This window comes from Sciurus carolinensis, chromosome 9 (assembly GCF_902686445.1).
Source record: "Sciurus carolinensis chromosome 9, mSciCar1.2, whole genome shotgun sequence".
NCBI lineage: Eukaryota > Metazoa > Chordata > Mammalia > Rodentia > Sciuridae > Sciurus > Sciurus carolinensis.
In genome coordinates, this window is record NC_062221.1 from 17,149,288 (window position 1) to 17,203,434 (window position 54,147).

The window sequence follows — 54,147 nt, forward strand, 5'->3', positions numbered from 1 at the left end:
CTCAGCAGAGGTCACACGCTACTACCCCGCATCTCCGTGAGGCACCCAGACTGTGATCTACCTCAGCCTCAAGCGTTTGTCTACTTTGTTTGTAGTTCCTGATTATGCCTTGAAATGAAAAGCTCTATTTAAAAATAAAAACGGCCGGATGGTTGGAAGGATGGACACTGAACCGTCCTTGCGACTTCTGGCAGCAGAGGGCTCTCCTTCCCTCCACCTCACCCTCAGGGTGCTGTGTCCCCCTGGGCTGGGGGACTGCAGTGAAGCCATTTTTCTCCTCATTTCCTTTGTGGTGGCCCTCCTGTCCTTAAAACTTTTCAAATTTCTGAACTTTTGATTTTTTAATTGGCATGAAGAAATTGCACATATTTATGGTGCACCATGTGATATTTCAATACATGTATATATTGTTTGATGTCCAACTTGAGGTGAACATTTCTACCTCCTCTAGCACTTATTTCTTTATGGTGAGAACATCCAGCCTTCTTTTACCTTTTTGCAAATGTCATTAATTTTATTAATGATACTGTATGGTATGCATTCTCCATCATCACCCACTTTGCAACACCGGAAAGTACTAATTTACCTAACTATACCCTTCAGTCACCCTTTCCCATCCATCCCTGCCACCTCCATTCCCAGTCTCTGCTAACTGCCACCCTACTCTCCCTCCTGGGATACCAACTTTGTTAGACTCCATGTGGGTTAGATCACACGTACTTGTCTTTCTGTGTCTGGCTTATTTCACTTAACATAATGACCTCTACTTCCATCCACATTGCCACAAATCACAGGACTCCACCCATATCATGGCTGAATGGTCTTCCATGTCCCACATTTCTTTACCCATTCATCAGCTGATGGACACTTAGGGCATCCCCATTTCTTGACTATCGTCATTGTTACTGTCATCAACATGGGAGCGAGATGTCTCTTCAACATGCTGACCTCATTTCCTTTGGGTATATCTACCCAGGAATGGGATTGCTGGGTCATGTGGCAGTTCCATTTTTGGCTTTTGGAGGAAATTCCACAGATTGTCCTAATGACTGTCCTGATTTACATTCCCACCCCGGTGCACGAGGGCTCCCCTTTCTCCATATCCTCACGACCACTTGTGATCATCTCATTGTAATCCATTCTAACTGGAGTGAGGTGGTATCCCACTGAGGTTTTGATTTGTGTTTCCCTGACTGGTGATGTTGTGCATGTTTTCATTTACCTCTTAGCTATTTGTATGTCTTCTTTTGGGAATGTCTATTTATTTAATGTCTATTGCTCATTTTTAATTAGATTATTTGTTATTTTGCTATTGAATTGTTCAAGTTCCTTACATATTCTAGATATTAACCTTCTGTTGGATGTATAGCTTGAGAATATTTTCTCCCATTCTGTAAGCCTTAGCTTCTTACTCTGTAGATAGTTTTCTTTGCTGTGCAGAAGCTTTTTACTCTGATATAACCCAATTTGTCTAATTTTTATTTTTGTTTCCTGGGCTTTGGGGGTGCTATGCAAAATAATTCCTTGTCCATTCCATGTCCTAAAGTTTCCCCCTATGTTTTATTTTAACAGTTTCATAGTTTCAAGCCTTGAGTTTAAGTCTTCAATTCATTTTGAGTTTATTTTTGCATATGGTGAGAGATGTGGCCTAGTTCCTTCTTCTGCATGTATCTCCAGTGTTCCTAGCACCATTTATTGAAGAGACTATCCTTTCCCCAACAGGTGTTCTTAGCACCTTTGTTGAAAATCAGTTGAAGTAGGTACCTGGGTTTACTTCTAGGCTTTCCAGTCTCTTCCATTGGTCTTTGTGTCTTTTTTATGCCAATACATGCTGTCTCTATCATACTTTGTAATAATTATTGAGGTCAGCTAAAGTAGTATCTCCTACTTTTTCTTCTTGCTGAAGATGTCTTTGGCTATTCAAAATTTTGTGGTTCCTTACAAACTCTAGGATGTCCTTTTTCTAGTTCTGTGAAGAATGTCATTGACATTTTACTAAAGATGGCACCAATATGTGCATCCCTTTGGGTTGTATGGACATTATAACAATATTGATTTTTCTAATCCACAAACACAAGCTCTTTCCCTTTTCTGTGTCCTCTTCAATTTCCTTCATCAAAGTTTTATAGTTTTCATTGTAGAGATCTTTATCCTCCTTGATTAAATTTATTCCTAGGCATTTTTGTTTTGTGGCTGTTACAAATTGAGTTACTATCTTAATTTCTTTTCCATATAATTAGCTCTTGCCATATAGAAATGCTGCTGATTTTTCTTTGTTGATTTTGTATCCTGCAATTTCACTGAATTCATTGTTAGTTCTAGTAGTTTCTCTGTGGAGTCTTTTGGGTTTTCTGTTCATAAGATCATGTCATCTAAATGGTGACAATTGCACTTCCTCCTTTCCAATTTGAATGCCCTTGGGTTCTGTCCCTCACCCATTTGCTATGGCTAGAGGTGACTATATTGAGTAAAGGTGTTGAAAGTGGGCAGCCTTACCTTGTTCCAGATTGCAGAAAGCTTTCGGTTTTCCCCCAGTCACTGTGTGGTTAGCTGTGTAACCTGTTATGTGGCCTCACTGTGTTGAGGTACAGTCCTTCCTTTGTTCAACGTTGCATCATGAAGGAACGTTGAATTTTACCAAATTATCTTCTGCTTATATTGAGATGATCATACTAGATTTGCCCCTCATTCTGCTGCTGTGTTGGATCACATGTATTGATTTCCATACGTGGAACTTTCTTGCATACCTGGGATGAACCCCACTTGACCACAGTGAATGATCTTCTTAATGTGCTGTTGGATTTAATTTGATGGTATGTTGTTCAGGATTTTTGCATCTAGTTTTATCAGGGTTATTGGCCTATAGTCTTTCTGCCTTGATTTTTGTCCTTGTCTACTTTTGGTATCAGGATAATGCTGGCCTCATAGAATGAGTTTGGAAGAATTCCCTCCTCTTTAATTATTTGGAATAAATAAAGAAGAATTAGTATTTTTTCTTCTTTAAATGTTTGTTAGATTAACAGACCAGTTGTTTCAGTCAGATTTTTCATTGAGGTGACTAAAAGACCTGACTAGAACAATGTTAGAGGAGGAGAAGTTTATTTGGGGGCTCGCAGTTTTAGAGGTCTCAGTCCATAGACAGCTGGCTCCATTCCTCCTGGCTGAATGTGAGGCTGAACATCATGGTGGAAGAGTGTGGCAGAAGGAAACAGCTCACATAATGATCAGAAAGCAGAGAGACTCCACTCTCCAGATACAAAATATATACCCCAAATGACCCACCCCCTCCAGCCACACCCCACCTGCCTCCAGTTACCACTAGTTAATTCCGTTCAGGAGAATAATTTGCTGATTGAGTTAAGGCTGTCATAACCCAGTCATTTCTCCTCTAAACCTTCTTGTATTTATCACACATGAGCTTTTGGGGGACACCTCACAATTCAAACCATACCACCAGCGAATCCATCTGGTGCTGGGATATTACTAATTCCATCTCAGTACCTATTATTTTGTCTGTTCAGGTTTTACATTTCTTTATGATTCAATTTTGGCAAGGTGTATGTATTCAGGAATTTGTTCATTTCTTTTAAATTGTCAAATTTTCTGGCATACAGTTATTCATGAAAATCTCTAATGAGCTTTTGTAGTTCCGTTGTAGTATGTTATTTTTTGTCTCCAATTTTATTTACCTGAGCCTTCTTTCTATTTTTCTTAATCTAGCTAAGTCAATTGTTTATCTTTTCAAAAAATCAGCTATTGGTTTTGTTGATCTTTCATCATTTTTAGTGTCTGTTTAATTTATTTCTGCTCTAATCTTTATTTTTTCTCTCCTACTAATTTGGGGTTTGTTTTGTCTTGGTTCGTTCTTGTCTTTAGCTCCTGCAGTGGCCACGCACTGTTGCTTTGTGATCTTTCTGCCTTTCTGATGTCAGCATTCACTGCTACAAACTGCCCTTAGTACAGCTTTTGCATATTCCATAGGCTTGGGTATGTTGGGTTTCCACCTTCCTTTGTTTCAAGAAACTTTTAAATTTCCTTCTTAATTTTTTCCTTGTTACATTGGTTGTTCATGAGTAAGTTGTTTTATTTCCATGTATTTGTATGATTTCCAAAGTTGCTCATATTGATTTCCAGCTTTATTACATTGTGGTCAGAAAACATGCTCATTGATATTTCAATTTTTAAAAAAAATTATCGAGACTTGTTTTGTGGCTTCCCGTATGATCCCTCCTAGAGAATGTTCCATGTGCTTTTGAGAAGTTACATTCTGGTGTTGGAGGGAATGTTCTATAGGCATCTATTTGGCCTAGGGTATGGTTTATCTCTATTGTTTCTGTGTTAATTTTCTGTCTGAAAGATCCATTGCTAAAGGTGAAGCATTAAAGCCCCTACTAGTCCTCCCTTTAAGTCTATTCATATTTGCTTAATATTTCTGGATGTTCCCATATTGGGTGCACACATGTGTGCAATTATGATTTCCTCTTGCTGTACTGACCCCTTTATTATTATATAACAACCTTCCTAAGCTTTTTTTTACTGTCTTTGATATAAAGTCTATTTTCATTTGACGTATGCTTGGCTACTGCTGCTTCTTTTGCATTCCATTTGCATTGAATATGTTATTCCTTCCTTCACTTGCCATGTGTTTAGAGATGAAGTGAGTTTCTTAGAGGCAGACTCTAGTTGGGTCTTGTTTTTTATCCATTTGGTCACTCTTACATTTTTAAATTGGAGAATTTAATGCATTTACATTTAAGGGAATCATTGGTAAGTAAAGTATTCTGCCATTTTGTTGTTTTCTAGTTTTTTTGTATTTACTTTATTTCTCCCTCTCTTCCATGTGCTTAAATGATTTTTCTCTAGTATCATGCTTTAATCTCTTAATCATTATTTTTGCTATATCTACTATAGTTTTTTTTCCTTGTGGTTACTGTGAACCTTACAACGAACCCTTTGATTATAAAAAGTTATTTTAAAGTAACAGCAACTTACCATTTATTGTAAAGATAGGAAAGGAAACAAAAACAAAAAGAGAGAAAAAACACTAATAAAAAACTATACTTTGCATTTCATCCCTCCTCACATTTGGAATTTTTTTATGTCCCAGTTTACATCTTCTTCTGTGTTCTATCTCTTAATATGTTAATGTAGTTATTATTTTTAATTATTTCGGTTTTTAGTCTTTCTTGCAACAGATACAAATGGTTTCCACACCACTTTTGCCATCTGCATAATTACTTCTACCAGTGGATTTTATACCTTCAGGTCTTTTCTTACCCATTAGCATATCTTTCAGTTTGGGGTACTGCTTTTAGCATTTCTTGGAAGAGAAGTCAGGTGGTGACAAATTCTCCCAGCTTTTGTCTGGGAATGTCTTTATATCTCCTTTATTTCTTAAGAATAGCTTTACTATATATAATATTCTTGGTTAGCAGTTTTGTTCCTTGAGCACTGTGAAAATTTTATCCCACTCCCTCATGGCCTATAAGGTTTCTGCTAAGAAGTCTGCTGTCAGGTGAACTGAAACACCCTTTTATATGTTATTTATTTAATTACTTATTTATTTTCTTGCTGCTTTGAGAATCTTCTTTGCCTTTAACTTTTGAGAGCTTAATTATAATATGTCTTGGGGTACATACACTGGTTGAGTTGAATCTAATGACTTTTGACCTTCCAATACCTAGGTATTTATATCCTTCTCCAGGTTTGGGAAATTTCCTGTTATCATTTCTTTGAATAAACTTTCTACTCCTTCATCATTCACAAATCTCTCCTAAACCCCTATAACAAAAATATGTGCTTTAAATGATGTCCCAAAGTTTCTGTGAGCTTTTTTCATTCCTCTTCATTCTTTTTTCTTTGTTCTCATCTGTTTTCAAGTAAGCCTGTCTTTCTTTTGCTTGACCGATTCTGCTATTAATATCTTCTATCATGTTTTTAATTTCACTTATACTTTTCGACTCAAGGATTTCTTTCATTTTTTAAGTTACTTAAACCTGTTAAATTTCTGTGATAGACTACTGAATTATTTGTGTTTTCTTGAAACTCTTCGAGTTTCATTACAACCGCCATTTTGAATTATCTGAGTCCTTACATATCAGTTGCCATGTTGTCGGTTTCTGGTGCCTTGTTTTGTCTATCAGGTGAGGTCATTGTTCCCTGAAAGTTCTTGATATGTATTGGAGTCACCTGTGCATTAAACTGGTTACATATTTCAACTTTCTCGTGCAGGAATTCTAAGCATACTGCTCATTTTCTCTGAGTCTGTTGTCACTTTAGCAATTTTAGCACTAGATGGAATCCGAAATCCAGGTTTGCCACAAGTCTATTTCTGGTGTTTTGTCACCATTTCAGCACTAGAGGGTGAGCCAAATTCACAGTTGGTGTGTTGTTCAGAATGAACCATGAGACTGCTTTAAAAGGGTTATCCATCCCTGCAAGCCTCCACCTGGGAGGCTTGGAATGTTGTCTGACATGGGACCTCACTGTGGAAGGCCCAGCCCCAGGTTTCTATACAATGACTTGGTGCTACCTTTCTCTTCTGTACTAGTCTATGTCATGCTACATGGATGTTTGGAGAGATGGCATAAACAGTTCCATGGCCACCAAGACTGTAATGCTGGGTCATACCCAGAGCCCACAACCTACAAATACCAGTGCAGCACAGGGACAGGACCAAGTCCCATGCTGCTATGGCCTTCCTCCTGCTGTGCTATACTTGTGGCCCATATTGCTGCAGTTAGCCACAGAAGAATCTGATTGGAATAGAAATCCATCTGAATGAGGTCACAGGTCACCTGGAGCCAGAGTGGGTTCAGAGGATCCATCCGTCCATGGGCACTGGTCAGGAGACAGGAGCCCTTGAGGTCCTTCCAGTGTTAGACTTCCCCAGCACAGCACTGAGTTCCAAGACAAAGTCCCGAGCTTGCTTCTCTGTCCTGTCCCCCAGAAGATGGAGTCTTGCTCTGCATTGTGCTGCTGAGGATTGGAGCGGGTGGTGGAGGAAATACCTTGACTGCTTGGCTGAAGCAGATCCAGAGGTTCAGTTAATGCACTAGCCTTAGGCCAGGGGCTATGGGGTTCTTCCTGGTACTGAATTTCTAGTCTAAGGCCTGAACTTAGTTCCCTCTACCCCAAGTAGAAGGTGTCTCTCTCCACACTACCTTGCTTAGGGATTGAGGAAGGATGACTTATCAACTCCTTCCTTCTTGCCTACTTCCTTGTGTCTTATTACTATGCTTAAAAAAAAAAAAAGTACTGCATTCTCTCACTTGATTTCCTTAGCCCTTATGAAGATAGTTTAGTGTGTGGATAACTGTTCAAACTGATGGGAGATGAATGTTGGAGGGTCCGCCATCTTTTTCTGAGAGAAATTTCTGTGCTTAAAACTTTTTAGTGTCTTTCCCTTTTCCCAGAGAGAGAGAGTCCAGTAGCTTGTTACCCTTCTCGGCTCTCCATGGCATGGCCACAGTTGTCTCTCCAACTCCTCAGTGTCTCCTCCCAGTGTCAGGTCATTCCATCCCTCCTGCCTCCCAGGGTCCCCCCACTGGCCACACTGAGCCACATTGGGTATTTCACTTCCCCTGAAGATGCCAGATTTCCTCCACCCTGTGATTTGCATGAACGGTTCTGTCTTAGAAAAACTCACTCCACACTTACTAGAAGGCCTACTCATCCTTCAAAGCTTTGTTCCTATGCTCAAACACCATCTTGACCTTAAAGCACACGAACAACCTTCTACTTGTCACATTTCTGTCTCCCACTAGACTGCGACTTCCTTAGGGTCGTGTCTCACTCATCGTCAGCATCTAACCCAGTTCCAGGGACCTGGATCGTGCTCAGCAAGTGTTCACTGGAAGTATCCATAAACCTGCAGCTTTGACTCTTCCCCTGGTTCTCTCAGCGAATGTCCACTAAGCTCATGTTGCTGTGTGACCAGCACTTGACCAGATACTGTGAGAAATAGAGAAGGAATTTAAGAAAGTCACTGCCCCTGACAATCTTATAAGGGGGCTGGAGCAAATAAGGATGAGCAAACACATGAGGAAAATCTATGGCCCCCTAAGCAGTGCAAGTCCCGTGATTGTGAGAGCTCAGGGCTCTCAGAATTCGGAGAAAAAATAGTGGTGAGATTGGCACAAGGGGACCTTGATGTGTGGAGGAGAAGATGGAGAGGAAGAGCATTTGGGCCAGAGGATCAGCAGTAGTATGGCTTAGAAGACAAAGATGGGAAGCTGAGATAGGTCTGGAAAACATGTTAAGGCAGATGACTGACGGCCTCCAACAAGGAACGCCAGGAAACTAGAGTTTATTGAGGACACGTGTGCCAGACTCCTCGAATCTGCCCCAGAAGGAGGATGGCTCAGAGACATGAAGACTTACCCAGGATCAAAAGGAACAGGGGCCTAGGCTTCAAAGTCAGTGTGATTCCAAAACAGCTCTGCTCTCTGCACTGCAGGGGCAGGGGGCAGAGTAGAGCAGGAAGGAAGATCACAGATGAGAGGGGCTTAATAAACATCATTACAATGCTGTTCGGGATGTGCGCTCTGCTCCTGGGTCAATGAACTCCTGGCCTGTTTCTTAGCTTCTTGGACATCCAGATGGTCTCTGCAACCTGCCTAAAAGACATGTTCACCCCCAGCTGCTTCTACGGAGACAGCTTAGAAACCGAGGACTGCAGGCTGGCACTGCACAGGTGATCCTGGTCCACCACTCCGAGGCCGGCCCCCAGTCACAGGTCAGTGTGAGCCCTGATCTGTGTTCACTCACAGGGAGGCCTCAGAGGACCCCGCCATGCTTCCTGGAAATCAATGTGTGTTTGACCAGTTGTTTTCCTTTCATCTCTTCATTGTATAATTCTGCCCCAAGAACGTGAAAACATGGCTCTGGCAAGATTTGTTCTTTTTAAATCTGGCTGGAGCCTTGCTAAGGTGCATTAATCTTTAACTGTTTATGGATTTTTCTGCTTAGAATATATGCTCCGTGCCTTCATGTCACATGGGGATTCAAGTTCTTCTTCCATATTGATGATGACTTGGGAAGCTTATTTTCTCTCTGGGATTCCCTTCTGCAGACTTATTTATCAGATCCGGCAGGCCAGGATCCCTGTGGACCTTTGCCTCATTCCTGAGACAATAGGTGATTAAGACCTTGGGCTTTAGGATCAGATAGAGCGAGGCACAGATTCACTCTCCAGCCCTAATGCTCTGCTCATGTGACATGGAACAAGCTGTTAAAGCTCTCCGAATTTCATTCTCTTCTGCAAACAAAGACCCAGTAGTGTCTTATCTTCCCCAGGGTTCTCTAGTCAGCCAAAAGCCATAGGTGGTTGTAGCAATCACTTTGCAAAGTCCTTAACTACCTCCTTTCATCCCTCCCCATCTTCCTCTCTCCTTCCAAGGAAAGCTGCCTGCTCTTTGGGTGTCCACCAAGTCTGCCTCACAGGGCCACCTCACACCCTTGATCAGCTTAATACAAAGGTGCTGAACAAAATATATCAACTAATGATCTTCCTTAAAAAGCAAGAGGCAGGGAAAGCTATGAATATAGATAATTCATATCTTCTTCAAATTTGTAACAGGCCAAAAATACATTTTTAAGAGTCATCAAAGTAAAAACCCCAAATGTGTAAATATTCTGATGTCTCAAACCCTCCAAGGCTAAGTACACCAAGTACTTAAGACTGCTTAAAATACATGGTCGACAAATAAATGCTGGAAAACACTGGCCCTACCACACAACTCTGTACCAGTGGATCTGCTGGAAGGCAGAACCCGCAGTCACGTGGACGAGAGTCGCCTGTGCCTGCGTTTTATCTGAAACTAGCTTGGCCGTGGCTGCCCCCAGTTGCCCCAGCCTCTCGGAGAGCCCGCCCCAGCTCCCACTTCAGTCCTTTCATGGGCCTGTCTCAGGGGAGAGAAGCTGGCTGGCCACCAGAATGCAGATAAATTGTATTGACCCTTTTCTCACCTTTCGGTGACTCTAGAATAACCTAATTTTCCTTGACACCTCGCTTAAAGATTCCTTTAGTAATTGCTTCTGACCAAAAAAAAAGACCATTCCCACATCAGTGTCATGACATGGTCAGGCTGGGAACCGTGACGTTCTGCAGTCTTTCATCTCCCTTATCTCTCACTGGATGAAATGGCCATTTGCAGACTGAAATCAGACTGAAACTCAGAGGCTGACTGCCCGATTTCCTGCCAGCTGTGTTACTGCGTGAGATGCCCTCGGCCACACCAATGCCATGGTGACCATGCTGCTAGGCATCCGTAACTGTTCAGTCCTCCTGGTCCCAGTGTCGGGGTTGCTGCACACGGTCTTCACCCCCAGGAGAGGCCATCAGGACATGAACCACGACCTGGCACAGCACTGGAACTCAGGCGGATGGCTGCCACCAGCAGATGAGCCACCCCGCACCCACCACACCCCACCCTACATCAACCCCTCCCCACAGAAACCGCCAGATTCCACAGCAACCATGCTTCACTCTCCAGGATATTTCCTCTGAAAATGGGTAGATGTTTACGGGGTCACTGGATTGGAAGGACAGGACTCAGGTGTCTTTGTAGAGGATGCTGGACTGAGGAGGTGGGCTGGGGTAGAGGGGAAGGTGGTCTGTTCCACATAAAACTGCAGTTTTTCACTGCGGTTGACTCATGAGTGGCCTGGGTCTGCCCACTGAACCGTGTTGCCCTCACTGGGCAGGATCCATGCCAACTCCTACCTGCTCTATCAGCCATCTGTGGCACACCAGTCTATGGGTGAAAATGTAGGCAGTCATGGGAAAAATGGCCCTCCTCCCTCAAACTGGGCGTGATTCAGGGGGAGTCTACCAACATGGTAGACAGACATGGCTGCCCACAGGCCCACCTTCCAATGTGCCAGAGTCTGGGAGACCTCGGCCTCCTTGGAACCCTGAGCCTGCTACAGCATTTCTTTTCTTTTCTTTTTTTTTTTTTTTTGCGGTGCTGGGGATCGAACCCAGGGCCTTGTGCTTGCAAGGCAAGCACTCTACCGACTGAGCTATCTCCCCAGCCCCTGCTACAGCATTTCTGATGTCAAATTACACTTAGCAGACATTCACACGACACAACCACCAGGAATAAAGACTGAGGGTGGATTTACTAAACCAGCTCAGAAGTTACGTGGGTGCTTTGTAGCGCTACCCCATTATGATGGAGAGAGCAGAGGGGACCCAGGAGTGGCTAAATGAGAAAGTGACAACTCACTCTCGACAAGTATACTCATTCTTGACTTACATATTCTCAAATGCAAAACACTCCGAGATAACTTTTTTCACCTAGCAAAAACCTAAGAGTTTGACCACATAATCTGATGGCATGACTGTGAAAAAACAGATACTTTCACACACTGTTGGTTGTTGGTGAAGTGATAAAATCCCAGGGTGAGAAATGCAGCAATAAATATCCAGCAACAGCACATTCGTTTTCATACTCTTGACACACAAATCCCACTTCAGGGAGTCTATCCCGGAGATGCACGAGAAGAAGACCCCCCCCTCCATCACAGCACTCTTTATTACAACAACAGCCTGGGAACAACCTGTGTGTCCATCGTAGGTTCAATTACCTCTAGTCCATGCGCCTGTATACGGGAAGAGACAAGCTCTCTGTGTATCGCTGAGGAACACTCTCCAGGATGTTTTATTAAAGTTTAAAAAGATATGCTATGTTATCATTTATCTAAGAAAGGTGAGGTGTGGGTAGATAATGATAATTACATTTTGAATGGGAAGATAAACCGTAACACGAAAGAGATAACATCAACCACTGGTGATGTATGAAACTTATTGCGGGTAATTCAACCAATTCAGACAAACTGGGGGAAAAATGAGATAATTGAGTCCCTTCCAGATATTTGATATTAAGGAATTATATATTTTTCTTGTGATAGTGTTACTGTGGTTATGTTTCCCAAACAATGAGTCCTTCTCAGAAGCAATCAGCCAAAGAAAATGTACTATCCACGTACTATTATGCAAATACCTGATCTCAACAAGGCAATCTCAGAAGCACCCCCAAAAGTGCTCTAGGAGAAGGAGCTATCTTAGAACACCCAAGCCAGAGAGCCAGAAGCAGATCACTAAGAAGAAGAGGTCAAGTGTGAGCCTCCAGGTCCAATATCACCACCCACTCTCCCTACGATGCAAGAGGATTAAAAAAACAGAAGAACAAGCACAACAAAAGCCCAGTTTTCTGGATAATGCAAGAAAAGAACAACATAGAAAAATGGGTTTCTTCAGGCTTTCAGCCCAAACAGTGATAAATTCAGGGAGAGAAAATTTGGGGATCACATTAAAGTCTGGCTTACTCTATTGACAACGTACATATTTTTATTCATGGAAAGAGATTTTTATTATTTTCTTGTTTGTTTGATTTTGGTTACTGGGAATTGAACCCAAGGGTACTTAACCACTGAGCTACATCGCTGGTCCTTTTTTAAAATTTTTATTTAGAGACAAGGTCTTGCTAAGTTGCCGAGAGCCTCACTAAGTTGCTGAGCTGGCTTTGAACCTTCCATCCTCCGGCCTCAGGCTCCGGAGCCTCTGGGATTACAGTCGTACACCACCGTGCCCAGCTTTGTCTTGTGCTTTGATGTGGTAGGAAAAACAGAGGTCCTCCCAAAGATGCTCATGTGCCGTCTTGAGACCTATAAATATACTACTGCTGTTATTTGAATAAGTGTCCCATGAAGGCCCATGGACTAAAAGCTTGGTCCCCAGGGTGGTGGTAGTGGGAGATGGGGAAACCTTTAGGAGATGGGGTCACTGGGGTGTGCCCTTGAAGAAGAGGGCAAGACCCCCAGACCTTTCCTTGTTCCCTGTGCTGATTCATGAAAGAGCGCTTAGCTCTGCCACGTGCTCCCAGAGGCTCAGGGCTGTGGGTCTGCCTGCTCATCTGCCTTATCTTGGACTGGCACCTCCAACACTATGAGCCAAAATAACCCTTTACTCTTTATAAGTTAATTATCTGAGGTATTTTATTATAGTGACAGAAAGCTAACACAGTTACCTTTCATGGTAAAAGGGACTTTGCGGATGTGATTAAATTAAAGATCTGTAGATGGGAGGATTATCCTGGATTACCTGTGTGGCACAATGTAATCACACGATGTAATTATAAAACCAACAAGAGTCAGAGAAGGAGGTGTAAAGAAGGAAGCAATGGTCAGACTGATGTGGCTGTGAGCCAGGAGCTATGGATGACATCTAGAAACAGGAAATACAAGAACCGAGTTCTCTCCTAGAGCCTCCAGGGGGAATCCAATCCCACTAACACCTTCATTTTAGTTCATGGGACCATCTCAGTTTTCTGACCTCCAGAACTATAAGATAATAATTCCCCTTTTTTAAAATCTTAAAAACCTAAGTCCTTCTCTTTTAGAAATACTTCTTGCAGTGACATGATGTCTGGTATTTGCTCCGAAGTACTTTTTGAAAATTCGGGTGTGGGTAGGTGGGGGTATCAGTGAAACAAGGTTGCCCGTGGGCTGGTTCGTTGAAGCCGGAAACGAATCTGTGGTAGTTCAATACACTATTTTCTTTGTGTTTATATAGGCTTCATTTTTTCCAAATAAATATAACTAAGAATTCAAGAAAGACAAAGGGTTGAGAGAAGAAGAGGAGGAAGGAAACAAGGTAAGGAGGGAAAGAAGAAAGAAGAGAGAGAAAAAAAGGAGAGAGGGAGAGAGAGACGAAGAGGGAGAGAGGGAACCCTGCCCTTGCAGTGTAAGTCATGATCGACAGAACCACTGTGTGGCTGGCTGAGGTGTCAGGTGGAAGGCAGCTGTCACCCTGCAGAACCATTTTCTACACTGAAATAAACCCCAGTCCACCCCCAGAGCAGGTTTAAGATTCTGAGACCTGTAGTCCTGGTGAGCCATTTGCATGTTTGAATATTCATGAACCCATCAGAGAAGAGCCTCCTCAGTAGACCCCCAAGTCCCTAGGCCCCAGTGGCCTCTTGGCCAGCCCTCTGGCTCCCCAGCACAGTAGACACAGGAAAGCAGCTTTGTTGGGCACATTCATCTGTTCAGACCTTAGCCTTACAGGTGGCATGGCGACGGCTGGAGATGGGAGCGGGGTCACTCCTGGGAATGACTCCAGAGACAGGTTTGAACACAAGAAGAGATTTCACAAGTCTCTCAAATAGGCTCAGCCAATGAGAAGCGAGGCTGGGATGTGGGGCCGGAGCCAGCGCCCTCTGATGAGAACAGTCTTCTTCCTAAGCATGAGGCAGGGGTAGCAGGCTGCCCGAACCCTCCACACGAAGTGAGGGTCCCAGTGTGGAAGGTCTGGCAGAAAGGGTGGGATAGAGCTGGGACCCCTCAAGCCAGCATCCTGAGAGGAACCTCTGCTCCAACCTCAGGCTCTTGGGAAGCCATGCAGCCCTCCACACTGGGCACCCTGGAGCCCCTTGTTGCCTGTCAACCACATGCGCAGAGGACCAACCTCACAAGGCAGGGAGTGAGCAATCATTTTGTGAATCTGTCCCCTGTGTGCTGAGGAATCCTGCGGAGTCGCCAGATCAGTAAAGAATGAAAAGGCGCATTTCCCCCGTCCTCAGAGGGAGGGCCTGGAACTCCCCTGAGCTCCCTCCAGCCAGAAACCCACCCTGGGGCCCCTTAGCTCTCTCCCCTCCTCCCTCCTCCCTCCTCACCCCAACCCAGGCTTGCCCCTGTGCCAATCTGTCCCACTGCACACATCGGGTCACTGGCCTGGCTGTTCTGGGGCCTTGGTATCTCTTAGGGTCTCCAAGAATTGGCCCTGGATCTCCACTGCCCTTCTTTAAGGCTAATAAATGAAGCAAGCTCCCTTTGAGGCTCCTAGTCTATTTGCCTTCCCCTCCGATCATAAATAAGCCTGCCTGCCCATCTTCCCTTCACCTGTCTCCGCCTTCCCCTAGACTATCTCTTCCTCCTCCTCACCTCTCTGATCCTGGCTGCCCTAAAGATCCAGCTAGAGCCTCACAGATTGGAGCCTCACAGATCGGAGCCTCACAGATCGCCAGCCCAAACAGACACCTCTCGTCTTCCTATACTCTCCTCAGTTACTCTTCCTCTGATTTACACATCTCAAGTGGTATCAGCTCCAACAGAAACAAGCTTCAAAAAAAAAATGCTCTGATTAGTGAATTAAATTGAGCATGATAGAGTTGGCAGAGAAAAGAAATCATGATGACCCCAGATGCCTCCGCAAAGCACGTTCCACTTCAACCCACTGGACTTATATTATGGCCCCAGCTGGGGGGCGTCTGCCCGCTGCACACTGGCCTTGCCCCTCACTTCCAAGGCTCCTCTGGCTCAAATGGCAGTGGAGCTGAAGCAGCCCTCCGGGCCAAACCTCTCCTTTGCAGTTCATCACCCTGAGTGAGGTAGGTGCTCAGGGTCTCCTTACAGATGTGTAGACTGAGGCATCAAGAGACAATGTCAAGACTGTTCCACAAGACAGTGACATAGATAGCATCAAACCAGGCCACCTGACTCTGAAGCCTGCTCTGCAACCTACTCCCAGCTGCAAGAAACTCACAGCCAGCAGGGGCCATGCCGGGGGAGACCCAGAAGAGCATGAGTATACTGACCTTTAGGGGACTTGACAGAGAGATCAAGGAAAACCAACTGAATTAAGTGCTGTGCTGCCCAGCTCAGAAGAGAGAGGTCAGGTGAGCAGATGCCCAAAGTGGTCAGAAAAAGGGGGAGTGGCCAGATCTTGGTTATTTGTGATGGACAAAGGAGGCCTGGGGTAGCTCAGAGCATGAGGGGCCTCTCCAGACTTGGCAGAGGCCCAGAGTTGACTAGGTCCCCTAATTGTGTGTCAGGCACTGTGCTGGGTTTTGGCATAAACCATCTCAGGAGATGCAACACAAAGGGTGAAGGCTGGGGAGGGTGAGAAACCCAGTTGTCTGGGCTGCATGGTGCCAGAGAACAGGGGAGAGGACTTGAGGCTAGTTGTAGGTGGCCAAGGGACAGCCTGTTCACTGTTTAAGCCTCTGGCTGATCCTCCATTCCAGTGAGTCAGAATGATAAGGAAGTCCAGGGCTGTGGGCGTCCCTGTGTCAATGCCCTGGGGAATTCAGACCCAGCCCCACCCAGCCCCTGACTGAACCGCAGAGGTGTCTTCTCACACCTTTAGGTTGGGCGGGGCTGGGACAGGATGCATTAGCCACCCAGCCAAGATGAGCTGGCCAGGGAGGGACACTGAGCCAACATCTGTGTGAACATTTGACAGCCTGGGAACCCCAAGAGGTGGGCCACAAAGGAGAGGTGGGCAACAGGGGCCCGACGGGGAGACCGCCATGGCATGCAGCAAGGGCAGTTATCCTATCCCACCCGCAAATATGGCAATCTGAAGGCATCTTTGTGGGGTGCCGCTGGGATCTTGTGACTAGAGACCAGGGATGTTGCTAAACACCCTACAAGACATAGTGAGAGGGGACAGACAGGCGGGAGGGGTGGGAACGCAAGGTTAGGGAATAAGTCCATAAACTGGGCCCACGGTGCTGACCCCCAAGTGCTCTCTGTTCTAAGAAGCAATTTACCTGCAGCCCTGCCTGGCCTCTGTGGACAGGACATGTCACATTCCTCAACAAACTACTCCTTAACTACAGGAGAAATGCAGGCCCGAGATAATGTCCATAAGAGGAACCCGAGTTACCCTGAAGGAGAACACGTTTGTCACCCTGTTTATAGACCAGTCCTGAGACTTTGGTAGATAAGGATAATTCCTCCTAACCAAAAGCATCTGTAAGACTGTATGGCTAAAAATTCAATTAGAACCGGTCAGCATGGGCCAAAGTGACATAGAGTTGTCATGGCAGTGGGGACTTAAAAATCTGATGTCATGAGGCTGTCAGTCAAAAGTCAAGAGGCAGACTTGGGCAGAATTCTCTGGAAACTTCTCTGGGCGTCCCAATAAAACTGGAGTGCAGAAGAGGCACATTGTCCCTCTCCTCTCTGAGTGAGAGGACCTGTACCCTCCCTTGAGAGTGTCCCCTTTCTCTTTTCCCATCCCTTCAATAAACTCATGCCTGTTACTTTGGGGGACACGTCTGAAATCTTTCTGACTTGATCACAGGATTTGGGGGCTATAAATCGGGGGCTACCTGCTGCCTCAGTTTCCCAGAAGGTCCCAGTCCCATAACATTAGGACAGTAGCCACTACCCAACAAAGAGCTATCTGTCCCAAAAGGTCAACAATGCTGAGGTTGAGAAACACTGGTGTAGAGCAGGGGAGGGCCAGAGACACTGAAATCCACACCACTCCGCAGAGAAAGCTGCCACTACCCTGAGGATGGGGTGACTTCCTGATTCTGCCTCCTGCAGCCAGGCTAACATAAGCTTGGGGGTAGAGAGGACCTGCAAGTGCTGCTAGAGAGGAAGAAAATGTTCCTGCTGTCACCCTGCTGTCATTTGTGCTAAAAGCAATTTAAAAGAGATATTCAGTCTTTAATGGAGGGTCAAAAAGTCAACCAATGTGATTATGTCATCTCCTTGGTGGCAGAGAGAGCGGTTTTAAAAGCACTATGACATACCCACACAGGTGGCAAATAAGATGTGATCCAAGATCTTCATTGTAACACTCTTTCTAAGAGTGAAGGATCAGAAGCAACGTAAATGCACATGAAGAGGGGCCAGGCAGGGTAAACAATAGAAAGCCCGCACAACAATGGAGATGCTTGATGCACAGCGCTGGAAAGGGCCCGGAATATATTAAGTGAAAAGAGCGAAGTGCACAACTCTAGGGAGTCCTTTGCTGCTATTAAGCGAAAGAGAGGACAAAATTAACAGTAGATTGGTAATTGCTTACATTTGCATAAAGTAGTGGGTCTCAAACTTGGTTGTGCATCAGACTCAGCCCGAGGGGTTATTATTATTACTATTTGCCATATGCACTTCACATAATATAAAATTTTATTTTTATTTTTCGGGAAAGATTGGAGAGTGTCCCCTCCTCTTCTCCCCAGAGTTGACCTGCCGGGCTTCCGGGAGGCGGAGCGGAGCCTTCGGCAAAGGCCTGTTAAGTGGCCTCTTTTCCTAATCCTTCCAGCAAACCTGAGGACTCTGATTGCCAGCCCTCAAGTGGCCGCTGAGGGTGAGAAGTTCATGGCGTTCGAAGGAATCCCTGAGGAACCCAAGAGCTGGGGCCAGTAAAGAGACCTCTCGCGTCCCATCACCTCCTCTTCCTCTACAGGGGAAGCGAACGGAAGGTCCGGGACGAAGGTGGCCTGCGGCGGGGGACAAACCTGGCCCTCCGACATGCCTCGCCCCGCCCTCGCTCAGGGGGAGGAGCGACGGCTACAATGGATCCTCCTGCGGGCTTTGTGCGCGCCAGGAATCCAGCTGTCGCCGCCCCGCAGAGCCCCCTGTCCCCGGAGGGCGCGCATTTCCGGGCCGCCCACCACCCAGATCGCGTCTGCAGCCGCTGCCCCGGCACAGCCTCGAGCCGCTCCCGCCCGCTCCGTGGCCCACGGTCCCGCCACTCCGCGAAATGCCGGTCGACTTCAACGGGTACTGGAAGATGCTGGCCAACGAGAATTTCGAGGAGTACCTGCGCGCGCTCGGTAAGCGCTGCCCCGGCGCCGCGCCGCGCCGCCCGGCGGTCCCCAGAGTCCCCCGAGTCCCCCGAGCCGCCGCCCGCCTGCCTCCGCCTGGGCGGCCGCCGCCCGATGCACCCCGGCGCCGGGAAGGGCGACCGCGGCCAGCGCTGCGAGGGCGGCCGGCTGGATGCGAATTAGAGGCTCCGGGGTTGGAAGGGTTAATTGGTGGCGAGCGTCTGCTGGTTGGCTCTGGACGCGGATAATTTAATTAGCAGAGCTGGCTCTGGTTTGCTGGGTTTTGTTTCTAAAGGTTAGAGTGAGGGCAGAAAACTTTGTTGCCAAGAGGAAAAGAGAAAGAGCGCAAAGCCAGCGGGGAATCCCAACTGCATTCCTGGAACTGCCCCGGGGTCCCGCTCCCTTGGGAACGGTTCTCTTGAGTTTTCCTGCCAACTCTCTACCCCTGTGTCCGCACCCCTTGCAGATGTTAACGTGGCCTTGCGCAAAATCGCCAATTTGCTGAAGCCGGACAAAGAGATCGTGCAAGAAGGCGACCACATGATCATCCGCACGCTGAGCACTTTTAGGAACTACATCATGGACTTCGAAGTTGGGAAGGAATTTGAGGAGGATCTGACTGGCATAGATGACCGCAAGTGCATGGTGAGGATTCGTGAGCCCCGGGTGTCTCCTGCTCAGGGGATCTGACCAAGGGCCGGGCTAGTCTCCTCGGTCTGAGGGGAGCAAAGGCCCTTGTGTTGTGAAAGACTGCGGATCTTCCCACTCTCAGCCCCCAGGGTAGGCAGCACCCATTTAGCAAGCACCCCACCAGATCCAAACCGGATGGTGTAGTTCTGAGGCCTGTGGTGGTTGAGTCTCTGCTGCGTCCAGGCACTTTGCCAGGTACTTTAGACACATGACTTCACCAAAGCTCCCCACAACCTTTCAGACAGATGGGTGTTCCCCCTTTTACAGATAAAGAAGCAGTCTCAAAAGACATGACAGGTAGCCTGGCGAGGGAGGGGCGCCCTGAAATTCCAGGTCTGTCCTGTGCCCCTCTAGCTGACTAGAGGCTGCTGCAGGAAGAAAGAAGGAATACAGGGCACCACCCTGGTAAACTTCCAGTATGCCCCAGTGGGAAGACCCCCCAGGGAGCAGCGCCTTGATCTCCACTGGAAGCCCCCTGATCTGCCCATCCATGGGATGGCTGGGACTTGACCCCTGGTCACGTCCTGCCCCACCCTATCAGTGCTGGCTCCTGAGCTTCCTTTGAACCTTTTGGCAGGTCAGTACCCCTGCAGCCCAGCCAGAGGAAGCAGCAGTGGGGGAGGGGGAAGGCCCTGGGCCTCTCCTTCCCAAAGATGGGAAGCTGGTGACCAGAAGACCCCAATTAGCGCTGTCACAGCAGTTCCGGAAGGTCATCCCCAGGCCTCCAACAACATTCTCCCGTTTCTGGGATTTCTGGGAGGTCAGGGTATTCTGGGTCTCGCTTTCCTTGTCTCGGGTACCAAACTGGCTTGCGCTCACCCTCAGGAGCTGACCTCTCGCACCCCTCCCACAATTCGCTGAGGGTCTCCTTGCTGGGTCTGCTTTGTGCTCTGCACGTGGCCTGCCATTTTACACCACAGCCCAGCGAGGGAGGGCTGAACCATTCATATTCATGCTATGACTGAGGCTCAGAGGGGTGAGGAGTCTTGCAAGAGCTGGGGACCTGACCCCCTCTGGTGTGAGGCCCACAGGCCCTCACTCTACTGGGCCCCTCTGCTGATAGTCTTTACCAGAACAGGGTGGCTGAGTTGGATGGACCATGGTTGATGGGGTGCCCGGGTCTGGTACTAAGGAGCCCCCGCCTGGACAAGTCACCCCGCCTTGCTTATTCCTCAGCAGGCACTCAGGACTGGGGTCCAAGTCTGCTGTTTGGAATGATGGGAAGAGGGAGTAGTGAGCAAGGAGTGTCCTTGGAGGGGCCCCTGCGGGGAGAAGATGCTGTCGTAGGATCTGTCTTGTTCTGACTCAGTCTCAAGCCCTCTTGGTCTGCCAGAGAGGCTCAACAGTGAGGAAGGAGAACTCAGAGAGGGTCTCCATTTCCAGTCACTGCCCAGGTGTGCATCCTGTCTACGCCGGGACCTCTGCTCCATGGGGACAGGGCCTGTCTCCAGCTCACTTTGGGGTCACTATCAGGACACATCTACCATCTCTTTTCTGGGGTCACTACAACCTGCATGTGCCTTTACTTGGCTGGTTATCTTCACTTTTCGTGCCCTCCCTCATCCATGAACACGTGAAGCATTTATGGATCACCTAGTGAATACTGGTCATCACGTGCTATGTGCCCGGCGCCGTTCAGAGTTTACATTCGGTCACTTCCTCTTCACAGGACCCTTTGCAGCCCTTATTTATAGAAAGAATTTCTTGCCATGTGGCTTTGGGGAGGGTCCTAAGTAGCAGAGAGAGGATCTGAGTTAGCCACTGCTTCCCGCTCATGCTGGTCACCACACCAGGAAAAGGACAGCAGAGCAGGTGCCAATCCCTGATGTCTGGGAGCACACAGACCCACACTCCCGACCAGAGTGCTCAGCAGAGACAAAAGGACACATGTGGTGAGGGTCCAGGGAGTGTGGCCACCCAGAGGAGGGGGTCCCAACATCTGGAGGAGGTCACTTCTGCACTTACAGAGGAGAAAAGGGGGGCGGAAGGGAGGGCTTGGGACACACGGGGGTGGGGCAGTCGCCAGCTTTTCTCAATCCAGCGTGAGGTGGGCCCAACAGCTGGGCAAACTCCCGAGTAGACAGCCTTCACTCACCTTGCCATCGACTCCTGGGAGGCCCTGTGCTCTGCGTGGCCTCCACTTGGACCCTGGCAGTGCAGAGCAGCCCCTCCTGGGCAACCTGCTGGGTAGCGTGCACCTTGACACCACTGCGCTGAGCATGCTGGGGGTGGTGGAGGATAAAGGAATTAGGGCAGCTGCTGGGCCTTGGACTTGTGTAGATAGGTAGCCGCATGCCCAGAGGCCACTTTGGCTGTGGACTCTGACAGTCCCCAGGTGTCATGGGTGGGGCGATGGTCAAAATGATTTCCACCATGCCTCTGCCCCTGTGCTGCGCTCAGAACGCAGCACCCAGAGCCGCAGCCGGGAGGAGCATGTTCAGAGGACTGTACGGGAGTCTCGTTCCTTTGTTCATTCCTCTCTCTGGGTCCTACGAGGATTTCATGGTGTGACCCCCATCTTCCAGCCCTTGTGTCAGTGAGGTGATTCCTGTCCCTATGGAGCCCTGGTGGGGACAGACTGCGGCAGCCGCTCATAATGACCAGGGGCAGAGGCTCTCTCCTTAGCCTGTGAGGTCAGGGAAGGCTCCCAGTCTGCCAAGGCTTGAAGGATAGACAGGAAGTAGCCAGGCAAACGGGATGAGGGGAAGACCCAGGCCAAGAGAACAGGTAGAATTATCTAGTTCACGTTACCTCAGACCCGTCCTGCACCACAGACACAGAGGCAGCATGGCCTCCTGGATGTCCAGGCCAGTGGAGAAGACAGAGGCGTCACTGGGCCATTACAACCCGGTGCATGATGGGACCACAGGGCTGGGAGCTGTTGTCAGAGAAGTCCCCAGGACAAGGAAGAAATAGAGCGGATTAGAGGATGAGAGAAGAGCATCTCAGAGCAAGCCTGGCAGGGAGGGCTGATCCATGAGGACCACAGGGGCCCTAGCTGTGTCCCTGGCAGGCAGGAGGGGGTCCTGAGGAGTGAGACCAGGCCAAGCCGACATTCCTCCACCAAGCACCAGAGGCCCTCTGGCTGGCCCCACGCTCTTGGATCCTGCTTTTCCATGGGAACCTTATCTGTATTCCAGAGCAGCAGCCTGCTGATGGGTTGTGTGGGCCTGTGCAGTGTTTGAAAATCTTAAAGTCAGTTGCCAAAGATGGCCAGAGATATAAGATTTCATGGAAAAATCCATATTTCTAACGGTTCTTACAAAAGAATAAAAAATGAGAAGAACGGAAAACGCCAGGTGCCTGTCTCTCTGGGCCCTGCGGGTGTGGCTCCCCAGGCCGCCGTCTCAGTTGCTCCCTTTTGATACACATTCTCCAGCCTACCCACCTGGTTACCTGAAATCAAAGATCCAGGGGCCATTTGTCATTGCTGGCTCAGGGTGTTCCCTTAGAGCTAGGCCAAGGGGAAACAGCAGCCAGAGAGCCTCAGTCATGCAAATTCCGGCCCTTCCCCTGGCAGCCTGGGTTAGAAACCCCAGGAGTCGGATCCGAGCTGCTAATGCTTGAGAGCCCCTGCTGTGGAGTAAGGAACCTCTCTCTCTCTCTACCAGAGCCTCTGTGAAAAGTGGAAAAACGTTTAACATTTAGTCCAGAGGCCCCTGGCCACGGGTCCGACCCTATGCACGTTGCAGTCTGCCCAGGAACACTCCGGTGGTCTCTCCCCAGCGGAGGCGGGGCTTCAGGTCTGTGCCTCCTGATGGCTCAGCTGCCTCTCCAGTCTGGTTATGCAGATCCTGCAGGTCCCACGGGCAGCAGGGCCCTGGTTTCTTGGACTTGTACAAAGGCTGGACTGGGCCAGCAGGCACGGGCTCGTCCCTGTCTCTGGCATCCTTCTTCTCACCAAAATGCCCCTCTGACCCAGGAGGGAACTGGTAGCATTTGTCACCCACAGCCCATCGGGGTTTGGCAAGGTGGGGGGCGCTGATATCGGAAGGTGGTCTCCAGCCTCAAATGCTGCTCCCCACTCCTGGTGAGTCCCTCTGAAGTCATTCCACTCTTCGTCCCCAACACCCTCCAGAGTGAGTGACTTTTGTGGGAGAAGACTGAGCCTCAGTCAGGAATCACAGCCCTGAGCCTGGCTCTGCACGGTGGTGGCAAAAGGGACATTTGTCATCCGGCAGTGGACCCCAGGTCAGCGTTCCCTGGAGGGGCCGCTTTGTTCACTGGGGCCTGGCACCGCCCCCTGGCTGCAGCCCGGCCTTCCTATCCAGCTTTGAACTCAGGATGACCCCTCCTCGGGGCCTGCCCTCCACTTCCAGCCCTTGCTGGCTGTGGCTTTCTTTGTTTTTATTATAAAAGGGGGAAAAAAATTCAAATAGCAGCCAGAGAGTAGAGACTGAAAAGGAAAAGACCCCTTCCCCCACTTGGCCAGTTCCCATCCCCTGGAGTCGGTAGGCACTGTTACAGTTTCTAGTGGATCTATCCAGAAACCCTCCTCAAATGCATAAGCTATCTATTGATTGGTCAACTGGTCAATACCGGTCAATATTTGTATCTAAAGCCAGAAGGAAGGAAGGAGGGAGGGAAGGAAGGAAGGAAGGAAGGAAGGAAGGAAGGAAGGAAGGAAAGAGGGAAGGAGGAATCTGCTTTTCTGCACATAGTTTTTTTTTACCCCAAATATTTCTTAGGCATCTTTCCACATTAGCATTAGGATTTTTGAAATCCCTTTTTACCCTGTGTTTCCTTCCCTCCCTCCTTAACTACCTTACCTCCCTCTCTCCAGCCACCTGCCATCTAATTATACATGGAAACACATGAAATCCACCCAGCCGCTGTTACTGCTTTGGTTTAAACTCTTGCCAGCCTTGTGATCCTGCTCTTGACCCATTAAAGGGATCTTCTGGTTCTTATGTTAACAAACACAAGGCCAATGGCAAAATTAACTCCCTGGGCTACAGAACTGAGAATTCCTTTGGATTTTGAAGCCTCTGAGAGCCGACCCTGCCCTGATCAGGCCTGGGCTATGAGCTGGGGCCCTTCCAGGCCGGAAACACAGGACCTCTTTCATGTCTTAGCTAAAGTTCTCCGACCTTTGAAACGGGTGTCAGCAGCATGCTTTTGAGGATTATAAAAAGAAGAATTAAAGCAACCCAGTAAAATGCACAAAGCAGCTTTCGGAAAAATCACGCTGGTTTTTTAGGTTTGGGGTTTTATTAGGCAGGAACAAAGGAAAATAACACGAGTTTTTCCCAGGCCTGCAACAAGTGCTGTTAGTGTGTTTTCTCCTTTGGTCTCCATAACAAATGCTGCCCTGCAAGTATCCATCATGCCCACTTTGCAGACGCAAATCAAGGCTGCGGGGGGCGGTGCATTCTTGCCCGATGCTACCCTGCCTGCTGTGGCCGGGGAAAGGATTCTAATGTGTTTGTAAAGCTGTCTACCATGAGCCTGGGACAAGGAGGAGGCATGCTGGTAGAGTCAGCATAGCTGGTTTTGAACCCCTTCATTACCTAACAGCCAGGGCAACCTTAACCAATTAGACACACTGCCTCTGTGTGCACATCTGCAAAATGGGACCATGACTGCTGTCTTGTAAGGCAAATTCTGAGGACCCTGGAGACAGTACAGGGGACGAGGCTTTGCTTAGTCATCACACCACGGGGACTCTCCTGATATCCCAGAGCATGGGGCAAGGCTTGTTCAAATAGGATGGCCAGGTCTTTACTGAGTGAGCTGTAGCAGTTTGATTTTCTGACTGACATTGCTTCCCTGAACCCCACCCAGAGAAGCACCTCCTCTTTGGGGTGGTAGTTACCCTGTGACTCAAGCTGGACCCTTTCCTTAATTTGGGGATCCTGGGAGAGGAGTGATTCTACTCCCTTGGAGATTGATAAAGTGGTATGATGTAAGCTTGGGACTCTCTGAAGCCAGCCCCTCTCTGCTGCCTTCCATGACAGCATGGAGAAGTCCAACAGAAGGAAGAGACTAAGATGAGGCCAGGAGAGTGCCAGAGACAGAGACAGAGAGGCGAAGGGAAGTAGCATGGGAGGGGTCCTGGAGTTCCTGCCACTAGACAACCCGAGGCTTCCCATGTACTTCAGTCAAAATACTCCGTTTCTTTGAACCAGTTTCCTGACACTTGCATCTGAAAACATCCTAAGACACCCAGACTCCAGAGATCACAAGTGGACCACATAAGTAGAACAGTAGTCCTCACCCTGGACCACGCCCCGCCCAGAGTCTCTAATTCAGCAGCCCTGGGGTGGGCCCCAGCACTTACCTTTCTGACGAGCTCCCAGCTGACCCCAATGTTGGTTAAAAGACCATGCTTTTGATCTCTAGGAAGGAAAAACGAGGAAGCAGCAGGCCCCTGCCAGGTTCCTGTGATGTTCGTATCATGATCTCGTGCTGGGGTTAATGGTGCCCAGTTCTGAGGGATGACAGAGAGTGGAGAGGAGCAGTCCTGCAGCCCTGTCCTTGGGGCTGGCAGCGCTGCCTGTGAACACCAGTCTTGAGGCAGCCCAGGAAGGCTGCACCTGAGGCTCCAAGTAAGTGGAGATTGTGCAGCTGAACAGGTAGGGTGTGACAGCAGTCAGGAGCTTTGGCTTTGAGTTGGACCTGGATTTGAATCCTGGTTCCAGTGTCCAGCTGTGCTTCCTCAGAGGAGGTACTGTTTCCCTATGATCCCCTGTGTCCACGTGAGTAAAGCAGAGTTCGTGGTAGTACCCATTTAACAGGATTGTCCTAAGAATTAGATGTGGTAATAAATTACTTCAGTTTTATACTGCCATGTAGCAAATCACTCTGAAACCTAGTGCCTTAAAATAAGTTACTTACTTTGTTCCCACATCTGCACTTTGAGCAGGGCTCAGAGGGGGTGGCTTGTTCCTGCTGCAGGCCTGTCAGCTGGGAGCTGGAGGATTCTCTTTCCAGATGGCACACTCTTGCTCACTGTCCACTGGATGCTTGGGCTTCCTCACAACATGGCAGCTAGGTTCCAAGATCGAAAATCTCAAGAAAACAAGGAAGAATCATATGACATCTTTAAGCTATCTAACCTTGGAAATCACGGTGTCAGTCCATTGCTGCAACAAAATGCCTAAGGTAATCAACTTTAAAAGAGGAAAGGTTTATTTTGGCTCACAGTTTCGTAGGCTTCTGTCCATGGTCTCTTGGCCCTGTTGCTTCTGGCCTGTGTTGAGGAGCCCATGGCAGAGAAAGCTTATTCACTTCATGGCAGAAATAAAGAGGAGAAGCCGGGGTCCCAGTGTCCCCTTGAAGGATATGTCCTCATATGGTGAGAAGACTTCTAAGTGGGCCCCACCTCTTAAAAGTTCCACCACCTCCCAATAGCACTTCAGGCTGGGGACCACGGCACCTGGGCCTTTGGGGAACACTTATCCTAACCTCGAAGTCACAGAGCCCCACCTGTCTTCTGAGGGACCCAAGCTCCACGTCATCATGGGGTGTGGCATGGTCCTAGCAGAGCATGCAGGGTGATGACCTAGCAAAGGTCAGTGTACCACATACTTGCCACGCTGTCCCCACGGTGCCTGGTGCACAGTGAGGGCTCAGTGGGTTTGGTACGTGGTTCTCTGGTGAACCTCGGAGGTCAGACAGGATTGGGCTGTTCTGTTTCTGACTAATCTTGTGTAAGACCCTGCGGGGCTGGGAGAGGAGTGGCCCCTGGTGCCTGAGTCTGTCCTCTGCCCTTGGCTGGAGCCTCCTTGCCTCCCTGGCCCAGCAGAGAGACTGGCATGTGGGCTTGAAGGGGAAACAGAGTCCTGTAGAATCCCTACAAGTGTTGGGGTGCCCCCAAATATCACCTTTAGCCACGCGCCCCCTTCAGAGTCCCAAACAGATGGGTCTGACGGGGCCAAAGCATGTTCCAGCCTGGAGCTCAGCGCAGGAGCCTCCTGTGCACTGGCCAGACCATCCCAGCCTCGGGTTTCTGGGCCCTGGTAGTCAACCCGGGCCCTGGCTCCACAGGGCTGGCACCAGAAGAGGTGGGCGAGGCCGGAAGCCCTCCAGGCACCCGGGGGATGTTTGCAGACGACCTCTGCCAGGGTCATTGGAGGAGAAGGGGGCTTGAGGGAGTAAACGCCCCTGTCTGCACAGGCCGGCCCGTGGCCAGTCGTCCTCTGGAACGCAGCCCCTGCAGCCTCGGTCCTGCTGCAGGCCCTGCACTGGGGCTCGGGGATTCATTGGTATTTTTTACTTGGAATTGATTGAAAACTCCTCTGAGAGAAGGGACTGTGCCTGATTCACAATAGCTCCCCTCCCTGGGAGCCATTTTTGTAGTTGACGAATTGACTGTGCCAGAGAGAGAGAGAGAGAGAGAGAGAGAGGAGTCCTGCCCCTTGGCCTCCAAAGGGGAACCCCAGGTATCTGTCATGCTGTCTGAAATTCCACAACTGGAATTTCACTGGAGTACATTTATATTGACTAAGTACTCAAAGATTTTCTAGGTGTTTCCTTTAATAAGCAGACACCTCAGAGCAACAGCCACACCAACACAGGGATGGTACTAATCTCTCCCTCCCTCCCTTCCTACCTACCCTCCCTCCTTCCTTCTCCCCTTCCTTCCCCTTCCCTCCTCTCTCAACCTCTTCCCTTACTTCCCCCTTCCCCCCTCATCCCTCTTCCCTCTTTCTTTCCTGATCTGAGGGTCCAGGGACAGTGTAGGGTTACTGCAGGTAAGAAGATGGATGTGAAGGTAGGAATGGCAGAGAACCCCGCATACTCAGAACCCACCTTCACCAGCTTTGTGTGGAACTGGCCCTGCATCCAGAAAGTCGAAAAAGAAAAAAAAAAAAACCACCTGTCTGGCAATGTGCAGTGAGTCAGAAAATCATTTTACTCTTTGACTCAGAGACCCCACTAACTGAATTATATTCCAGGAAAATCATTCAGAAGAAACATCAAAAAACCCTGTTTATCTATTTGGACAAAGGTATCTGTGTGTGGCTCTGTGAGAATGATCCTCAACCACCACATATGCTCCCTGAGGGCCTCCTGTGTGGCCATGCTGTCCGAGCACTGTGTCATTGTCCAGCTACCCTCCCATTTATTTATTTACTTTTTTACTTATTTATTTACTTTTAGTACCAGGGGTGCTTAACCACTGAGCCACATCCCCAGCCCTTTTTATTTTTTTATGTAGAGACAGGGTCTCTCTGAGTTGCTTAGGGCCTCACTAAGCTGCTGAGGCTGGCCTTGAACTCGCGGTCCTCCTGCCTCAGCCTCCCCAGCCACTGGGATTATAGGCATATGCCACGGCACCGGTGCTGCCCTTCCATCTTCTGAGCTGAGAACTGAAAGTCCCGCCCAGGGTCAGAGGACTGGTTAACTACTGCCTCGGGTTTTGACTTCAGCGAGTTCTGACCTCTGGCTTTTGTGGTTTATAGAGCAGGCTGTCTCCTGCTGGTGTTCCTAAAGGCCAAGTCATCATGGGTGGTTAAGAAGACTGTGGCTTTTTAATTCCGTAGACCACTACGTAGCCATGTAAATGATCACTGTGAAGATAAAAGAAAGTGTTTATGGGCAATTAGTCAACGAGTTCCGTGGATTCTGCTTCTTAACTTCTCTTTCCTCCCTTCCCCATCCCACTACTCCGAAGAGCTCTTGCCTGTGATAATAATAACAATAATAATAACAATTAGCATCGCTTGTGCGTACTGTGTGCCAAGCTCAGCGCTTTCTGTGGATTATTTCATTTAATTACTGCAGTATCTCCGCATCGATCTCCCTTCCACCATCCTCAACGGTTCAGCCCATCCTTCACGTGCTAAAAAGGGAACCCGATCATGCTGCTCCCTGCTCAGCACCCCCAGAGGCTCCCCAGTGGGGACCGGCGGAGGCCAGAGCCCGTGGGCTCTCCAGCCCGTTCCCTGCCTTGCACCCTGGGCTTGGCCCCATGGCGCCCTGGCGGGTACCTTTGCCTGTCATCCTCTCAGCGTCTCAGCTCACTCCCCTGGAGGATAATTACCCCCTGGTGGAGACCCAGCCCAGACAGCGCCTCTGTCCACTGGGATTTCCCTTCCCTCCGCCATCCCTCCCTTTTGCCTCAAGGTCGCTCTGCAGGTGCTGCTCTCAGGGCAGCTTGTTAGTGCATCTGAGGTTCCAGACAGGAAGGGCTCACACCTTTGCATCCTCAGGGCCTCCAGTGTGTTTGCTAAATGAGTATTAAGTGAAAACAGCAGAACAATATAAAAGGTAGTCATTGACTGTATCACTGCAAGATCCACGTTAATCCCATTTAATGAAAGCCGATGTTTGTGGAGTGTTTCCCCTGTGCCAGGAATTCTAAGCATTTTCTGTACGTTAATTCTTTTAATCCTCACAACAGTTCTAATGATGAAGGTGCCCACATTCTGCTTGCATTATATAGGAAGAGAACGAGAAGCAGAACAGACACATTGGGTAGCCGTGGGAGCTAGGATAGATATCCTAGATTCCCATATCTAGGCAGGCTGGCTTCAGGTCATCAGTAAGGAAAGATGGGACAGTTGTTATTTTAAAGGGTCAGAGCTCTGGATTTATTTCTTTATGAGACTTTTGATATCTCAAACACAGTGTCCCCTGATGCAGTACTGGTGTTATAGGATGGAATTGTCAAATGGGAGTGAGGTTTGAATTGTATCCTGTTCTTCCCCAATAATGGAGGCCACCTTGCTGACTGAGAACCTCAGATTCAAGGAAGGTAACTATTCCCAGCCCTCCTATACCCACTTGTCTGTGGCCCAACTCTGTTAGTTTTCCATCACTGTGACAAAATACCTGAGAAAATCAACTTAAAAGAGAAAAGATTTATGATTCATGATTTCAAGGTCACTTGGTCCCATTGATTTGGGCCTTTGGCAAGGAAAACATCATGGCAGAGAGTGCACAGTGGAGCACAGCTGCTCACTTGATGGTGGCCAGGAAGCCACCTAATATGCCCACCAGCTGGGGTCCAAGCTCACAACACACGAGCCCTTAGGAGGCCTTCTAGATCTAAAAACACTACCATCACTTCTCTGGGCCTCTCTCTACTGGTCTGCAAAATGGAAATAATTATAAAGCAGGGATACCTACTTCATGGTAAGGATGAAATGTGAATGGCATGTGGGAAAATATACACTGCCACCAATCCCATCAGCGTGAACTCTCACCCTGGCACCGTCACCTCAGAAGACAGATGTGCATATGTGTGAAGGGTAACCTGGCCGTCGAGGGTCATGGGGAGAGAGAGCATGGGGAAGGTGTGTGCTGCTCCAGAGCCACAGAGAGCGGGCTGGCAAGGCCAGAGCAGAGGGCAGCACTGCCCAGCGCTGTGTGTCCTGCACTGAGACAGGTCCTGTGTCTGCGCCGTTTCCCCCGATGGCTGTGCCCCGGGGCAGGTCTCCCTAGCCCCAGTTTGCAGGTAGGAAAAGGGGACTCCAACAGTGGGGTAAATCGCCACATCACCCCTCGCCCCGCCCACCCATTTCTATGAGCCAACTTATGGAGGAAAAGGCAGCCATGCGGCCTAGATCTTTTGTCATCAAACAGAAGAGGTTTGTCACCTGAAAAGTGGAGTGCCCCTAGAGTGCTCCCTGCCGGCCGTTCTTTCCACAGACAATACTGTGCTCTTTCTCTGCCACCAATTCTGGCAGCGGGTATCCTGCATTGAGCCGAAGGACCCGAGCCCCAAGTCGCTCTCTCAGTCCCGTGATCCTGACCCGCTCATTCTTCCTTGGACACTGAGATTGCACCTTTTATCTTCTGGGAACCGTTTATTTCTTTTCACTTTGAAAGATCAAATTTAAAAAATAAATAGACCAGAAACTTCCATGGAAGAGGCACATTCCTTGGGCACTCTGGCAGGACAGGCCCTCACGTAGTCCCATTCTCCCAACCCCCACCCACACCCCCATACGGCACCCCATGCTGGCGGAACTGATAACAGGCTGATTCCTGGAGCCTGGGTGGCCAGGGTCAGAGAATAAACAGCTGAACTTTTCCATGACCCCAGCTGGAGCCACAGAGATGAAAAGAGGAAGAAGGGAGGCCATGAGCCATGAGCAAATTCAGGGTCTGGCTTCATGGAGAATGTGACGCCAAGAGACGTCCAGCCAGGCAGAGCCTATTCAGAGCTTCCCTGTGCAGCCCCAGCTGCTGCTGACGGCCCAGCTTTTGTCCATGTTGGTCCCTCTGCCTGGGACCCCCTGATTCCTCTTCTTTCATTTTCTACTTCTTAACCTAATTCTGTGGCTTTTTCTGGCACCAGGTCTAGCATTACTTCTAGCCACACCTCCTCCAGGAAGCCTTCCCTGATGGGCCTCTGACCCCCTCAGAGGCTGAGGAGGCACATTCCTACTTCCAGAACTTCCTGGCACTTTCTGCTCTGCTGGAATTCTGTCTGCTGTCTTCTGCGCCAATGGTCTGTGAGCCCTTTGCCTCACTTACTCTCAGTTCCTGAGGCTGCCATGCAGCAGGTATGAACCCCATGGCTGCCGAGCGCCCTTGCCTTGTGCAGGACTGTGCTGCCAAAGTCCACTGCTCATCCACGGGTCAGCGCAGGTCAGGGAGCTGCCGGCACAGTAGCTGAGGGCCTGTTTCATGGTGAGGTCCTCAGCCCTCAGTCTGCAGCGCTGTGACCTGGGGAGGGCTGTGCCTGCTCCAGGAGGTCCTGAGGAATCAGCTAGATGTGATCCATACTTAACACCCAGCCTGGCACTTAGTACTGTGCATGTCATTATGGTGACCGTGGTGACAGTTGATGTCCTCACTTCCACCAGGAACCCTTCCCCCTCCCCACCCAAGGCAGGGCTGGGTGCCACAGACCTGTGACCTTCTCCAGTCTTGCTTCCCATCTCCCCGTCCAGAGCCTGGGCCTCTGTGGGATTAAACACTTGACTCTAAACACTTTCTGAAATATTTAAGGGAAACATGTGTCAAGATGATTATTCTGTATTTTTTTTCCCACTTTATTTGTTCTGAGAATCTTTTTATCATTTAACTGCTAAGTTCCTCGTGGTGGAATCATATTTTTCCAGACCCACAAAGGCCTTGTGGCTGCCCTGGTTCAAGGTAGCTGCTTCTAACAGCTTTTATGCCTTTAATTACTCATTTGCATTTTGAGGCCTTATTAATTTAGTTTTAATCTGCTTTTACGGTACCCTGGCTCCCCCTCCCCCACCCCGGTCTGTGCTGATTTCCGGTCATTGCTGGCCCCCAGGAACAGACCAGGAGGATAGAAGCCACTGCTGTCCACTTGCCAGCGTGGCCTCACAGGAAACTTGTGGACTTGGCTGCAAAGAACTGGGTTCCAGTTACAGCTCAACCCCTAGCCCTAGGTGATGGGCTGGTCGCTTTTCAGCCCTAACACTTTAAGATTAAGTGAAACACTGTGGGAAACTCCCAGCCCTGTACCCGTACCTTCCCTGTGGCCTTCCCTGCCCTTCCCTGCCCTTCCACCCCGTTGCGTACTTAACAAAGCCCCCAAGACTGTGTTCATCGTTTTCCCAGGAACATATGTGCCCTAAGGGGAGAAGCGCATGTTAAAGCCAGACTCCAGGAGGAGGGGCCAATTTGCATCTTTAGCCATTCACAGGATATGCAGGAAGTGTCCACTCGCTGTCCGGTTTTTAAATTTTACTCCCAAATCTAAAGAGTATGGGCTTTGCTTGATGCGGTGGCCCACGCCTGTAATCCCAGAGGCTCAGGAGGCTGAGGCAGGAGGATGGCAAGTTCAAAGCCAGGCTCAGCAACTCAGCAAGATCCTGTCCCAAAATAAAATTGAAAAGGGCTGGGGATGTGACTCAGCCGTTAAGCACCCCTCTGTTCAATACCCAGTACAAAAAAAAAAAAATGAGCATGTGCTTTGGAGTCCACGCTGGGTCAATCTCGGCTCTGGCCTTGGCTAACAGAGTCGCCATGGGCTCCGGAACCACAGAGACACCAAGACTCTGTCCCACCCTCCAGTGGTGGGTCCGTGAGCAGAGGTCCTGCTAGGACCAGTGGACAAGTGGAGAGAGCTGGGCCCTCCGCCATCGCCATCCCACTTCGAGGTGAGGTCCTCAGTCCTCAGTCTGCAGTCGGAGGGTGCGTGAGAGCATGGGGCAGCTTTGATCGATGTCACCAGTGTCCTGGCAGCAAAGTGGGGTCCCGCCATTTGCAGGTCGTGCCAGGTCACTGCCACGGGATGGTTCCACTTAGCGGGAACTGTCTGTCCCCAGCAGTACTAGTCATCTGAACTGGGCAGGTGAGCCTGGAACCATCACGGGAACAGGGTCACTCAGGCTTTCTCTGTCACTGGCCCCCTGTGCAGCAGTGCCAGCTGGGGTTTGTAAGTGGTCAGGGGAGCTGGATAATGGCTTTTGAAATGACAGCCCCTTGTCATCGTGGTGCAAAGCTGTCTTCATTCATCTGTGGGCAAACGTCTCTCTCAGAAAGCTGCTGACACAGCCCAAGCCATGGAGGTTATTATTGGTTCTTAATAGAAAAGTTAGGCCAGGCTTGCTTACAAGCAGCTGCCTGGGCCCCAGGCCATCTGCTCTTTCCAGTGGTCTGTGGGCTGGGAATTTCTGCTGAGGAGCCGAGTTGATGGTGGCCGTCCCCTCCTTGTCCTTGGATGGGTCTGGCTTCATTTCTAAGGTGGGGTCCTGAGACCAAGGTGGGGCTGGGGTGGGGGCAGTATCAGTCCCTGTCCCTCCCATGCCCACAGGCATCTGCCCCTCCTCAAGACTTGAAGATATCAGGAGTATCCTCCTGCCTGAGATTCCCCATGGGACCCTGGTTAATTGGATCAATGTGGGAACCTGGATGAGTGACCTCTTAAAGCCCCTTTCCGATCAGGTGTTCAGCTAAGTCTGAATCCTGGTCCCAGAGGGCTGACTGCTCCTGCTAAGCTCAGAGGAAGGGCACAGCTACGCTCTTGGGTCTTGGAAAAGGTTGTTATAAGAACTTACATTTTGTTTGACAAGAAAATGAATTAGCTTTCCTACCACGCCTTCCCAGTGTTTCCCTTTGAGTTGTTTTTGAGTAGTTTACCTCCTCCTTGACTTTCTCCTTCTCTTCTCGGTTCTCTTTTCTGCTTGCTTGCTTGCTTGGTTTTTGTTTTTTTGTTTTGTTTTGTTTTGTTTTGTTTTTGGTGTGTGTGTGTGTGTGTGCTGAGGATGGAACCCAGGGCCTCAAGCCTGCTAAGCATTCACTCTACCACTGAGTTACATGCCAGCCCATTTAAGCTAAATCTGATCCTAGGAGAAACAGCTGGTTTATTCCCAGAGGATACAAAGCTTGAAAAGTCCATTCCCACTCTAAGCGAACACAGGTAATACAGTGGGAGAACTAAGCCAGCTTGCTGGGTCATCACAGCTGTCCATGGGGGGTTCCAAGTAGATTGTCCATGTAAACAAACTAGTTAGAACTTAGGGGAAGCAGGCACCGCAGAGCCCCTGGGGCTGGCTCAGCAAGGTCTCCTCTTGGATCCAGGTATCCCAGAAGGAAAAGGAGCTTCAAAAAAAATCAGCCACAGTGGCCATCACTGACTGCTTCACTAACACCCAACTCTTAAAAAAATTTTTTTGAGTTACTGTTTATCTTGGACATGCAAACCCCATGCTTGTCTAAGCTCAGGCTCACGATCGCCCTTATCTGGTCCTCCTGTAAGCCAGCCCTATGCATCTTATGTATATTTTCTCTAATCCTCAGAACAAACTTATAAAGTAGGTATATTGTTTATCTGGTACGATGTGAAAAACCACCCCAAAACTTAATAGCTTGAGACAACCACCATATAGTCTCTTGATGCTCTGCGGTGACTGGGCAGTTCTTTGCCTCCGAATGACTGTGCGCGCCTCGGCTGCCCTCCAAGTGGACCGTCTCTGCAAAAGAGACTTGATCTCCTCAAAGCATGGCAGCTGGGCCCCAGGAGGGCAGGGCCTCAAGAGGACTGGCCCCTGACTGGCATGTGCTCTTGAAAGCACTGCTTGCTAATGCCCCAGTGGCCAGAGCAAGTCAGCGGCCACGCCCAGCCAGAGACGTGAGTATCATGTGTTTCACATGGGCCACCAGTGAACCATCTACCACAGTCAGCCTCCTAAGCCTCTTGCAGGGAGGACCTGAGGCTCAGAGAGGTTGGTCCCATTGCCCAAAGTCATCCCACGTAGCCATGAACAGAAGACCCTGCTCTGGCGGATGCCAAGGAACATGTTCTTTGCTGCTGATGCTGGCTCCACCTTATATTGGTTGAGGGGACATGGAAGGAGGGGGCAGGGACTGGGAGCCTACTACATATGGCAGCTGAGCTTCCAGGTCTCTAACTGAGAGGGTGACAACGGTTGAACCGAACCAAAAGTGTCTCTCCAGGAGCCTGCTCAAAATCTCAGCACCAAGCTCACTTTTGTTTTCCTGCAGTCCCCAAAGACTTTAGCAGGTGTCTGGTAGGCACCTATCAGGTGTCCTACCCTGAGCTGGGAAACAAGGGGGCATTGAGTCATGCAAGGTCCCTCTGCTGAGTGACTCTGATAAAATCACATAACCTCTCTGAGCTCCACCACCCCTTAGATCCAATACAGACAAAAATAGTCAGTGCTGTGTCCAGTTCACCCAGGATCAGAGTCAAGAAGGGCTTGTGGCTGGGAAAGGGCTTTCTTGGAAACTGACATGGTATCAGATGATAGGGATCCTTCCCTCCAAGAGGTCTGATCAGTAGTGTTCTCAAAAGCTCTTTGTACAACCCAGTAGGCTTCTGCTCCCTGCATCCCTTGATCTATCATGATGCCTGATATTTTACTGTCTGTCACTCACTGGGGCTAAGGTATTATTATTGTTTACATCCAAATGACCCCGTTAAAAGGTAACAAGCTTTCTGGAAAGGGGGAGACAGTAATCCAGGAGCAAAAGCCTGCTGTGCCCATAATGAGCATCTCTTTCCTAGTGGTTCTTTGGCCCTGGTGTTGGAGGGTAAACGGGTGTGAGCCCAGTGGGGATCAAGTTTGGGACACTTAGCAAAAGCTTTAATATGCACACTCTTCCCTTCCACAGTTCCTCCTTTGGACATGTATTCTGAGAAAGTAATGTGTTCAAAACTATGTATACAAGGAAATCTTATTTATAGTAGCTCAGAATTATCAATTACCTAAATATCCAGGAATTTGTATTGGGTTAAGTAATGGTATGTATGGACATGAAATACTACCAGGGCCAGGTCCTGCCCCTGTCACCAGGATAGTCCCCCGGGGCCCTGCACTTGGGAGGGCTCCTCACTTAGTTTAATGCTCTGCTGTTGCCATTTTTAAAACCTTAATCATTTTTTAGCAAGAGCTCCTCATTTTCACTTCATGTTAGGCCTTGCAAATTATGTAGTCATTTCCTGAATGTTACATAACGTTTAAAATAATGCTTGAGGAGACTATTCATTGAAATGGGAAATTGCTTCTAATGAACAAAGAAATGAGACTACAAACCCCTACATGGTGCAAGCCTAATTCTGTAAAAACAGAAACGTGTATGTTTTGATAGGAAAACAAAAAGACTGGACAGAAATGCACCAAAATGTTAGAGCAGTTATCTCTGAAGAAGCAAGATGACAGGTATTTGTTTTATTACCATCTTCTTCTCTGGGCGTCTTTTCTGTGTTCCCGTACGGTGAGGGTGACACACGCATGGACCTTTCTAGTAGAGAGGGAAAAGCCTAAATCATGGCTGAGAACCAGCGAGTCCTCTTGCTCCTCCAGTGGACTCAGGGGCCCTTCACACCCTGAGTGGGTTTCTGGGTAAACACACAGCGGGAAGATCGGTTGCCGGCGAACCCCGCGTTCATAGAAACTCATTGAAGTTGAGGACTGATTTCTAGGTCTCCATTTCCTGTCACAGGCCTGGCACAGATGACAGATCCCGAGAGTGGACTTCTTGCCATATTTGTGGCATAAGATCAGTGGTAGCCTTTAGCTGTGACAGTCTCATCAGACATTGGCCACACTTGTCTTGGACGTGGGACCTTGCAGGACTGGGGCTAGACATGGGCCCTGATGCCTCCCTCCCTGCCACTCCCAGTTCTCTCGGTGGCCTGTCTCCCTCTGGGAACAGGTTCCAAGAGCACAGGTCACTGTTAATCCTATGTGAGGTGGCGGGCGCACAACCTGCTCCCCCTGCCTACGTCCTGCATCCTGTGTATCTCAGCCCAGGCTTCATCCCGACAGCAGAGGGCAGTGTGGGTCAGCAAGTCCAGAAGGGAGGCTGGGGCCATGGGTGGACAGTGAGGGGAGGAGGGGGTGGTCCTCCAGGAGGGGGTGACTCCACCCACTCCACTCAGTTCCCAGATTTCTCCTTTTCTCCCAAATCTGTGCTGTATTGCTAACTGCCCTGACCCTTCGCTGAATAAGGCAGGTACACAAGAATCTTAGAACCTCACTCTCTAAAGCCAAGGCTTCTGAGTTAGTGACCTCAAATGACAGATGGGAATGCAGGAACCCAGACAAGGAATGGACTTGCTCAGAACCACACTGTGCTCAAGGACAGAGTTCTTCCCACTGCACAGGGGAGTCAGGGCTCAGAATGAGAAGCTGCCCCACATGGAGAGGCTACTCAAAAGGAGGTGAGAGGCCACAAACATGACACATGCCCACTGCCCCTTCATGCGCCCAGCCTTGGGATGTGGGGGCCAGTCGGAGCGAGGTGACCGTGGCCACGTGGAGGAGATAGCATTGCCTCACCTCTGAATGCCCACACTTTACGGCCCCATCTTCCTGGGTGGGCTTGCTACTCCAACAAGACCAACTCTCCCGTGTCCTCCTGCCTGTCTTCCCTGCAGCCTGCTCGACCCTGGCAGGACACCCCGTTCTCAGGGGAGATGAGACGGCTCAGGGGGGTGCGGGATGTGGGAGGTGTCCATCAGCCCTCAGCCGTGCTCCGCTCAGCTCAGACAGGGAGTAGGACCTCCTTTCCCACACGGTTCCAGGCACCTCCTGATGAGCTCAGACCTCACCCTGTCCCCTCTCAGTGACACCAAGAACTATCTCCCTGGGCACCTCCTCTGTTTCTTTGGGACCCAGTTCTAGTGCCTCTCCTTCCCTGGACTCCATATGGGTTCCCTCTGGTCACAATCTCTAGTGACTCATGTACCCTAAAGAAGCAGTATAGCTGGTGGGGACAGGACTTCACAGCCCCACTGACCAGTGTTCTGACCACCTGGTTGAGGTAGGCAAGTTCCTTAACCTGGTCTGTCAAAAGGAGATGCCAACCCATGCCAATCCAGATGGACCATCAGGAGGATTTAGACCCAGCACAGAGAGGGCCTGGTGGGGCAGACGCGTGGCTCCTGGCTGCCACTTGTACCTACAACTGGCTATTTAGACCTAAGATCATTCTTCTGGGAAAGGAAGACTTCTTTGAGGGCAGGAGTGGGGTGTTTCGGGTGACCCAGAACCTAGCAAAGGTTGACCCCATGGACAGGAAGGTACTCAGAGAAGTCCAGCCCATACCAGCAAGACGCAGGAAAACAGTCCTCACGCAGCCCATGCTGGGGCCCCAGCGGCCGCTTCCCCGGCCCCATTCTCAATCCTTGCAATGACAGTCCAACCTCAATGACATCTCCCCTCCTAATTACCCTTTTTAAATGAAATTTGTGAAGGTTTTCATAAATTTTAAAACTGATTTGCACACTTTAATAAAAGCATGTTGTAGACAGGGACTATGGGGCTGCAAATTTTCTATAGTGAAATGAGCCTGAGCACATCCTGGATTATCAAGTTTGGGGCTGTCTCTCCCCTGCTCCCCAGGGGCCCCTTGCTCAGCACTCACAACTCTGCTCCTTGCTTGGCAGACCACGGTGAGCTGGGACGGCGACAAGCTGGAGTGTGTGCAGAAGGGCGAGAAGGAGGGACGTGGCTGGACCCAGTGGATCGAGGGTGATGAGCTGCACCTGGTAGGTTCCTAGGGGCGCCAGGTGTGCCCCAGAGGCCCTTGTCACTGTGGAGGTCTGGATGGATCTTGGAAAGAAGCACCATGGCTGGGCCTTGATTCTGCTCTGAAGCTTCTGTTCCAAGGGCCTGGAAAGAAGGCTCAAATGATTTTAAAAACCATGCAGTGTGTTGTCCAATCAGAGGAAGCAGAAGAGGAGATGCATGTTCTAATCATCAGCAATGAGCCAAGCCCACTCCTAGTCTCTTTCTAGTATCTCAAAGTAGGAACGTGAACCAGGCATGAGAGCACACACCTGTAATCCCAGGGATTTGAGAGGCTGAAGCAAGAGGATCAGAGTTCAAGGCAACTTAGTGAGGCCCTAAGCCACTTAGAGAGACCCTGTCTCCCAATAAAAAATAAAAAGGGCTGGGATGTGGCTCAGTGGTTAAGACCCCTGGGTTCAATCCTTAGTACCACCCCCCCTCCAAAAATGGGAGTATGGTTCCTATTTTGGTGATGAGGATGTTCGTGACCAGCAGCCAAGGAAAATTTTCCAGGCTTCTCCAAGACATGATATCAGCCTATGAAAGGGGAAGGAAAAGCTTTCCCCAACTCAGAGGTGACCCTAATCACCTGTCCTCCACCCTGGGACATCAGGTCCAAGCCACTTGCATTGTCTACTCTCTGGGAAAAGCATACGTGGAACCAGAGCAGAGACTTTAGCTCCTGGAGAGCTCACATAGCACAAGTCCTCAAGCAGAGACCTCCTATCACTCCTCTACTCCAGAAACCGGTCCAGGTGACCTGGGTTCTAATCCCAGGCCACTCACCAGACACCCTTGGGTAGGTCCCTTCCTTTCCGGGTCTCATCTGCCTAAGAGCATTCTGCGAAGATCTCGGGTCTTCAAGAGTTTTGAGAAGCGTGAGCACCGTAGAAAGGCGCAGGCTGTTCCGTGTAGAGGTGGCCAGCCTCATGCAGACAGCCTTGACCCCACCTTGAGCCAGGCTCCTCCCCGGGCCTTTGTTTCCTCAACTTCAGAGCAAAGAGAGTAGATGAAGTGACCTTCATTATCCTCAGCTCAATAGTTCCATGGCTCTGTGCCAGAGGTTGCAAACTGGGGGGCTGCAGGCCTGCCTTATCGAGCCCTCAAAGAGCTCCAGACTTCTTCAGCCAGCAATTTAAAAGTTAGGACATGTCCCACAAGTATGCAGATTTCCAGTCTCCTTCATAAAACCTTGGAAGACGTAGCAATAGGACAGTGGTCGCCGCCTGGCTGCATCCAACACAGGCTGAGCAGGGGCTGGTCCTGTGGGCAGGGCACGGGCTGTCCTGGCTGCATTTTAGAACTGCCTGGAAGTTTTAATACTAGTCATTCCAAAACTCCACCCACCGAGACACTGATGGGCTGGTCTAGTGGAGATCCGGGCATATCAAGCTCCACAGGTAACTCCAGCGCTTGGCTAAAGTTTAGCATCCTGGTACCACATTGCAGCCCTGTTCTTAGGCAACCTATTGAGCTATTCTGTCTGTGCTTCCAATCCCAGATTCAGACTCTGTCCTGGGCTCAGGCCTACCGTTTCCAGAGCTTATTGGCCTAACAAGGATAGTGTGGTAGGGAAGCATCCAGAGGGCCTGTTGGCCAGCTCTGAGCCACATTTACTTCCCCAGCCATCTCTGTCTACAGGATGCAGAGAGGCTGATCTCTGCTGATCCCATGCAGTTGACTTGCTAAGGAATTAATGAAATCAAGTCATGGGGAAAATAGCAGCCATCTGAGTATTTTCAAAGTTCCCGCCCCTAGATGCTCCGACACTGCTCTGGCGAACCACCAACATCTGCTTCTGTTGCAGGAGATGAGAGTGCAGGGCGTGGTCTGCAAGCAAGTGTTCAAGAAGGTGCACTGAGACCTGCAGATGACCTTGGTCTCGAGGAATGAGTGGCATGGACTTGCGGGCAGATCTGCCTCTGCGCAGCATGGGACAGAAGTGTCCAGCCACTCCCAGGCACCTGTTAGCAGAATCTGTCTCTTCACTTTGTCCTTTCTCCTTTCTTTTCTTCAAACAAAGCCATTTCAATAAAGTGATCTGTCTGAGATGCTGGTTTTGGAGAAGTCTCATATTCCACTGCTCACTTTTCTCCAGGGTTTCTGAGACCCCCTTTTCCTGATGCCTCCCCCGGGGCAGAAGGGAGACATTCAGACATGCATCTGCAGATTTAGTGGAGGTTGCATCCCTGTGTCTTACCCCAGGGCACAGGCTAGGTGTCAGGCATGTGTGGACTGACGTCCCGTCATCTGTAAATTAAGTACCCACCATATTCCATGTCCAGCCAGAGCTAAAGTTTTGTGAGATCCAAGAGGCAGAGAATGCCCCCCACCTTGGGAACAGGGGACCTAGTCAAGGAGGTCTGACTGACAGAATGATGTCACAACTGCACCGCACACAACATTGTGAATGAAATAGAACTGGACAGAACTGTCAGCCCCAAAGCAGCTACCTATGAGATTTGATTTCAGAGGAGTCATGAACACATATTTCACCTTGAGACCATCCCAGCCCACCTGTAGATTGTTATAAAGCTTTTCTTTCCACTGTTCTACAGGAGGCCTATCTTGCAATTCCCCCTAGAAGAGGAAGAGCAGCCTCGTGTTCCTCTGAAGTATAAGTGATTGCTAGCCATGCCTTTACACAAGGAAGCTCCGGGAAACTGCAGGAGTGAGGAGGACGGAGACCCCAGGGAGGGAAAACAATGTGGAACAGGAAGCTTTGTACGCAGGACACCAAGGTTCCCCTGACAATCTGGTCAGCTGTGCCCTATTCCTTGGAAATAGTACCGGGTAGGATCCACAGGAGCTGAGTTCAAATCCCAAGTTCACCATGCCTGGGATACCACCATGCCCCTCTGTACCTCACTTCTCCAGCCAGAAAACCACAATAATAAAGCCACAATAATAACCTGCCTCACCTGCTGCACAGGTAGTTGTGAAGCCTGTGATGCATATGAAATCTGCAGACAGTCAAGCACCAGACCAGTGGCTCTCAGACATGTTAGAGCTCCTGAGGAGCTTTCCAAAACGCCCTGTCCCTAGGCCACTTCTGGGATCTAGTTATATATGAATATCTCGAAATACCAGCATCTTTACTTTGTTAAAGCTCCCGAGTGGTTCTCATATGTAAGTGGTGTTACGGACAGCTGTCCTAGAGCAGGGTTCTCACTGGGGGCAATTCAGCCCTGCCCCCACCCAGGGGATAGTGGCGTCTGGAGACCTTTGATTTCAGGACACTGGGTGGGGAGGAGCCACTGGCATCTAGTTTTCCAGGCCAGGAATGTAGCTGAACGTCCACACTGCACAGGACAGCCACACCCACACAACACAGGAGGACCCAGCCCAAAATGGTGATAGGAACAAGGTTGAGAAGCCCTGCCTTAGGGACGTCATTATCATAGAAGTCATTTCCCCAGCCTAAACCAAGGAAATGAAAACCTAGAATTGCCTAAGAACCTGGAGTCCCCTCTACCTTTGCAGCCTTGGTCTCTGCCCCGATGGACTTGAGAGCACAGATTCTTGTAACAACCGTTCATTCATCACACAAACATTTAATGAAGACATATTATGTGCCAGGCACTGACCTGGTCAGTCTGTTGGGCAATCAAGTTCCCACCCTGTCCCATCCAGCTATTAAGACCCCCATTGCATCTCCACTCCTAATACATCAATGCCTCACCCAGCACTTGGCCTGGTGGCAGATTCCAAGGCATGGCCCTGGCAGCCTGAGTGTGTGCAAGTCATGTAGGAGCTGTGGTCCCACCTTCCGGAGGCGCCGGTCCCCTGGGGAGACTCAGCCTCATTCTAATTAAATAGCTTGGAAAGTGGGACAGATTTTGGGGGGCAGTGGGGAGCCACTGGAGGTTTTTGAGCAAGAGAGTGACCTGATCAGCCTGTGAGCTGAATTCATCTGGCAGCCATTTCCACAGTAGTAATAAGAGAGAAGGAGGAAAACCAGTGAGGAGCTCAGCATGGGACAATCATGAACTTTTAATTCAAAGTTCATCTCAAAGGAGACTAATCTTCCCAAAGAAATCCAGGTAAAGTGGGAGGAACGTCTCTCATTGTGTGATATTGTGACCTCGGCGGCAGACTTTCAGCTTGATCACTGCTTTTCATTTCGGCAGCGCTGTGCACAGGGCCTGCTCCAAAATCGGCTGCCGTGTGCGTTATGGGGGCTGCTCAGCCTTCTCCACAGCCCTTCAGCCCCTCTCCCCTCTAGGCCAAAGCCCCTGATGTTAGCTCCATCTTTAGAGCACGGCTGCAAGCCCCCCACTTGACCAACACTTGATGTCATTGTCACTGGGTGTGAAAAGGACTGAATTCTAACAGTGTCTGATAACTGGGCACTACAGAATCACCCACTGAATTTCCAAAGCACGGTAACAGTGTTGTGACGCTCATTAGGACTGAGGAGGGGTGGAGTTTGCCCGGTGCCCCTGCTATGGGAGCAGTCACCATGTCTCACAGTTCCCCGGGACTACCACCTGGAGAGTTTGGGACTTTATTTTTCTGTACTGGGGATTGAACCCAGGGACCCTTAACTGCTGAGTCACATGCCCAGCCCTTTTTATTTTTTTCTTTGGAGATAGGGTCTCTCTAAGTTGCTTAGGGCCTCACTAGGATGCGAGGGTGGCTTTGAATTTATGATCCTCCTGCCTCAGCCTCCTGAGCTGCTGGGATTACAGTTATGTGCCACCATGCCCTGTGATTTGGGGCATTTTTTTGAACTGGGGTTTCCAACAGTTCAATATATGCTCTAAGTGAGACCATAATATATTTACATCATATAACTTCAAACTTTCAAACACCAGCACTGTTGTGTGTGGCCACTCACAGAGGAGGTACTGAGGCCAAACCCAGGGCGGTGGCAGAACCCCCTTAAGATAGGCAGGGAAAAGCGGTTGAGCGGCTCAGCTCTAGAACCATGTGGCCTGGGCTCCTGTCCCAGCTCTGCCACTTCCTAGTCTGGGAGACTGGAGAAGTCAGGCAACCTCTCTATACCTCAGTTTAGTCATCTGACCGTCAAGGCTAAAATTCTTCATTTTTGTGAGCATTAAATGAATCTCATTATGTGTAACCCACTTAGAGCAGGCCTAGGTAGGCAGGTGATGGATGGACAGATATTCCTTGCTGAGAGACTTGAATAGTGTCTAGCATTTAACAAGCCCATTTATACGTGAGTTAAACAAACAAAAAGGATCCGGGAGGCACCCTTTGGAATCAACGTGCCATTTTGTCCAAAAGGTGTGAGAAAAAGAGGAAGAACCGAAGCTCAGAACTAGCCAGGGAGGAACGGAAATCCAGGGATACAAACCGAAGCGCAGGCTCCCCCTCCCCCCTGCCACACAAGATGCTGAGGTTCTGCTGCACAGACAGGGTGACCTGCAACTGCAGGATGGTGAGAGGGCAGATTTCAGGCTCTAAGCCCCCAAGACTCCTCAAATGTCATTCTCTGGCAGCCTTCAAACCTTCCTAAAGGGAAAGTCTGGCAAGGTGAACCCCAAGGACCTTTCTGGAGGGCCTAATTTATAATCTCTGTCTCAATTAACTAGGACACCACTACCGCTCCTAACAGGTGCAAATTAAACAACTCCACACTGCAATTAAACTCTGCTCAGCTCTCCTAAACGTCCCTTATCTATGACAATACTGACAAAAGCAATCCCCCACCTGCAGATCTTGGGCTTTCATAACCCTGCATTCCCCGGGGCTTCTCCACCGCCTCTGAGTTGGCGACCCACCCACAGGGCTGGCTCAACAGGTGGAAGGAACCTGCCCATCATCCACACCACAGGAATGGCTGGCTCTCTTCTCACAGGGATTTAAGACAAGGAGAGGATGGCTTCCCCTTCTTAGAAAAGGAATCGATTTTCTGTGAGAGAGACACAGGCCAACGATGCCACACCCCACCCCCACGTCAATAGTCATAAAGAACCACAGGTCCTTCAGGGACAGGTTTGGGGTCCTCCTGGTCTACTCCCTCCAACAGCCCCCAGGATCCCTTCTCTCTTCTTTGCACTCAGAACCTCTTGAGGTGATCCTGGTCATTTCTCCTTCTGGAAACAATCCTGATAAAGAAATACTTGACCAAAATTCTAAAAACCATGGATTATTTCACATGGTTACATGAATCAAATTAAATAGCACACAAAAATACAATGGTAGATGGTTAAACAGTGCTGGTTGCAAGATAATTATGGTGTTTATGAAATGTATGAAATCAGGGTGTCCCTGAGGCAGACTGGACCCATCATGGCACACAAGTTTAAAGGTGGGGAATGAACTTCACTCCGTCCCATGGCTGCCTGTCTGCAACCTCCACAAGTAATTTCCTTTGGAGAAATGTCAACAGTTGAAAAGCCTCTCAATGCAAGGGGAGTGGAGGGAGGGGAAGGGGTATGGGGTAGGAAGGACAGTAGAGTGAAACAGACATTATTACCTCATCTACATCTACCACTGCTGACCCATGTGATCCTGCAATACGTACGATCAGAAAAACGAGAGATTACACTCCATTTGTGTATGAGCTATCAAAATGTATAAATGCATTCTACTATCAGGTACAACTAATTAGAACAAATAAAATCTTAAAAATTAAAAAAAAAAAAAAAACAAAGAATGCAATGTCTGGACCAGATGGTTTCCTGCCCCCACACTGCACACCCATTGGAAGCCCTGGTCAGACCCCCTTACACTTGATTTTCAATCTTTTTAAAATCTATACATGATAATTTTACATATTTACAGGGTAGAGTGTAATATTTCAATATAGGAATATAACAGTACAATGACCAATCAGGATAATTAACATATCCATCACCTGAAAATATTATCATTTCTTGGTGCTGGGAACATTCAAAATCCTCTCCTCTAGATATTTTGACATATACAGTAAGTTCTTATTAATTATAGTCACCCTACTGTGCTACAGAACGCTAGAACTTGTTCCTCCTGTCATTTTGTACCCCTCCTCAGTCACCCCTCTCCCATCACTTATCACCAACTCCCCTTAACCATCACCCTAGGCGTCTCCCTATCTTATCGATGAGTCTGTTCTCTAGTGAACGCCGGTTCCAGCAGTGGCTGCCCGTAGTGTTTGGGGAATTTCCTTCACTCAGAACTCCATCTCTCTGAGGTAGTCTTGAAGGAAGGACTCACCTCCCCAGGCTACCTTGCACCTGTGCTCCAGGCGACAGGACAAGGGGCTCTCTTTTTGATGAACTCCAGCAAAGAGATTTGGGGAGAAAACCAGGGTCAGAAGGTGCAGAGTGTGGAGCTGATGATCTGGAAATGGTGGCAGCAGAGGAACTGGCTTTGGGAGGCACCATGACAGAGCTGTGGTTCTGGCTACACGGCAGTGGCTTCTGAGTAGAACTGCTGTGTAGATCATAGCTCAACTCTAGAGATTTGTAGGAGACCTAGGATTCCGTACACATTCCTTTTCTACCTAAACAACAGTGGATTCTATTTGCAAATAAGAGCTCTGAAGGCCGAGTCTTTGGGAGGAAGTCTTACCATCTCAAATCCCTCCCTTTTTTTCTAAGCCAGGTCCCTCACCTACTCTTCCACATGGGTTGAGCAGGGACAGGAGAGGGACCAGCTACCAGGGCTGTGCTTTCCAGTCTGGCCCGCCAACCACAACTGATTGGACAGGGGCAAATGGACACCTGACCCACAAGGGCCAATCAGGTGATTCCTCCTGGGAACCTGAACCGGAAGTCGAGAGAAGAGGGTCAGTCTCTGCTGTTGCCTGAACTGGGGACCCAGAGAATGGGCAGGAGAGAGGCAAGAGGAATAATTTGTACGGCTCGCATGGAAAGGCAGAGAAAACTGGTCTGCAGTGGAAAAAATGATACAAACGTGCAGAGAGAAGCCTGGGAAGGCTGCTGCCACGCTCCTGAGGGATGTGATCATCCTTTGACATGCCCAGTGACAGTCCCCGCCTCAAGACTCCAAGAGTTATTCCCACAGCTTCCTATCACATTTCAGTCTCAAACCCGGGAGGTTGTGTTATTTTAAACTAAGTGAATCTTTTTAAAAATTCACTTGGTAATTAATCATGTACCTCTTGAGATTGTGTGGTATTGCTATTGTTTTCTGTAATGTTTAGATAAATAAAACACTGTATTTCATTTATTTATATGAGTTTACATATAATGTATACATACAATAGATTTGCTTTGTACGAAATCACTTGACTGTGTTTGTGGGCCACACTTACCATCTCTCTGTGATACATCCCACTCACTTTTCCAAAGTAATTATATCCATTTCTAAAATTCTTACAAACACATCAAAACCTTTAAATGGAGTTACTGATAAAGAGAAGAACTTAGTGAGCCAGGAGGAAAGGCACAACCCTTGGCTTTTCCTTTTTCTTTTATACCATGTTATGTGACTTAAGTTATTTTGAGATGAGAATAAATGTTTTTATAGTTAGTAAAATTGACTAACTCCTAATGAATTAATGGATTGGATGAATGGATTGAACTAATGGGAATTGATTGAGGCAAGGATCATCGATGGCTGTTAACATCCCAAAACAGAGAGGACACCAGGGGGTGTTTGTGCTTTCCACACAGCATCCCCTGTGAGTGGTCTTGCCAAGGAATCGATGCTGAACTCAATCAAGACTTTGGATCTAGCAACAAATTTACCAAAAATGCACGAACAGAAGGACAAGTTAAAGGACATTACAGGATTGCAATCAGTAAAACCTAGGAGAAGCCCTGCAGCACAGGCAAGCTGGTTCCTTCAATAAATAAATTGCAAGAATCAAAAAGATACTGTGGGGGAGACTCAGGAGACATACCCACAGATTGTACTAGGTGACCCTTATTAAATTCTAATTCAGATAAATGGCCTGAAAATAAAAAGCAAAAGCAAATAGAAGTATATAACATAATGAAGGAAATTTGTAAACTGAATATTTGCAACTACTGGAATATTGTTACCGTTTCAAGTGTGATAATGGTATTGTGGACAAGTATTTTGAAAGTTCTTACCTTTTGCCTGACTTGGTGGTGCATACCTGTAATTCCAGTGACTCAGGAGGCTGAGGCAGGAGGATGGCAAGTTCAAAGCCAGCCTCACCAACAATGAGGTGCTAAGCAACTCAGTGTCTCTAAATACAATACAAAATAGGGCTGGGGATGTGGTTCAGTGGTTCAATTCCTGGTACTGAAAAATCAAAAATAGTTCTTACCCTTTAAACACACACCCTAAAATTCTTATGGATAAAAGAGGCAGAACATGTGAGATTTGTTTCAAGACAACTGGGGAGAGAAGGAGCGGTAGGATGGAGACAAAGCAGGGCTGGCCCTGAGCCGACCGATTTGGGTCGAGCCTGGGTGATGGATCCGCGGAGCTCACTGGACTACCCTGTATGCCTGTGTAGTGTTCAAAATGCTCTACCACAAAACTTTTCAAAAAGCTAGTTCAAATAAATAAAATGTAAAAAAATAACTGAACCTGCCCAGAATCAAACCCTATCTGGTTTGGCCATGAATACCATCCCAGAGCTGGGAACACTTCCCACTGTAGATAAGGCCAGCAGGCCAAGGCGTCTCCTCCTCCTGTGGGTGCTGGACGGGGAAGCCGCTGGGACGCAGGGGTGGAGAAGCTACAGTGACTCGGCCATCTGGTCTCCCTCGGCTCCCAGATGATCGGGTCTCCGGGGACATGTCAGGGACCGTGAGTCCAGCAGTGTGGCTGCCACGCTTTTCCCAGCATCCCAGAGAGCCAGCCTTACCACCCACCTGCAGCCAGCTTTCCCAGGTATAAACCATCCACCAAGCCTTCGCAGAGCCACAGGACATTGGAAATGTGTGGAAGGACAGACCCATGAGGCAGTGGGTGGAGAGGAGGGGAATAATACTAAGAGAGAACCAAAGGACTTATCAATGATCCAATAGAGAGGAAAGGAGAAGACTCCAGAAAAGTTTCCCATCAAGTGCCAGGCAGTTTAGATCCTTCACCTCCTTTAATCGTCACTGTCAGAGGAGTAGATCACTGCCAATTTGCTTATTCCACATCTGTTCCCTTTCTTCTGTTAATAACACTCAGTCCATGCCGTTCAGACAGGACCAACTTCCCTTGCTCCCAACCAGACCTGGCCAATCACACTCAAGCTCCCTGATCCAGAGACAGGTATGTAACCTTGGAGTTTTAGTCTCAACCACTGGGAAATAGATGTTCTCTGTCATTTAGGAATGCTAAAGGAATAAAGTGTCAGCCTGGAGCTGCTGAGAGCCATCACAGCTCCTATCCAGAGAAAAGTAGAAGTGAGACATGAAGAGGCATTTCGTCATTTGAGCAGCAGGATCCAGCCTTGCCTGAAGCCAGTCTTAACCCTGGGTTTTGTACTTCTGAGCTAATTAGATCCTTTATTTTCCCTTAACTAGTGTGATTTGGAATCTTGTCACTTACAACCAAAAATGTCCTATTATAACAACCTTATGAGATAAATATTATCCCCAAACTGCCGATGGCAGAAGTAATATATGTGACTTCTGAGGCCAGGTGTAAAAGGAGAGAGCTTGCTCTTTGCTCTCCCTTGGACCACTGACCTACAAGAAGTCAGGACACGAGGACACTTGGGCAGCCCTCTGGGGAGGCCTCCAGGGAGAATAACTGAGGTCTCTCCTCTCCCCAGCAGCCTCTGAGCCACCTTTAAAGCAGATCCTCCAGTCTAGCTAAGCCAATCTCACATCCTCACCCACTGAACTGTGAGATAAGTGTTTATTTCATTTTAAACTATTAAGTTTTATGCTAATTTGTTACAAAGCAATAACTAATATAGGAACTTCCAGGTACATGATCAGGGTGGCCTCCATATGGAGTGACAGTATTTCCACGGGAATCATGAAGGATTTCTATGCTAGGCACCCTGGACCCCACGTATACAACATCTCAGCTGGTGACAAAACTTCCTCTCCCTTTTCAAGGGTTTTATGGGCAGAAGCAAGAAGCAGCACTGGGACTGGCACCTGGTTTTTGTGGCTGAAGACTTTCCCTTTCCTCGAGGCCTTATTTCAGCCAAGAAGTTTCTGTGAACACACCCTTTCTGTTGGAACTAGTTTTCTCTCCTAAAGCAAATTTGATGGTTTCTTCCTGGCATTAATTTTCTTCCTATTTTCCCCCTAAAAATGCGAGGTCCTTCCCTTTCTAGCCAATTCTTATGAATTTGCTCAAACAGTTCCTCTTCCTTAATGGACTCTTCCCTAATTCCACTCAATCTGCATTGGTTTGGTCCTGCTCTAATCTTGGCAATGAGGAGTCCAGCCAGGTTGCACATCCCAGGAGCTTCTTGGTCCTGACCCATCTGATCACCACATGCCTTCCACCAAACTTTCTCCAGCCAGGAAGGATTCGGTCGCATGCCGTTCTCCTCTGCCTCCTCGCTTTGCCCAGCATTCTCTGAGTTACTAGACACGGGACTGTGCAAGTCAGTTCTTTAATTACCTGAACGTCACACACTGTGGTTATCAGCCCAACCTTGACCACGCCACCATTTATGGCCCTTCTAAGAAAACTCCGTGTTAAGGAAATCTTCCTGCCACGCAGCAGTAGGTGGGGACCTTTGGCCCACAAGAGAGGCCACTTCTGACAGTCTCCAGATGAAGGGACATTGCATCACCTCATGGGGTATTAAGATAATGCCTGGGGATGTCTTTAAAATTTTTCTCCTGTTTTGGACTTTGAGACACTTGCTATTTTATAGCCCCTAATTGATAACCCTCAAGGTTCCTGTAATCGCCCATAGATTTCTTCCCCCCTATTTTTTAATAATCAGTAGTTAAAAACCCTACCTAAGCAAGATGCATTCCAATCAGCACTGGATAATCTCTCCTGACTGCCACGGTGTCATTGATAGAGTCCCTTCTTTTTGTGATCCATCAATTCCCTTAAAAAAATGTTTGGATCAAACTCTAAATCAAAGCTTAAATGGCAAAATGATTAGAAATTGATGGGAAATAAAGACTGCATATGAGAAAATATTTGAAAATCACATAACTACCAAAGAACTCATATCCAAAATAAAGAACTTTCTACGGTCAACAGGAGGAAAACAATCCAATCAGAAAATGGTCATAAGACTCAAGCAGACACCTCACCAATGAAGATATCTGGACTGCTGATAATCACATTTAAAAATGTTCACCATCATTTGCCACTGGTAGTTCAATTTAAAGACACTAGGACAGAACTGGGCATATAGCTCAGTGGTAGAATCCTTGCCTAGCATGTGTGAAGCCCTGGGTTTGATCCCCAGTATCACACAAATAAACAAAACCAAAAACCATAATGACACACTTCTACATACCTATTAGAATGGCTAAAATTTTAAATACTGATAATATGAAATTCTTGTAAGGATGTAGAGATATCTAGATCATTCATTCACTGCTGCTGGGAATATAAAATGATAGAGTCATTATGGAAATGAGTCTGACAGTTTTATAAAAAACTAAACATATACTTACCATGCAACCCAGCAATAACACATTTAGTATTTTCTCAGAGAAATGAAACTTACATTCAGACAAAAACCTGTGCATGAAAGCTCATAGCTACTTTATTTGTAATAGCCAAAAACTAAAGGCAACCCAGATGTCCTTCAATAAGTGAAAGATTGAAGAAACTGGTATATCCAAACAATGGACTCCTACTCAGTCACAAAAAAGAACAAACCATTGATACAACAATTTGGATGGCATTATGCAACAGGAAAGTCAATCTCAAATGTGATATACTATATAACCCATTTATAGACATTATCTAAATGTGAAAATTGGAGATAAAGAACACATCAGTGGTTGCAGAGGTTAGAAAAGGGATGGAAGGCTATGACCCTAAAGGGGGAGTACAGGAGTTACATGGGAGAGGTCCCATGTGGGGACAGAACAAATTACTTGGTGGGGGTTATACGACCTATACATCTGATTAAATATCACAAAGACATACAAAAGCAAGGGCTTGCAAAAAACTGGTGAAATCTAAGATATGTAGTATACTTAACTGTATTAATTGTGACAACCCATTTCCTGGTTTTGATAAGGCTCCATAGTCACACAAGATGTCACCTTTCGGAGAAGCTAGAGGTAGGCACATGGAACTCTCCATCCTGCTTTTGCAGTACAATTGTAGTGAGTCTATAATTATTTCAAAATAAAGTTTGAAATCAACACTATCAAATCCTAAAGGATATGGTTAAAACAGGGCTCACAGGAAATAGCTATTCCCTTAAATAACATTAGCAGAGAAAATATGGAAATAATTAAATTAAAAATTTTAAAGTTGGAAAAGAAATAGCAAAATAAGCACAAGAATAATAGGAGAAAAAATTGTTAAAGCAAAAATATATTAACTTATATACTTAATTTAATGACATCAACAATAGAAAAATTGAAGAAATTCAAAAGTTACTTCTTAAAAAACAAAATAGAGAAACTGCTAGCTACCAAATCAAGATAAAGTGAGAAATTATAAGTACACAAAATTAAAATCAGAAGGAAGAAATAGCCACTAATACAGAGAAAATATAAGTAGATACAATTATTTTTCCAAAAAATTGGAAGATTCTGGGCTAAGGATTTAGTTCAGTGGTAGAGCATGCTCCAGACTCTGGGTTTGATCCTCAGCACCAAAAAAATAAAATAAAATATTAAAAACCAAAACTGATTCCAGAATAGACAGAAAACCTAAAGACCACTTTCCCTGTTGAAGTTGGCAATATTGTTAAAAACTAGCCTTTCTTACAAAAGCACCAGGCCCAGATGGTTTCATAGGCAAATTTTTATTAAATCTTCAAGGATCAAATATTACAATTGATTTTTTTTCCCTTTAAGTTCCTCTTCCCATCCCACCCCCATGTGAATATCTTTATTCCTTTTTATCTTTCCCCTCTAAAAAGAGCCATTCTGATAGTTTGAAGCTAACGCACTGTTTTGAGCTATGCATTGCTTTGTGGTACTGTATTGTCCAGTGACATGCATGGTAACATGTTATATATCATGTTATATTCCCTGGTTTTTTCTTCGGCTGTGTAGTCTTTTTTTCTCCATTCATATTTTCTGTGAACATTTAATTATTTCTAATTGCTTCATAATATTTCATGCTGTCTGTCCACTGATCTCACCTCTCCAACTTCTCAGAAATGGATATGCAGATTTCCTACAGGGTCCCCACACAATCCCCTCATGGATCTCAGTGAGAATGGCTTCAGGATATGCACTCGGGAAGAGAGATGGAAGGACATGGGGTGTAGACTTGAAGTGTCTGACTGAATAGGGTCAGGGGGTGCTCCAGGAAGCAGGAGGGCTGTACCCCGCCCTTCCTCTAGTTCCCTATCTCTCCTCCTCCAATCCCAACATCATTGGCACTACTTCTACGTCTGGCTGGTTTAATGGCTGTGCTCTGTATCACATTATTGTCTAATTCACATTCCTAATGAGTTTGTATGTCTGTTAGAATTTTTAGTTTTCTTTTCTAGTACTAGGGCTAGAATGTATTCTTTGCCTATTTTAAAAGCAGGATCTCTATCTTTTTCTCATTTACTTGTAGGAATCCTTTGTATATTCTAGAAACTATTTATTGGCTGCTTTTAGATATTGCAACTCTCCTCCAATTTCATTACAAATTAACCTTGTCAATTATATCCTCTCTTGAACAAAAATTCTTAATTGGTATGTAATGCTATTTGCCCTTATGGTTTATGCTTCTGAAGTTTTAAATCTTTCCTTCTTAGATCCAAAAATAGTTTACATTTTCTTCCAAAACTGTTAAGAGTTTTAGCTTCACATTTAAGTCTTTAATTCACCTGGGATGCACCTTTTGTATGAGGTATTGAGGAGATACCTAATTTTGTTTCTCTCTGGATAGTGAGCTCTGTCCCTTCTGGTTGATTTGTGGTTCCATTTCCAATGTATTCATTTTCCAAGTTCACAGGAGTCTGTCTCCGACTT

General features: G+C 48.0%; 1 protein-coding gene across 1 annotated transcript; it reads left to right on the forward strand.

Moving 5' to 3' along the window:
• Nucleotides 1-18,305: 18,305 nt before the first annotated feature.
• Rbp1 (retinol binding protein 1) lies at nucleotides 18,306-41,226 on the forward strand. The gene is given in 5 exon segments (XM_047564804.1): nucleotides 18,306-18,452; nucleotides 18,455-18,581; nucleotides 19,039-19,217; nucleotides 39,052-39,153; nucleotides 40,983-41,226. Coding segments are annotated over 5 exon segments (594 nt in total). The 5' UTR covers nucleotides 18,306-18,320; the 3' UTR covers nucleotides 41,037-41,226.
• The last annotated feature ends 12,921 nt before the right edge of the window (nucleotides 41,227-54,147 follow it).